This window comes from Saccopteryx bilineata, chromosome 2 (assembly GCF_036850765.1).
Source record: "Saccopteryx bilineata isolate mSacBil1 chromosome 2, mSacBil1_pri_phased_curated, whole genome shotgun sequence".
Taxonomy (NCBI): domain Eukaryota; kingdom Metazoa; phylum Chordata; class Mammalia; order Chiroptera; family Emballonuridae; genus Saccopteryx; species Saccopteryx bilineata.
In genome coordinates this window covers 334,615,092-334,686,956 of record NC_089491.1, presented here as the reverse complement: position 1 = coordinate 334,686,956, position 71,865 = coordinate 334,615,092, and the positions used below count along the sequence as shown (strand labels likewise).

Below are 71,865 nucleotides of genomic sequence, written 5' to 3'. Positions count from 1 at the left end.
GAACCAAACAATTTTGAAAAAAAAGAACAAAGTTGGAGGATTCACACTTCCTAATTTCAAAACTTATGACAGAGCTACAATATTCAAGACCGTGTGATTCTGCCTAAAGGACAGACATATAGATGAACAGAATAGAATTTGAGAGTGCAGAAAAATCAATTGTGATCAACTGATTTTTTACAAGGGTGCCAAGGCAATTTAGCAGAGAAAAAAATAATCCTTTCAACAAATGTTTCCAGGGCAACTGGTTAACCACCTGTAAAAGAATAAAGTTGGACCCTTATCTCATCCTATATACATAATACATATTCACATGCATATCGCATACTATGTACAAAATGGAACAAGGACCTAACTGTATGAATTAAAACTAGAAAACATTTAGAAAAAAATATAGGAGTAAATTTTCATGAATTTAGATTAGGTGTGATTTTTTTAGATATGACACCCAAAGCACAAGCAATAAAAGAAAAAATAGATAAGTTGAACTTCATCATCTGTGCTTCAAAGCACATTTTTTTTAAAAAAAAGTAAGTAAAACAACCCACAGAGTGGGAGAAAATATCTGCAAATCACATGTATGACAAGGGTCTCATCCAAAATACATAAAATAAATCTTACAGCTCGGCCATAAAAAGACAATCTAAGTTTTAAATTGGCAAGGGACTTGAATAGACATTTCTATAAAAGGTTTATAAATAACCAATAAACACATGAAAAGAGGTTCAACATCATTAGCTATCAGGGAAATAGAAATCAAAACCACAATGAGATACCACTTCACACCGGGTAGGATAGCTCTAATAAACAATAAAATAATAAAATAAAATAACGTGTAAAACAGCTAGCATTGGCAAGGATGTAGAGAATTTAGAACCCTCCTACCTTGCTGGTTGTAATGTAAAATGATACAGCCCCTTTGGAAAACAGTTCAGCAATTTCCCAAAAAGTTAAACATAAAGTTACCATATGACCAACAATTCTACTCTTACATCTATATCAAAAAGAATTGAAAACATATTCACAGAAAAACTTGCGCACATCGACATTCATAGCAGCATTATTCATAATAACCAAAAGGTGAAAACAACCCAAGTATTTCATCAACTGATGCATGAAGAAAATGTGGTATACCCATACAATGGAATACTATTCAGCCATAAAAAGGGAAGTGCTGATGCATGCTGTGATATGGATGAACATTCTGTGAAGTGAAGGAAGCTAATCACAAAAGGCCACATATGATTGAGTCCATGTATATTCAATATTCATAATAGGTAAATTCATTTGGACAGAGAGTAGATTTGTGCTTGCCAGAGATGGGGAAAGGGGGACATGGCAAGTAATTAATTATGTACTAATGGATACGGGGCTTCTTTTTGGGGTGATAAAAATGTTTTGGGACAATATAGTTATGATGATGGCACAACCTTGTGACTATACTAAAATCCTCTGAATTGTACACTCTAAAAGAGTGAATTTTATGGTATGTGAATTATATCTCAAAATAAGAGATAGGCAACTAATAATACCTTAATGCCTTTTTGGATCGTTCTATGTTTATATGTAATATGTAATGTTTTAACCAAAATGACATATTACTAAATATACTTTGAAACCTTCTTTTTCATTCACCTTGCCATATCTACAAGTTTCATTTCATCTATGAACTCAATCCATATTCAAATTTCTTTATTTGTTAAAAAAATGTTCTTTACAACTCTTTTGCCCAAATCAGTATCCAATGCAGGATCATACATTACATCTTTTCCATTATTGTGTTTTTTCTTGTTTGTTTTTCTTTCTATTTCAAAAAAGCATAACTGACATACAATATTATTTTAGTTTCAGATGTAGAACATAGTGATTTGACATTTATATACTTCACAATGTGATCTAGTAGACAACAATAAGTCTAGTAGACATCCTGTTTTGATGTACCTTAAGTTTCTCTAAAATTTGAGTATAGTTGATATACAATCCTTTACAGTATTAGTTATATTAGTTTCAGTTGTACTATCTAGTGATTTGACATTTTTATACCTTACAATGTGACCACTCCACTGATTCTAGTAATCATCTATCACCATGCAAACCTCTCTATGTAATTATTGACTGTATACCACTCCCCCTTTTCATCTCCCTTCTCCCGCCCCCCTCTGGCAACCATCCTTTTGGTCTCTGTTTCTATGAGCCTGTTTTTGTTTTGTTTGTTTGTTTGTTTGTTTGTTTTACCCTTTTCCATAACACTGACTGTTGGAAAGGCCAGGTCAGTTGTCTTGCAGAATGTGCTCCCCTCCGAATTTAGTCACTTCCTGATGAGACTGTTCAGCTTGTTCCTACACCTCCTGTTTGTCCTATGAAATAAAAGTTATATCTAAACGATACATTCAAGTTAAATATATTTGGCTAGAGCATATCGTAGGTTATACTGTTTGCACCATATTGGGTTACATTGGAAGACACATAATATCTGGTTGATTCTCTCTTAGAAACACTACAATTGACCCCAGGATATGAGACATATCAGCCTGACCAGTCTGGTTTTCCACCTTGGCCCTGGAAAGCTGTCGCGACCTGTTGCTTTGGTACTATGCAAGTGTCAACCTCCCGACAACCATTCACCAAACAGCTTTTTAACACCAAGTGAAGCACCTTGTCTGGAGAAATGTTTTCTTAATTTCTAAATGATTGTTTTCTTCACTGTATAATTCCTTCCACTAATGTTTGCCTGCATTCTTCTGGCAGACTTTTCCTCATCAACTAGGACTATTTGCTTACCCTGAAAACAGTTCCTACAAGAAGGGGAGGATAGATAAATGCTTAATTCATTTTATTTAATTGCAAATTTTTAGGTTTGTTTGTTTTGTTTTGTTTTTTAATTAAAGTAGGTTCATCAACCCCATCTTCCTTCCCTCTACTTTCTACGGACCTTCCTTTCAGCCTGAAAATGTATTCAGGGCTTTTCTGCAGCCCAGCATTGACCCATTCCCATTCATGTAACCCCTAACTTTTCTTGGAACTCAACAGCCCATTAAGGCAAAGTACCCATAGACCACTCATAGAACCACCAAAATCATTAGTTGAGGTTTTAGGGAATCATCTGAGCAACCATTTCAACAAGACGAACTAACTCAAACAGGTCGAAGCTGGTCTCCTTTTTCTTCCATTCCAGTTGAACCCGAGCCCTTGCCAGACCCATCTCAACTCCAGCCTTGTTCTCTCCTGATCCCTGACCTTTGTACGGGATTGCTAAGGTAAATAAACACATTGCCAAGGAATCATGGTATGGAAAAATGAGCACTGTATCAATAGCTGAGGGTAAATTTCTGAAAAGGAAAGTAAGTCCAAAGGAAAGATTTGCACAACAGCACCTGTTGTGGGTCTCCAAAGCCCTTTTCCTTTACAAGGAAGACATAAGTCCAAAGCAAGATGAGCTCAACTCTGAAGGAGCTGTGGCTGACTTGTGATACTCTGTCCTCAGCCCGTGCTGGGGGAGGATGCAAACAAAGGGGAACAGAACCTCATGGCAGGCTCAGTGAAAGCTGGGAGAGTGAGCACCTCGGCAGCCTCTGGGGTGTATGAACTGACTGATATATAAACCAGAACACAAGTGCATTCATATACAAAGAGGACACTCCTTGCCAAATGGACCAGATGTTCATGTTGACTGGTCAGCGCATTCTCTCCTGTTGGAAAATCTATGTGGAAAGCCAAATTATAATCAAGAGATTGTTTGTGAGCATGAAATCAGAACAAAGGGAGGGAATTGGATGAGCTCTGTGGCATCCATAGGGATATAGGGTGGACTGCATATTTGTGTCAATGGTCAAAAAATAACTCTGTCCCTTGACAGGGCTGGAAACATAATGACAAATGTTTGTTCCTTGGCTCCACTTTTCAGCACTCCCTGCAGACCCCCCCCCCTTCTGCTCACATAATCTTTCTTCAGCTGTTAAGGCCATTGATTGGGTTACAGCTTTCCTCCACATTCCGTCATGCCTTGATTAAATTTCCAGGCACCGCTACATCCTGTTTCTTAGGATGACATTTGCAGACATTTAATCATATCTATTGTGTGTATAGATTTTACTAGTTTAACAATCACAGGATAATATTTATTTATCAGTTTGGGGAATATCTCACTATTGTTCCCTATGTTCTGACACACTAGACAGCAGGAGGGAAAGAAAGCTGAAATAACCAGAGTGATAAAGAGGGAGATTCCTGTTGTTTTGGCCTCTCTTGTGCCTTCATGAACGCTGTCACAGAATGTGACTCATTTGACAAATATTTATTGTGTGCATACCATATGCCAGGCACCATACTAGGCACTAGGATGGTAAAGAGTAAGATATGGTAGTGAAGGAAGCAGGCAAAGAAATCGCCCAGCACAGCACAGCACGGTAGACACCAGGTGCCACGGAGACATTTAGAAAGAACACCTCCACAAGCCTGGGATGGGAGTGGGGTTAGTTAGAGCAGGCTCCCAGAAAGAAGTGATTTTTGCCTTTGTCTCAAACAGCAGCAAGGTGAAGAGTGGGCAAGTGACTTTTGTCCCAGAAAGAATAGCAGGCAGAGACTCAGAGACAAGAGATAACACAGCATGCAATTCTGTACTCAGAACAGCTACGCACTTGCTATGGTAAGAGACTGAGTTGAAATGGTAGGCAGAAACCAGAATTCCAAAAGATTTTGTCTGTTGTGCTAACGGAGACTGACCATAAGACTATGGAGAATCACTGAAGAGTTCTAATGTCTGCTTTGTCTAAAATAAAAACAGCCAGTCCAGCTTTTGTTTTGTTTTTATTGTGGTAAAATATACATAACATGAAGTTTACCATTTTGAACATTTCTAAGTATGTATAATATATACCCTATTTTGTTTATCCATTCATCAGTTGATAAACTCTTGGGTTATTTCCACCTTTTAGCTAGTGTGAATAACACTGCTATGAATACTGGTATACAAGTATTTGTTTGAGTACCTGTTTTCAATTCTCATGGATATGTATTGAGAAGTGGTAATTCTATGTTTATGTTTTTGAGGACCCACTAAACTGTTTTCCACAACATCAACACCATTTACATTCAGTGCACAAGGGTTCCAATTCCTCTACATCTTCACCAGTACTTTGTATCTGGTGGACGTTATTATTTGTACATAATAGCCATCCTATTGTGTATGAAGTGGTAGCTCATTGAAGTTTTGATTTGCATTTCTCTAATGAGCATCTATTCATGGGCTTATTGGCCATTTGTATACTTTCTTTGGAAAAATTACTATTCAAGTCCCTTGCAAATTTTTTGAAGTGAGCTTTTTGTTGTTGAGTTTTAGAAATATATATATATATATTTTTTCTGGATATCAATTCCATATCAGACATATAATTTGGAAATATTTTCTCTTATTCTGCATGTTATCTTTTCACTCCCATGAGAGTGTCCTTCAAAGCACAGACGTTTTTAATTTTGAAGAAGTCCAATTTATTATTGTTTGTTGTTGCCTGAGCTTTGGGGAATATAGAGATATTTGAATGTTGCAATTGTTTTTACAATTTGCATTGGGCTATGAGCTTTTCTTGAGAGACCATATTAATAAGTTGCATTGATAATTGCAAAAGAAAAAGAGAGAGAAATAATTGCCAATTCCAATGTCATGAAGATCTCCCCCCATGTTTCTTTTAAGAGTTTTATAGTTTATCTCTTATGTTTAGGTTTTTGATCCACTTGGAGTTAATTTTTGTATACAGTGTAAGGTCCAAGCTCATTATTTCATGTGTGTATCCAGTTTTCAAACATTTGCTGAACAGACTGTGCTCTACCTCACCCAGCTTCTTTCATTTCCTGTTCGTAGGTTTTTATATTCTTTTACTTTTAACCAATCAGTAGTTTTATATTTAAAGTATATTTCTTACTGATAACCAAGAGTTGGTTTTCTTTATCCAATCTGACAATCTCTGCCTTTTAATTGAGGTGTTTATACCAGAAGTTGGCACAGTTTTTCTGTAAAGGGGCAGATAGTAAATATTTTAGGCTTTGTAAGTCATTTCGTTTCTGCTGCGACTGCTCAGCTCTGCATGGTAATGAGAAGGAAGCCACAGACAATATATAAACCAATGGGGGTGACTGTGTTTCAATAACTCTTTTTCCTTTTAGCTTATAACAACTATTCTTCTATTATTTTCACAATTCTTTCAATTGAGACTCCACTGGATGCTTCTTTGCTTTTTTTTTTTCTTCTTCTTCTCATGTTTCTTTTCCTAGAATTGAGATAAAATTGACATATAGAATTGTATTAGTCTTATGCATATACATAATGATTTAATTCCAATAAAATTTATTTTATAAAAACAGACTGCAGGCTAGAGTTGAACTGGGAGCCATAATTTATGCCCCTGGTTTAGACCATTTATATTTAACTACTGATATGGTTTGATTTCATCTGAATATCTTGCTATTTGGTTTCTGTTTGTCCTGTTTAGTCTTTATTCTATTTTTTATTTCTGTCTTTGGAATAGCTGAGTCTTTTTATTAATCCTTTTTAACTCCACTGTTGCTTATTAGTTATGACTCTTTTTTTTAAAGTTGTTGCTCTCTAGGGTGTATAATGTACATACTATATTTATTATAGGCTACCTTGAAATAATTTCCCACTTCATGTATAGTTTAAGAACCTTATAATAGTACACCTCCATTTCCTCTCCTAACCTTTATGCTATTGTCACCACGCATTTTAATTCTACGTGGTAGAAATTCCATAATACATTATTATTATTTGTACTGAAACAGTAAATTTTCTTTCAAGGGGAATAAAAATAAAAAGGCGTATCTTTTATATTTGTCCTTGTTTTATCATTTCCATTGTTCTTCATCAATGTATGTCAAAACTTGACCTTCTATCACACTCATCTGCTGAGAACTTCCTTTAAGCTTTGTGTAATTTGGATTTATTGGCAATGAATTCCTTCAGTTTTTGTTTTGTCTGGGAAAGTCTATATAATCATCATTTTTAAACAATATTTACACTGACTGTAGAATGCTAGGGTGACTTTTTTCCTTTTCCACACCTAAAAAATTTCCCTCCATTGTCTTCTGTTTTGTATAGTTATTGACAAAAAGTTTGATGCAATTTTATCTTTCGTCTTTTATAAGTAAAATTCCCCCCCCCCCCCTTCGGCTGATTTTGAGATTTTCCTCAAAGGAGAGAAATCTTTGGTTTTCAGCAGAATGACCATGATGAGTATATAGGTGTGTTTTACTTTGATTTTGTTTGGGTTCAGTTTTATTTATGCTGTTTGAGGTTCTCTCAACTTCTCTGATCTGTGGTTTGTTGTTGTTTGTTAATTTTGGAAAACTCTTGGCCATTGTATCTTCTGCCCCATTCTCTGTCTTCTTGATATTCTCCCACAGTTTACAAATTCTATCTTCTGCACCCTTCTCCCCCCACCCTTTTCTCTTTGGGTTTCCATCTTAGATAATTTCTAATGTACTGTCTCCCATTTCACAGATACTTTTATTAGTGGAAGCCAGTCTGCTGCTGCTGATCCCATTAGAAGGATTCTTCTTTGATATTTTCTTTTTTTTTTTTTCATTTTTCTGAAGCTGGAAACAGGGAGAGACAGTCAGACAGACTCCTGCATGCGCCCGACCGGGATCCACCCGGCACGCCCACCAGGGGCGACGCTCTGCCCACCAGGGGGCGATGCTCTGCCCATCCTGGGCGTCGCCATGTTGTGACCAGAGCCACTCTAGCGCCTGAGGCAGAGGCCACAGAGCCATCCCCAGCGCCCGGGCCATCTTTGCTCCAATGGAGCCTTGGCTGCGGGAGGGAAAGAGAGAGACAGAGAGGAAAGCCCGGCGGAGGGGTGGAGAAGCAAATGGGCGCTTCTCCTGTGTGCCCTGGCCCGGAATCAAACCCAGGTCCTCCGCACGCCAGGCCGACGCTCTACCGCTGAGCCAACCGGCCAGGGCGATATTTTATTTTTAAAATCACCTTTCCTTTTTATAGTTTCCCATCTACCTGACAAAATACCCCATATGTTCACACACACCTTTCTACTACATCTTTTAATATATTAGTCATAGTTATTTAGCAGTTTCTATCTGATAGGTCCTTATTGCAGAGATCTGGATACCCATGGAGAACTTGCACATGACTATAAACTCCCCTTGTGTCAGGGACTCTGTTAGGGTTCTCCAGAGAAACAGAACCATAGAAAGAGATATAGATATAGATATAAATATAGAGATATATAAATATAGATGACATAGCTATCAGTAGACACTTTCTGTCTAGCTATCCACTTTGTGATTTGTTTTTTAAAGAACTGGCTTGTGCAATTATGGAGGCTGGCAAATTCAAAATCTGCAAGGTAGGCTAGCAGACTGGAAACCCAAGAAGAACTGTTGCTGCAGTTCAAGTCCAAGGGCAGTCTGCTGGCAGAATTCCGTCCTCTTCAGGGTACCTCAGTCTTTTTCTTGAAAGCCTTCAACTGATTGGATAAATCTCACCTACATGCTGGAAGATAATCTGCTTTATTCCAAGTCTACCGATCTAAATACTACTCTCATCTAAATCGCGCCCTCACAGCCTTGGCCGGATAGCTCCATTGGTTAGAGCAGGGGTCGTCAACTTTTTATACTACTGTCCACTTTTGTATCTCTGTTAGCAGTAAAATTTTCTAACTGCCCACCGGTTCCACAGTAATGGTGATTTATAAAGTAGGGAAGTAACTTTACTTTATAAAGTTTATAAAGCAGAGTTACAGCAAGTTAAAGCATATAATAACAATTACTTACCAAGTGCTTTATGTCAGATTTTTGCTAAGTTTGGCAGAATAAATCTTTATAAAACAACTTACTATAGTTAAATCTATCTTTTTATTTATACTTTGGTTACTCTGCTACCGCCTACCATGAAAGCTGGAACACCCACTAGTGGGCGGTAGGGACCAGGTTGACTACCACTGGGTTAGAGCATGGGTCCAAAGTGCAGAAGTTGCTGGTTTGATCCTCAGTCTGGGCACATCCAGGAACAGATTGATGTTTCTGTCTCTTTCCCTTCCTCACTAGGTAAAAATCAATAAATAAAAATTTAAAAATAATAAAAAAATAAAGAACACCCTCACAGAAACACCTAGACTAGTGTTTGACCAAATGGTACCATGCCTAGCCAAGTTGACTCATGAAATTAACCTTCACAGGCTCCCAATTACAGGTATTCTAAACTGATCCACTAACCCAAACTCAGCCTTTAAGAAGTAGTGACAATTTTAGCTGATTTTTTTCTTACCCACTTCCATGGTAGTCACCTTTTCTTCAGTGCTTTGCCACATGCAGGACAGTCTGTGTGCCTCCACTCTCCTCGGCAGGGCCTGACACTTTGGGGAATTTGGTCATGTGATTATCTTGCGATCTCAGATTCCTAAAGGATTTAAGAAAACTTACGATTCTGTGGCTTATTCATTTTTTTCTCATTGGTAGGAGGGAAGTGATAGCCCTCACCGCTGTCTCCCTGCTAAATGGAGGCAGAGCTCCCGTTGTTTTTTACCATGGGTGTGATCTTGATTATGTCAAAATCATGAAGGGCAGGAATTACATTTGCTGAGTCTAGCACAGGGGTTGCAAGTGAGTGGCCTACAGATTTCACATTAAAACCTATATTTCTAGATGACTGAGAAATGTGAACATTTGACACACATAAGCTGCATTTACTGGCCTTTTCATGGGGCAAGGGCTCCTCAGCTGTCCAGAGCAACCTGGAGTGACAGTTCCTCCCAACACTGACTCCCCCTCCATCCCCTCGGCACAGACCATTCTGGGATCCCGGTTGGCTACTCAGAGTCCCCTTGAAACTGGGTCTGTGACAGGGTATTGTTCTATGCCAGAAACAGAATGTGGCACCTGACAGCTGAAACCTGGCCTGAACTGGGTAGAACTGTTTCCTTAGGCATCTGAAAGTGTACTGTATCTCCCCATGTATAAGACGCTCCCATGTATAAGACTCACCTTAATTTTGGAGCCCGAAATTTGGAAAAAAATTTATTACATAAAGTTATTGAACTCAAGTTTTATTCATCATAAAATTCATACAACTCCTCATCACTGTCAAAACTTCCATCCATTAGCTTGTCCTCATCTGTGTCTGATGACAAATCACTGTCTTCAACAATGAGCGCAAAAACAAACGCAAAAAAAAGCAGGAAATGCAAGTAAAAAAGTCTACAACCACTGTATAAGACGCACCCAGTTTTTAGACCCAAATTTTTCAAAAAACGACGTGTCTTATAAACGGGAAAATACAGTATGTCATTTTAGAGGATGAATGTAAACGAAGCCAAGAAAGATAGCCAAGGCTCATCCTGGAGAAGCAACATCTTGAGACAGGTCTCAGAGGAGGGTGCTGGGCTCTGGTCAGGAAAGCAGGTTGGGAGCTGAAGGTGAGGGGATGGAGAGCTAATGGATGGCATGTGCCGGACAAGAAGATGGATTCGGTGTGAAGAAGAGTCCAGAGGGTTTTAGACTCAGAAGAGGGCCAGACTGCTAGACACCTGCATGTCCACCGTCCATGCACAGGAGCATTTGAAACACTAACTGTCCTTAAACCAACCACACTGACCTATCTGGAACCCCCGCCAACTCTGCAGAAATTGAAAGCTTCTGGAACACATACAGGGTTAAAAAGAAGACATCAAGCAAATGGAAGTTCACAAGAGCACTTCTAAGTTCACGAAAAAATAAGATTAATCAGTGGAAGTAGGAACTTTGAAAGAAAAGAATCAGAACTTCTTCTCTTACAAACAAAGCTTGAACCTCTTAGCAATTACAGCTCTGATTGCAAGGATCTTACTCAAGTGTTTGAAGGGTCTTTTACTGCCAAGAATGAGCGAACTGCATTTCACATAGTGGAATTACACAGAATTTGGTTCAGGTCTAAATCGGCTCAGACAAATGCCACCGACAATTTTCGGGCTGACGTCAGAATCAGGTTTTTTGTTTCTTAGGGGGTGAATGTTTTTACTAAGGTATAAAATTAATTTATAGTCACTGAAGAAATCTGCAAAACACACAAAAGTATAAAGACTAAAACAAATATCCACACTCCATAATCCAAAGATGGTTTACATCTTAAGTATTAAAATAAGGAAAAAAAACTTTGTGGATACCTGTTTTTTTCCCTCACACATCAAAATTCTATTAGATTAAAACTGTTTCCAGGTCTTTCCATTTACTATTTCAGAAACAGTTCTTCATTGCCTTAATTATTCCTCAAAACATCCTTTTTAATATTGTTCGATAATATTACATTTTATAGATATGCAATCATTTATTTTAATCATTTTTTAACTGACAATCAATTGGGTTATTTCCATTTCTTATCATTTTAAATACAATTCCAGTAAATATCTGCAGCTGTCATCTTTGTACATTTCTCTGATTATTTCCTTTGGAGGAATTCTCAGAATATTAAGATTTAAGAGCTTCTCAATATTCATTTTCAAATTACTTTTCCAAATGGTCACAGTTCTTTTTATTCACATTAACAATGTATGAATAAGCATGGATGGCAATGAGCATTATCATTAAAAACGGGAGAAAACAAAAAGAAACCTTTGTCCACCCACTTGCTAGTTGAAAAATGGGATCTAGCTGTTTCGTTTTGCATTTCCTTCATTAATCATTAGTTGGACATTTCTTCATATGTTTATCAAATGTTTTTCTTCTATGAATCATCTTTTTGTGCCATTTACTGTTTTTCATATTCGGAGTAAGCAACTTGCTTTAAGTTTGATGCAATTTGCTATAGCAGGATCCAAAGGGAATCCTAAAAAGAAACTCATGATGCTAAAAGCCTCTTGATTTATAACTCTAAGCCCCTGATGCCGAACCTTTTTATAAAAACCGCCCACTTTTGTAGTGCTGGTCAACCTGGTCCCTCCCACCCACTAGTGGGCGTTCCAGCTTTCATGGTGGGCGGTAGCGGAGCAACCAAACGGTGCTGCGATTGGGCCACCATGAAAGCTGGGCTGCCCACTAGTGGGCGGGAGGGAGCAGGTTAACCAGCACTGCAAAAGTGGGCGGTTTTTATAAAAAGGTTGGCCATCACAGCTCTAAGCTTTCCAAGGATTCCACTGAGGCAGAATGTAAAGGAAATGGGAGGTTTTTCTAGAGCGGTCTCTCAAGGTGTGGCCTTTGGACTCTGTGCATCAGAATCAAGGAGTAGAAGAGGGGCAATATGTATAATATTTAAATTACAGATTCTTTTTTTTTGTGTGTGTGTGTATTTTTCTGAAGCTGGAAACGGGGAGAGACAGTCAGACAGACTCCCACATGCGCCCTACCGGGATCCACCCGGCACGGCCACCAGGGGCGACGCCCTGCCCACCAGGGGGCGATGCTCTGTCCCTCCGAGGCATCGCTCTGCCGGGACCAGAGCCACTCCAGCGCCTGCGGCAGAGGCCGAGGAGCCATCCCCAGCGCCGGGGCCATCTTTGCTCCAATGGAGCCTTGGCTGCGGGAGGGGAAGAGAGAGACAGAGAGGAAGGGGGGGGGGGGCGTAGAGAAGCAAATGGGCGCTTCTCCTATGTGCCCTGGCTGGGAATCGAACCCGGGTCCCCGCACACCAGGCCGACGCTCTACCGCTGAGCCAACCGGCCAGGGCCTAAATTACAGATTCTTAAACCCCATCACAGAAACTCAAAATTGACATCTCTGACAGTTGGACCCACAGTTCCATAATCTCCATGTGGGTTCCATTGTTCCTGAACTTAATTATCACTCATCTTCTCAGTAACCCGATTTAGAAAAAGTATAGCTATTCTGTTCCTTGCATCCCTTACCTCTTCCCATGTATACAATAACTTAATTTTACCAACAAATCTTTTAATCTCTTTTCCTCTCCTCACTGCCTCTTATTAATAGTTTAGTTGCTTATTACCTTCCTCTCTTTTTTCTTTTCTTATGTTTATTCTACCCACAATCTCTATCATTACCCCATCCTCACAGCACAGGGAATAAGGGCAAACATACATTCTAAGTAGTAATGTGTCTAGATGCTCCTGCTCCCTATGCACAAGGTTCTGGATAAATATACTCCCCAGTACTCCCCTTCTAATATTTGGAAGCCCCTAAACTCTTCCTTTTTCTACTGGAGAGGTAAGAATTAGGATTTTAGAGAGGTCCGAGGACTAGAGAACACTAGGAAAGTACAAACAAAGCCCACTAAGCAGGTTTGAAAGGGCAAGAGACAGATGTGGTCAGTGTAAGATCCTGGAGGTCAAGCAGTTGTAAGTGGTAACACAATCCAAGGTGTGGTCCTAAACTTGGGATGCTGCAGTGTCTAAGACAGGGCACATGAGCATGTTGTTGAATGGGTCATTTGCACAGACACTAAATATATGCTCAGATATATGCTGTTATTCACAGAGAGCCAGGAACATGAACAACTCAGAGGAACTTTTCTCCCTCCCTGGAAAAACAACTTAGAGCAAAGAACAAAGGGTTACTGTGTTGTTCCTCCTGTGTAAAAGGAAACAATAATTTTGATGGATTTGGTGGGACATTTTGGAGCCAAGTCAAACTGTGTGTGTGTGATTGTTTTGTAAAGGTGCTAGGACTTAATTTTCAGATCTGGAATAAGAACAGGTGGTGGCTGATGGCAGGAGTTACAATGGTTTCTATGACAACGGGACTGGGTTTTAGTCCTCCTCCCATCCTCCACAAAACCTTCTGCAGCTTTTCTCATAAGGTACTTATTAAATATTTGTTAAACGAATGATAAATCACAGAATGGTGTGTGTACTTTGCAATTAAGGCTGCCGTTCTCTAGCTAGCTAAAAGCTTTTAAAGCATCACTAATTACTGTATTTACACATGATATTTTACATAATTTGCATATTAACTTAACCTGAAAATAATAAGCTACAAATTCCCATCTCTGCTGAACAATCCTGTCATATGTCTGTTCCCTATGGTGGAAGAAGTAGTTCAGATGTTGCAAATAGCCTTAACGGGAGGCGGAGGGGTGGTGGTGGTGTATATGTGTGCCCTATACCGTGTTTGTTCCTCCACATTTGCTACCACACTTGTTTCCCCTACCCACCACCACCACCACCAGCCCCCTCCCCTCTCTTGCGTCCCTCCCCCATGGGGACCCGCGCAGCCGCCCACTCGCAGGCGCCGGCCTGCCCCTCCCCCGTACCCCTCTTCCCGCGCTAATGCTACAGCCAGTGGGGCCCTGCCGAGAGCACAAAAGGCCTCAGCAGCCGGCGTCTCACGTTGCCCTTGGCAACCATTGAGCCGAGTGTCTCTCTATCTTGACCCTGCCGAGTGATAGTAAGCGGGGCCTTCATTGGCTGGCCGGGGAAGGCAGGCCAATCGAAGAGGAGGTTGTAGGGAGGCGGCTGAACGCGGTTACGGGGGTAGGAAGTTAGGGTTAGAGGCAACCGGTGAGGCTAGAACCCTGAGCGTGGTCGGTTGGAGAAAATATGTCTGTCCGGAGGCACATTGGGAATCCTGAGGTGAGGGCCAGGTCCGGATCGGAGAGGCGGAGGGGGCGGGCGCACCGGAAAAGGCTCTACGCAGCCAGGGAAACCAGCGGGCGACTTCCGCCGCCCGGAAGGCGGGAAGCGGCGGCCTGAGCAGGGTCTGAGGGACAGGGGGGCGGGGCGGGCAGCCGGGGGACTGAAGCCCTTCAGTTTGGGCCGGGGGCTGTTGGCCTGTACGCCCGTATTTGTCACTGAGACGAGCGAAGTGCATAAAGACACAGACCCTTCCCTCAACGGGCTTACAGCCTTGGAGCAGCAGATACAAAACATAAGGAACATACGGTTGAAGCCCCCCGAACACTAAAGGAACAAAATCAAAAGGAGCCATCCTTTCTTACTGTGGAGCAGAAAGATCAGGACTAAGCAGACCAAGCCTTTTGGACAGGACGCAGAATATGACATTAGTATCGTTCCCCTCACTCCTTCCCGTTGGACCTTTTACTTTCTTGTCTTTTCCACCCCTAGTGCCCTGCTGCATTTGTGTTCATTCAATTTCAACTAGTGTTTATCGGACTCCCCCACCTTGCAGTAGGTGCTAGAAACGCAAAGCCAGTAAGTCAAGGCCTTGGTTCTTTAGTAAGCTCAGTCTAAGGAAGGGCATTTGTAAACAGAATTTCAATGCGATGTGGTGGGAACAAGATGTTAAAAGGGCACAGAGAAAAGATAGGACTCAAGAGAAGGGCCCTAGAGATGGCCAAGGTCATGAACCCGGTGACGAAGCACAATAGGTAGGACAACAGGAGTCAAGTTAAGGAGGTGTGAACCCTGAGAGCGGGCAGCTCCCTTTAGAGTGGCAGGAGTAAAGTCAGGAAGGGCCTTTCTACTGGACAGGAGTTGCAAATTGTTTCATGTCATGGTGACTGCTGATAGCTATGTTAAGAAAGCTGCGAGGCTGAGTTTAGGCTCTGCGGGAGAGTGCCATGATGGATTATAATCTCCACCATGGAGGTGGGGAAGGTAGGTGCGGAGAGTGGCAGTCAGACTGCCCCATATTTATCTTGTATTCTGGTCAGAATTTGAGGAGCTTTTGAGAAGTTTTAAGGAAAGAGTGACACAATTACATCTGCATTTTAGGCACATGGTTGTGATACATTGTGGAGAATGGTTATGAGGAGCCCAAACAGGATAGGGAAATTGGTTGGGTGGTTATTATGTTAGAGATCTAAAATAAGGCCACGGAAGGACGGACAGAATTGAGAAATAATTAAGAGGTAAAATCATCAAGACTTCATGATTAGCTTTGAGAAATAGGAGAGTGATAGATGACTTAGGTTCCCAACTTGGGCTACTCATTGATGAGGATGCCATGCTAATGACATCAGGAAATATGGTTGAAAAGAAGATTACAGGGAGGAGCAGGGATGTGTGATTATACAGTTGTGTCGTAAATGGAGATGTCCAGCTCACTCTCTTGTTTTAGTGGCACTCAGGTTCCTGTAGTTTCTTAAGAAAATGCGTAAGAAAAACTTTTATTTATGTATAAAATGTTAGTCATGTCTAAAAATGTTATTCAGCCTTCACATATATGTATTTGCCTGAGAGTTTGGTTGAGTATATAATTCTTGGTTGGAAATCATCAGCATTTTGAAAATACTGCATTGTGGTCTTCTTAGCATCCAGCGTTGCTGTGGAGAAGTCCAAAGCCATTCTGTTCTTTTGTGTGCAACTTGATTTTTCCTTTCTGGAAGCTTGTAAGATCTTCTCTTAGTCCCCAGTGTTAAAATCTTTCACAGAGATATTCCTTGCTCTGAGTCTGTTTTCATCCATATTGGTGGACACCAGAAACTCATGTCTCTGTTGTGTAAAATTGTTCTTGAATTAGGTTGTTGTTGACTTTTCTCCCTCCTCTCTTTCTTGAATTCATTATTCTGATGTTGCTTCTGTATGACTGATTCTCTAATTTTAAAAAATTGTATCTCTTGTTTTCTACATCTTTATCTTTTTGTTCTGTTTGGGAGATTTAACTTCATCTTTCAATCCTTCTATTGAGTTTTTAATTTATGCCATCATGTTTTTAATTCTTAATAAAAATTAAAAATCTTTTATTTTGAAATAAATCTAGATTCACTGGAATTTGCAAAAATAGTCCAAAGTAGTCCCATATGTCTTTCACCCAGTTTTTCCCAATACCAAACCAGAAAACTGGCATTTGTACAGTGTGTATATAGTTCTAGGCCTTTTTATCACATGTGTATATTTAATATAATCAAGATTAGCACATGTATGGGCTTTACAATCAAGATACAGAACTATTCTATCACTACAGTATCTCTCTGATACTACCCCTTCCTAATCACATCCACTTTCTTCCCCTCATTATCTTAACCCCTGGTAACCACTAATGCGTTCTTCATTTTTGTAATTATATCACTTTTGAGAATACTACATAAATGGTATCAAGCAGTATATGACCTGAGATTGGCTTTTTCTCACTAGAGTAATGTCCTTTGAGATGCTCCAAGGTATTGTGTGTAATAATAGTTCATTCCTTTTTATTGATAATTAGTATTCTGTGGATGGATGTATAACAGTTTATTTAACCATTGCAGGATGTTTGGTTGCTTTCAATGTTGGACTGTTACAAATAAAGATATGAACTTTTGGGTACAGTTCTTTGTGTGATGTTAATTTTTACTTCTCTGGGATAGATGCCTGTAAATATAGTTGCTGGGTTGTATGGTAAGCTTACATTTTAGGTTTTTTAGAAACTCAGTATATATAAGGTCTACCGGAAAGTTCTGTCCGTTTCTATCACAAGTTTCAACATGTAAGCACGTTTATTTGGTGCATGTGTGCCTCTCTATTTTTATCACTTAATGTATACATACTGACATAGCAAATTAACTAAAACAAAGTTGATTCATGTTAGTCTTATGTGTGAAGTGATAGTGTATCCATGGCTACTGATAAATTTCATTTACGCCACTGTAATTTTTACGAATTTTAACAAGGAAGAAATGCTACAGAAGCATGTCTGTCGCATCCACCATATTCCCCGGATTTAGCACCCTCCGACTATCACTTGTTTTTGTCCTTACAAAATTTTTTGAAGGGCAAAAAATTCAAAAATGAAGAAGATATCAAACAAGTACTGATTCAATTTTTCGCATCAAAAGATAAAACATTTTTCAAAAATGGGATATACAAATTGCCCTCACACTGGCAAGAAATCATTAATAATAATGGCAATTATATTATTTAATAAAGTTTATTGATGGTAAGAAAAATTTGTATTTTATTCCAAAAACGGACAGAACTTTCCGGTAGACCTTATGCAATGATGGTATATACTATATACCCTATAGTCTGGGTAAGTAATAGGTTAGCGCCTCCTTCCATTGTATCAGCTAGGTTTGTGTAAGTGCACTATATGATGCTTGTACAATGATGAAATCGCCTGACTGCATTTCTCAATATATCCTTGTTAAGTGGCATATGGCTGTACAAGTTTTTGTGTGGATGTGTATTTTCATTTCTCTAATAGTGTTTTTAAATATCTTTTCCCCTGCATAGTCTCAATTTCCTCCATATTGCTTTTTTTCTTTATGTTTTGTTGGTGATATTTGTATTAGTAAGCTTGAGCCGCCATAACAAAATACCACAGATCGGGTGGCTTGCACAAGAGAAATTTTTTTCTCTTGGGTTTGGGAGGCTGGGAAGGTCAAGATCAAAGTGCTGGCCAATCTGGTTTCTGGTGAGAGCTCTCCTGGCTTGCAGATGTGCTCACATGACTTCTTCTTTCTGTGTTCACGTGTGGAAGAAGAACAGGCTCTTCGGGTCTGTTTTTGTAAGAAAATTAATCCTATTGGACTTGTGTCCCACCCTCCTGACCTATTTAACTTTAATTACTTCCTAACAGCCCTGTCTCCAAATACAGTTACATTGGGGATTGGGGCTTCAATGCATGCATTTTGGGGGACACAATTCTGTCTATAACTGTTCTCAGACTTTTTTTATTACTAAATTGGACCAGATTAAAACTCTCATTAAAAAATAAGTTCTTTAAAAGACCTATTTTTAATATGAGATTGCCTTAAATGAAGCTGTTTTTAAATTGATACCCACTCCCTTCATTTTATGGACTTCTTCACTATAAGGAGATACGTAGAAAAATTCTAAACAAAATATGTAATGGTATTTTAAAAAATCTTTTACATGTAAATCTTATTACATATGTTGTAGTTGAAATGCCACAACGTGAGTCCCATTTTAAAAGGGGGAAAAGCTCATTCATTTTTTTTTGAATGATTTGTGATTCAGACCATCTCACTCATTTTTTTGTGATTTTCTTTCAGAAAAATTCCATTGCTGACTTCTCATTTTCTCCCTCCTCCAATATCCTTGTGTTCCCAAACCCCAGTCTTATTTGCATATATTACCAACCTGCCAAAATCCTCTTCTGACTGTGTGGCTCACAGCTCAGCGTTGTTAGTACCTGCCATTGTCTTCAGGATGCAGTCCATTCAGGATTCTCCACTTGGAGTTTACTTATCCATGCCCAACCTTATACCACAGGGTTCCATACACCTGTGGTTCTTAACCCTTTTCAGGTTATAAACTCCTTTGAAAATTTGGTGAAAGCCAAGGGCCCTTTCTCCAGAGAAATGCACATGCACAAAATTTGCATACAGTTTCAGAGGACTCATGGACCTCCTCAAACCCATCAGTGGACTCCATAGTCAGAACTCTTGCCAGAATGAGACTGCAGTAGAGTGTGTAAGGGCTCAAGCTCCAGAGCCAGACTGCCCAGTTTAAATCCAGGTCCCATCACTTTTTTTTTTTTAACTATAAGCTTTATTATTATTATTATTATTATTTTATTTATTCATTTTAGAGAGGAGAGACAGAGAGAGAGAGAGAGAGAGAGAGAGAGAGGAGAGACAGAGAGAGAGAAGGGGGGAGGAGCAGGAAGCATCAACTCCCATATGTGCCTTGACCAGGCAAGCCCAGGGTTTCAAACCAGCGACCTCAGCATTTCCAGGTCAATGCTTTATCCACTGTGCCACAACAGGTCAGGCTGGTCCCATCACTTTTAACCTCCATAAGTCACTCAGTGGCCTCAGGAAGTTACTCTGCCTTTCTATGCCTCTGTTTCCGGATATGTAACATGAGGATAATAATGTTTACCTCCCAGGCAGTGATGGAGATGAAATGAGATAATGGAAGCATAATGCTTATGGAGTGCCTGACAACATAGTTAAGTGCTCAGTAAATGTTGGCAGCAATTACCTTTGTTATTGTTGCTGTTCTTGGACCTTCTCCAGCTGATAGAACAGCAAATTTGTGTTCTTAACACATGCTTTTAAAAATGCTTTGCTATGAAAATTTTCTCCACGTGGAATACTTTTTCCTCCTTTCCCCCATCTTTTTGTCCATAAAAGCTCAGCCCTTAAACACAGTTCCAGTGCCATTTCTTCGGTGAATTCGCCCTTGTCACCCCCAGTGTGAGAGCTGTTTCTTTGTTTCACATTCCAAGGGCCCCGATGTTTGCACTGCTCATGTGGCCCCAGCATGTGCACTGCAAGTTGCTTGGGTCTCCGAACCTTCTTCCCATTTGGCAGTCCTTACTGCTGTCACACTAGGGCAGTGGTTCTCAAACATTTTGAATTCGGGGCGCATTTAAAATCCTACAAATAATTGTAGATGTACTATATACAAATTTCTGAGAAATATGTTATAATAATTAAGTCAAATATTAAAGAAAAAATATTAAGTCCAAGCATGCTTTTATGGTAATTAAATTAAATTAAATAAATACGACAAAATTAAATTTCTTCTGACATTAAAAAACATTTTTATATTACATTTTTTTGAATTATGCTTTTTAAAATTTGTTAAAAAAGAGGGGTTAAAAATAAAAAAAAACGACAAAAATGTTATCTTTTTATATATATAGATACATTCTTAGTATGATTTAGTAAATTCAGCAGGTCCTGGTGTGAATGTGTTAGTTTTTTCATTCTTGTGTTTATGAGAAGCATGAGCCTGATGTGTCCTAGCGATTTCTTCAATGTTTGGGCATATATTTGAAAGGTAAACTCTCATTTCCTCGTTAATACATTGAAGAATTCTTCTCTTTTTACTCTTAATTATGTTGAGGGTAGAAAATCCTAATTCACATAAATAGGATGTTGAAAATTGTAGTAAAGTGTTCAAAGCTTTTTTAGATATTGCCACATTTTCTTCTTTTATAGAAATTCTGAAGGCTTCAGGAGACAATTCCTTATGTTTAATCATCAATCCACGATCAGTGGATATAGCTGCCAGTTCGTCTGTTAATGGTAAACCAAAATCACTTGAAGCTTCCATGAATGGGTTTCTAATCCAATCGTATTGTTCAGTGTTAAGTGATGGAAAATGCTATAAATTAAATTCTGACCGTCAGCTTTCAAGTCCTATTTTATTTACACTTAACTTTTGCTCACTTCCAGAATCAGATTCTTCAATATCACGCTTCTTTTTGAGAAATCTATCCATTTTATTTGGATGTATTTATCTAAAAATAATATAATGATGTGTTAATAATAAATATAATAATGATGTGTTAACAAAAAGAGTGGTATTTCCATAACGAAATGGTATAATAGAGTAACTATATTTATTTTTATATCTGGGCACATGCTGCGAACCAGCACAGCTTGTAATTCCAGGTCCTAAGTGGGAACGGTATGGAATTAAGAAAATACCGGTCAGGAAGGCCCTGTAATTGCTCTGGCAAGAACAAAGCACACTCCAAAAACGCATCTTGCTTTATTTATAGGGCAAAGTGAGGCCATTAGCAAATCTGAACTTTACACCAAAGGATACAAGAAACTTGCCTCCACTCTTTCCGGGGAGCATGGGGGGTAGTGTAAACAATCCAGCACCACAGCTTAACAGCTGTTTACAACCTAATCAGGCAAGTGAGGTGGGGGGTTGGGCAGACTGTCAGCTTACAGACAATTCCCCACACCTCTGCCCCCCAAAATCTAAACTCCAACAGACACATATTTCTCTAGAATACCACAGGGCACACCCTTTGAGAACCACTGCACTAGGGCAAGGCCTTGGGCAGCTCACAGCGATCTGCAAAAGCTGGAGCCCCAGTCCCAAGTACGGGAAGTGAGGGGCGTGAATGGTATAAAGTGCTGTTTCTATCTGACTGGGGCCTCCCTAGCTGTCTCCCTGGAAGATATGTTGGTGCCAGGTCTTGAAAACTGAATAGAAATTAAATAGCCAGGATGCAGTGGGTACTCAGGGCATAATTTTTTGACCCTCCTAGTGTGTGCGCTCTCAGAAGATCTTTGGCATTTTTGGTTGCCCTCAAAGAGCCTGTAATATACTACCCCAAACATGATCTTTCTCAGTTTCTCTCTCCCGATGAGAACTCCATTATGACCACCTATCTTATATCTTTATCTTCAATATAGTGTATCGAAGTTATCCCTTCCAGCAGGCTCTCATCTTTTCCCACTCCCTGTTACCATACTTTCCTGCCTCACTGTCAAGCTCTTTATCTAGCCCATTAGCCTGTAAACATTCTCAAATCTCCTTTCTTCCAAAAGAGAAGAAAATAACGAAAACTATTCCGTAGCAACTCTCAAGGCAAAAAACCCAAAAAACCATCTGGCTACTGTCCTCTTCGTTCCTACTCCCCCCCCCCCCACACACACACACACACTCACTCACTCAACCTGCTGTTTTTGCTTCTGTGCCTGTCAATTACTGTGACACATCTACCAGGGGCGTCCACATGTCCCAGTTGACTCAGTAATCCAAATTCACTTTTCTGTTTTTCTCTTACTTGATCTGCATTCTTGTTCACTAGCTTGACAGCACCCATCACGTTGGCTACTCCCTTCTTCCTGAAACTCTTCAGTTTCATGACCTGCTTCCTTCTAGTGAGTCTCATCCACGACATTTTCTTCACCTGACCTTACATGGTGGGGTTTTCATTCTCAGGCTGCACACTGTCTGACAGCAATGCGTCCTTTCCAGTGGCTTCCCCTGCTGCCTATATGGTGACAACCCCCAAATGTTTTTTTTCTAGCCCAGGTCTCTCCTGATCCACCCAAACAGCCAGCTCACCACTTCCACTGTGGATAACCCATGGAGATTCATCCTCAACGCGCCCCAAATGGAACACATCATGTTTTTCAATATGTTTTCTCCTTACGTCCCTTTGGGGGCATAGGATCACTGTCCCCCCCCTATTACACTTGCTCATTTCAAGTCATATTGACTGTACATCCTAAAGATTTCTTGAAACTGTCTCTTCCTCCCCATCTCGCCTGCTACTTCCTTAGGACCACAGATCCTCTTAGCACAACTGCCTCTTGACTGCTATTTGTGCGTGCATTCTTGACTATAACCCTGTTCTCCAGAGAGATCTCTCTAAAACGTAAATACAAGCCTATCATTCCTCCTCAAACTGTCTTCAATGACTTCCCATCATCTACACAAGGGTTTTTCAACTTCAGCACCATTGACATTTTGAGCCAGCTACTTCTTTTGCTGTGAGGACTTTGCTGTCATTGTAGGATGTCTAGCGACGTCCCTGGCCTCTCATTGCATGACAGTAGCCCCCCTACCACCCAGTTCTGACAGCCTAAAATGTCTCTAAACATTGACAGTTGTCTCAGGGATAAGTGGAAAAAATTGCCCTTGTTTGAGGACCAGTTATCTATAAGGTAGAATCTAGATTTTTTTTAGCATGGATATGACACCTTTTATGATCTGCCTCCGTCTGTCTCTTCAGCCTCATATTGCCACCTATGGTTGCCCTGAAAGAGCTTGTAATGATGTCACAGACCTGAACCATCTCAGCTTCTCTAACAGTGGGAACCCTGTAGCTCCCACCCACTATTCAGCTCTCAGATTTCAGCTTAGGAGTCACCCTCAGGAAACAGTTCTTGACTCTTTGGGTCTGGATTAGGGGCCGGTCTTACATGCCCCTGATGCACCCTCTGCCTTCCTCTCCTTGTTTGTCATGCAGTGTGGCATCTGTCCGTTCACTTGCCTTTCTTTCCAGCATCAGCAAGAGCTGGCTGGCTAACATTGTGTCTTTTCCCTCTGCGTCCTCAGCACAGTGGCTCACTCCTAGAAGGCACCCAGTGAATGCCGACCGCGTGGATGGTTGACGCCCAATGAGCTTTTGTTGAATGGTTTTCCTTGAAACAGCTTCTTTCTCAGTTCTTTCACTTTCCACAATCCCGTCCTGTTTATGTAATTGAAAAAGGAAAAAAAAAAAAAGCCAGTTGGTCAGTAGGTCAAGAAACAGTCACCCCACAGCAAGAATTTTAATGAAAAAAGTATGTCAGTTCCTTAAAACCTACGGCGTTCTGCTTAGAGCAGAGGACAAATAATTTTACGTTGCGGTTGGTACTAGAAAGTCGAGAACGAGAAGTTGGACCAAAATGGGAAAGAAACACTACATTTTCCTCCTGCGGCATATGGACTTCTCATTAGCAGATGTCAGGGGAAACCGGGGGTGGGAAGGGCTCAGCGACTGCAGCTGTCCGCGCTCCTCCCGCCCCCTGCTGCCACCACACCTGGTCCCCAGAGACACCCTCACTTCTTAGCTATGTTGGCTTAGGTATGGACAAATATCCCCTTGGTTCAGCAGAGACTAGCCTGGAATTTTTCAAAAGGAGCTTTGCTAGGCAACTATTAAAAAAAAAGTAAAAACAGGAAATAGCATATAGAAATTATAAAAAAAAAATACAGAGAGCAAAACAGAAAAAAAGGAAAAGAAGTTTCTAACCTAAGATAACAGAATTCTGGTATTAGCTTTTCTTGACTCAATTTACCATGTTTCCCCTGGTTTTTCATTTTGTTTTGCTGTGATAATTTCTGCCTCTGGGGAAACCCTCCTAAAGTTCCCCTTTTTATTCTTTGAATATTTTCTTTCACTTAAGAGTCTGCTCTAGGCTCTGCCTAGGTGGCTCAGTGGATAAAGTGTCGTCCCAGCATGCCAAGGTCACAGGCTTGATCCCCAGTCAGGGCTCATTGGAGAAGCATTCAATGAGTGCACAACTAAAATGGAACTAAGTGGAACAAATTGATGCTTCTCTCTCGCTCGCTGTCTCTTTCTCTCTTCCTTCCCCTTTCTCTCTCACCCTTCTTCTCTCTCTCCCTCTCTCAAATCAGTAGGGAAAAAGGAATCTTCTCCCTCTTTCTAGGAAGGAGTTGAAATTGGCATTACAGTCACTTTCTCTTCTCGAAAGCAGGTTACTGGTCAGATGGAGAAAGCTTTCTCTCGGGATAAAATAACTCAGGGGTCCCACAGACACAGCTGAGGATCAATGCTAAGCATCCATGGCAAAGGCTATACTTACCTGGGGTGAAATGAAAAACATAGGTAATGTCAGTGAGTTTTTTAACAATACTAAAGTACAGACCTATTTTTTGTTTGTTGTTTTGTTTTGTTTTTAATGGTTGATTTTAGACAGAGAGAGGAAGGGAGAGAGAAAGAGGGAGAGGGAAGCATTCATTTGTTGTTGCACTTTAGTTGTGCATTCATTGGTCACTTCCCATACGTGCTCTGTCTGAGGATCGAATCCACAACCTTGGTGTTTTGGGATGACACTCTAACCAACCGAGCTTAACTAGCCAGGGTGCTGATCGTTTTATTTTGAGATTTTTTTTTTTAAGCTATTAAAATGGCAGATGGTAGTTGTGAGTAGTTAACTAAACGCTGTCGTTAGCTGTGTTTTCAAGGGCAAGTAATACAGGTTTTAAAGTTTGATGTTCTTGTCTAAGGAACTCCTGGGTAGTTGCTCTAATACAGTCCTCATTCTAGATATCCACTTATTGATTAACGTCCATAAAAGGTACTTACCAAGCACTAAATCCTGGCTGAATACAAACTTGAGTAAGCTATTGCCCCTGCCTTTAGGGAGGTCCTAGACTAGGGAAGAAGGTTGAGGTGTACACAGTGGTCCAGGCGTCCATATTCTGGGAGCCGGGGAGAAAGTACCTAATTCCACCTGGGGCAGCTTGTAGAGGAAGTGAAGTTCTACCCAAGCATATGTTGAGAAAAGGAATTCTAGGCAAATGTGCGAAGACTGGAGAGCTGAATGAATACGGCATGTTCAGGGAACATTTGGGCAACTTCACCTTGGGAACATGTGGGTGAGTGGCAGAGACAAAGCTGGAAAGGTGTTCCCCATTTTAATGTCCTATTTCACTGCTACCTGCGACTGAACATCCGGTTGTCATATGTGCAGGCAAGAAAGAAGCCTAAGCAAGAGAGCTGCTGTAGTATTTTGTGATGTCTATTCATGAGCCTGCCCTCACTTTATTGGCTTTTGAAAATAACACTAGAACTTAATACGGGTAAATATCTTGAGCTCAGATTCAGAGTTCACTGCCATGGTATAGGACGAGGGAGCCCCAAGATAAGCGTTTTTGCTGACCATAAACTGACCCTGAGCCTGTGATGTGTCCCAGCTGCCCCGAGAGCAGGTGCCATTGTAGTAACATCTGGGAGCCTCAGCCTCCAGGCAGCAGTGGCAGAGGGCCGCCAAACCCGTCCTGGCCTGCCAACATTGGGCCACAGTTCTCAGGTTCAGATCCACGTGCCACTGTTTTAGGGGAGATGTGGATAAACTCTCGAGGCTCTCCAGAGGTGATGGCACACCAACCATCAGCTGAAGAGTGAAATATGAAAGAACAGGCGAGCAGCCATGAGTTATTTTCACTGATTTCTGGAGGCAGCGTGGGCTGGCTTATTCCGGCTTGCAGCTATGGACCAGACGGACATCAGCAACAAATTCTGAATAATTTTTCAGAGCTTTTTTCCTAATCCTTTTCTTCCATATGCTGTGAGATTGTTTTGACAAAATACGGACATGTTTTGACAGAAACAAGATAACCATCTTCACCTGCAGAGATGCAGGTAGCAAACAGTCCTGTCCTGAGGGGATTGTTGGACCTCTTGCCCTCTTTCCGTCTTTAAATCTGCTGACATTTTAGCGTTGTTCTATTTTTTAAGTACCAGACTCGTTTCCCACTTTGCCACTTATCCATACATTAACCCAATTTATTGTGCATTTTCTTTCCTTTTTTTTTTTTTTTTTTTTTTTTTTTTTTTAGTATCTGACCAAACGGATACCACAGAACCCAAAGTATCAGCATGTCAAGTCAAGACTGGACACTGGTGAGTAAACATTAGCACATTAAAACTTTTTACAGAAATCCAGTAGCTAATTACTAACAAGCAACAGCATGGCGTGTGTGGTATAAATCACAGCTAAAAGTTTCTCACTGTCTTGTTTGATGTCTTTCTGGGCTCAGGGACCTATCTTTGAAACTCATATTTCAAATTATCAGTTAAAATTTCTGTTCACATAATTAGCGTATTATAAACTGGTGAAAACATTGTTCAGTAAGTTGCAGGGCTGAAGCTAATAAATATCAGGTGGTCAGCCTCTATCTGGGGACACCTTAAGTGTATTTCTTTAAACCGGGAGCAATAGATTATGCTGTGGACATTTGTTCTATTTGGTATTTGCAGAAACTCAGCAACATGCAAAGCCTGTGGGACTACAAAGATGAGTGTGAATCTTGATTTCTGCAATCGAAGAGCTTAAAATCAAGTGGAGGCAGACAGACTTGAATGAGTAACTGAAATACCAGACAAAATTAAATTAGTGCCACATTTCAGGTGAAATGAAATTTGTGTGCATTACTGCTTGTTTTCATACTGTTAACATTTTTCACCTGGCCCCTAGTGGATTTGCAACCTTGTGAAATTTTGGTTGGTTATTTATTTAGGTTTTTTCCCCAAAAAACTTCTAAAGCCTGCTGCGGAAAACCCATCCTATTAAGGTGATTTCGCTCAGAGACTGGGGTATGGCGTGCCTTTAGCAATACTGGATATTCCACCAGGAACCTGAGGATAACTGAGAAAATAAATTGGGATGCTGACTTTGTCTAAATCTCGTTCATTTTGTCTTTCTCCAGTCTCCTTTGAAATCATTATTTTCCACTATATGTGTTTCCTCTTATAAAATAGTATGAAATAGACTGAAGTGTTCTAAATGAACCATACTTGGCAGATACAATTTCTGGGGACTTTTCTTTCAAATATATCTGTGCTGTACAGATATTTATTTCCTTGCAAATATCCTGTTTAATAGGAGGTAAAAAAAATATTATCTGTTTTTGAGAAGGAGGAAATTGTGGCAGAGAGATTATATGATTTACTTGACGTTCAATAAAGGAGACAGGGCTGGGGTTTGTATGCAGGATAAGGAAGGCGGGGACCCAGCACAGTTCTGTGTGCTGTCCTAACATTTCCCTAGCCTCATCTTCCACAGATGCCTCCCACCCATCTGACTCTCCCTATGTCCCCCTTCATTGCCACTGTGACCCACTTTTCTAGAATAAGCTGTTCCATGAGGGAAGCACTTTGATGAAAAATGCCATATTTTCTCTGAGAAGTCCAGATAACGTTTTAAAAACTACTATGAAGGAATACATTTCTTTTGGAAACTTCTTAAAAAAAAAAAAACACTTTTAGAGCTGGAGGTTTTTTCTCAAATGTATAGATTTGTTTATCACTTCATATATTCATCTCCTGGAAATTGAATTGGGATTTGTGAATGAAAATTTCTTTCTTTTCAGTTTCTTAGTTCATAACCAAAGTTTGACTCAATATAATGGTACCTGAAATTAATTTTCATGTTTTTTTTTTTACTTGAGATACTCCTTTTTAAAATTCATACTAATTATCTCTATCCTTTTATATCCTGAGATTTTTTTTAAGCTAGTGTTTTGCTAATTAATTTTTTTTATTTTGAGGTAATTATATTCACATGGCATTGTAAGGAATGATATAGACAGATTCCATGTACCCTTTACCCAGTTTCCCATGGTAACATCTTGTGAAACGATACTGCAGCATCACAACCATGATACTGACATTGATGCATGCAGTCTGGATACGGAACATTTCCATGACCACAAGCATCCCTCATGCTCACTCATAAGGCCACATCCGCTTTCCACCCCCACCCCCTTCTTAACCCTGGCAACCACTAATCTGTTCTCCGTTTCTATAACTTGGTCATTTCACAAGTGGTTTTTAAATACAATCACACAGTATGCAACTTTGTGGATTGGATTTTTCACTCAGCATAATTCTCTAAAGATCTATCCAAGCTGTTGGTGTGTATTAGTAGTGTATTCCTTTTTATTACTGAGTAACTACCATGGGAGACTACAGTGTAACCAGCTGCCTGTTGAAGGACATCTGGAATGTCTCCACTTCTTAACTATTACAAATAAAGTTGCTGTATACATTTGTGTACAGACTTTTGTGTAGATATAAGTCTTCATTTCGCTGGGATAAATGCCCAGAAGTACAACTGCTGTGTGTTTTTAAGAAACTGCCAAACTCTTTTCCAGAGTGGCTGGACCGTGTTATATTCCCACCAGCAACGTGTGAGTGATCCACTTCCTCCACATCCTCACGGGATTTCTTTAGTGGTGTGGCCATTTTTATTTTAGCCATTCTGATAGACACATAGCGGCATATCAGTGCAGCAGCAATTTGCATTGTCCTAATGACCAATGATGTTGACCCTCTCTTTGTGTGCTTATTTGCCATTTATATATATATCTCTTCCGTGCAATGTCTGTTCCTGTCTTTTGCCTATATTCTAATTGAATTGTTTGCTTTTTAATTGAATTCTGAGTGTTCCTTATATCCTAGCTACTAGTTCATTGTTCGATACATGATTTACAAATATTTTCTTCCACTCTGTACCCTGTCCTTTTGTCCTCCCAACAGGGTCTTTCAAAATGCAAGTTTTAATGTTTGGTAAAGTCCAGTTTTACAGTTCCCTTTTATGGATCATGCTTTGTTGTCAAGTCTAAGAACTTTTTGCCTAGCCTAGATCTCAAAGAGCTTCTTTCATGCTATTTTCTAAAAGTTTTAAGTTTTGCATTTAAGCCAATGATACATGTTAAGGTAATTTCTGTGTAAAATGTCAGACAGAGATTGAGATTAACTTTTTGTTTATGTGTGTTCAGTTGCTCTAGCACCATGTGCTCAAAAGATGGCCTTGCCTCATTGAACTGCATGTTCATCTTTGTCAAAAACCAGTTGGGCATATTTATGTGGCTCTATTTCTGGGTTCTCCATTCTGTCCCATTGATTTGTGTGTCTGTTCCTCTGCCAGCACCACACAGACTTGATTACTGTAACTATATTGTAAATGACTTACTTAAACTTGGTTAGACTGATTACTCACACTTTACTTTTCTTTACAAAATTACACTGCTCACAAAAATTAGGGGATCAGGGAACATGCAGATACTCCAGTACCTCCAGCCTTTTGTATAGGGCATTTTCACCAATGAATTAAAAGTTGGTTTTGCATCTTATTTGCATAACCAAACAACTTTCTGACTTGTTGTTTGTTTTTCTGATGTTCTTATTTAATAATAAAAAAACCCAAATGCTTTTTTTTTATCACTTCATATTAATTTTGGAATATCCCCTAATTTTTGTGAGCTGTATATTTGACTGATCCTAATTCTTTTTCTTTTCCATATAAATTTTAGAATAATCTTATTTACATCTACAAAAAAATATTACTATGATTTTGATAGTAGTTGCATTAAACCTGTCTATCTGTTTAGGGAGAATATTGAGTCTTCCAATTCATTAACATACTATATCTCTCCATTTATATCTTCTTCGATTTATTTTATTAGCATTGTATAGTTTTTAGGCTGTAAGTCTTGTACAGGTTCTGTTAGTTTACACCTAAGTATTTACTTTCTTGAGCAATTGTAAATGTTACAGTATTTTAAATTTTGGTGCCTATGTGTTTATTGCTAGTATATAGAAATACAGCTTAATTTTGTACATTTATTTTGTATCCAGGACCTTGCTAAACTCACTTTTTAGTTGCAGGAGGTGTTTTGGGTTTTTCTGTAGATTCCTTGAGCTTTCCAATATAGACAGTCATGTCATCTACAAAAAAAGAACAGTTTTATTTCTTCCTTTCCAGTCTGTATGCTTTTTATTTTCTTTTATTGACTTATCACACCGGCTGGAACTTCCATAACTATGGCAAATAAAAGTGAAGAGAGTGAACATCCTTGTCTTTTTCCCAGCTTTGGGGGGGAACATATTGTCTTTCATAATTAAGTATAATGTTAGTTATCTCAGGCTGAGGAAGTTTCCTCCTACTGCTATTTTTCTGAGAGTTTCTGTCATGAATGAATGTTGAATTTTATTAAATGCTTTTACTGCATCAGGTAATATAATCATGTGATTTTTTTTCTTTAACTTGTTAATATAGTGGGTTTTCAATTATTGTAGTAGTGTTATATCCATGGAATAAACCTCACTTGTTCATGGTGTATAGTTCTTTTCAAGTATTGCTAGATTCTATTTATTATTTTGTTAAAGATCTCTATGTCTATACTCTTCATGAGGCACATTGGTTTATAGTTTCTTTGTTTTGTTTGATTGTCTTCATCTGGTTTTTGTACCCGGGTAATTAATACTGACTCATAAAATGAGTTGAGAAGTGTTTTCGCCTGTTCTGTTTTCTGGAAGAGTTGTGTATTATTGATGTTAATTCTTGCTTAAACATTTGGAAGAATTCTTCAGTAAAACCATCAGAGTCTGGAAATTTCTTTTATAAGAGTATTTAAATTTGGATTCAATTTTTTAATAGTTATATGGATATTTAAATTATTTTATGTCATAATTGAGTGAGTTGTGGTAGTCTATTATATTTTTTGAGGAATTAGTACATTTATCAAAGCTCTCAAATTTATATGTGTGGAGTTGTTTTTAGTGTTCTCTCACTACCCTTCTGATGCCTGTAGTGTATAAAGTGGTAGCCCCTTTCATTCCTGATACTGGTCATTTGTGTCTTCTCTTTCTCTCTCTCTCTCTTTTTTTCTTCACTATAGGTTTGTCCATTTTATTGACCCTTTCAAAGAACCAGCTATTGGTTTCATCCATTTTCTCTATTGCTTTTCTGTTTTAAATATCATTGATTTTTGTTTTTATCTTTATTATTTCCTTCCTTCTGCTTACTTTGGGTTTATTTTGTTCTACTGTTTCTAGATTCTTGAGATGGGAGGTTAGATTATTGATTTAAGGCTTTTCCTCTTTATTTTAATCTATGTAGGTAGTGCTATAGATTTCTCCCTGTACTGCGTGAGTACCACAAATTTTCATTCAGTTTAATGTATCTTTTTATTTTCCTAAGACTTCCTCTTTGGCCCATGAATTATTTAGTAGTATGTTGTTTACTTTGCAAGTGTTTGGTGATGTTTCTGTTAAGATTCTGTTATTGTTAAATTTCTGTTATTGATTTCCAGTTTGATTTCATTGTGGTTGAGAACGTACTCTGTATATTTTAATTTTTAAATATGTATTGATGTTCATTTTATTATGCAAGATATGGTTTATCTTGGCATATTTCAGTGGGCATTTGAAAAGAATATATATGCCTCTTTTATTTGTATTTTTCTGAAGTTAGAAGCGGGGAAGCAGAGAGACAGACTCCTGAAAGCACCCGACCGGGATCCACCCGGCATGCCCACCAGGGGGTGATGCTTGGCCCATCTGGGACGTCACTCCATTGCGGCTGGAGCCATTCCAGTGCCTGAAGCAGATGCCATGGAGCCGTTCTCAGCGCCCAGGCCAACTTTGCTCCAATAGAGCCTTGGCTGCTGGAGGGAAAGGGTGGGGGAAATGGAGAGGGGGAGGGATGGAGAAACAGATGGGCGCTTCTCCTGTGTGCCCTGACTGGGAATCAAACCTGGGCTTTCCACACACCAGGCCGACGCTCTACCACTGAGCCAGTTGGCCAGGGCCCCATACTTTTGATTACTGTATTCTTTCTTCTCTCCTAGTGTTATGAGGCTCCTTTTTTTTTTAAATTTTCTCTCCATTTCTAATTAGAGAACTTCCTTTAGACTTCCTTTAGCTGGTAACAGATTCTCTTATTTTTCTTTCATGTAAGAATGTCTTGATTTCCCTTCATTCCTAAAGAATAATTTCTCTAGGTATAGGATTCTATGTTGGCAATTCTTTTCTTTCAGCACTTAAAAGTATTGTGCCACGTCCTTCTGGCTGCCATGATTTCTGATGGGAAATTGGCTGTTATTCAAACTGTTTTTGCTATATAGGTGAGCTGTCATTTTTTCCTCTTGCTGCTGTCAAGATTTCACTTTTTTAGTTTTCAGAAGTTTAATTATGATGTGCCTTGGTTTGGGTTTTAGGGATGAGGGGGTTGTCCTGTTTGACACTTACTCAGCTTCTATATAAATCGGTAGGGTTCTGTCACTTACCAGATTTGGGAAGTTTTCAACTATTATCTTCTTTTCAACTATTATATCTTTGAGTAATTTTTCAACCCTGCCCTCTGTCTTCTCTTTCTGCCACTTTGATGGCATCTCATCATGACTCAACAAGGATGGTCTGATGGTATTCTGTCTTGCTAGGTTGCTCCTTTCCTGGTTCTTTGGCTGGAGACAGTAGGCTTTCATTGGGGATATTTTTTTCTGTCTGTTTATTGTTATTTCTGTGTTGCTAGCTTCTTTAGCTCCAAGTCTAGGGCATATGAAGCAAAAAAAAACAACAACAAACAAACAAATAAACAAAAACCCTAGGTAACTCAACTATCATATCTTTCCTTGATTCCTGAGGCTCCTAGCCAGTCTGTCTTCCTCTCTTCACCAAAGTCTTCTTATTTTATATACATAACATCCAGGGTTTTCGTTTAGTTTTTTAAATTCAATCTTTTTTTTTCTAATTGGTGTGTTATTTTCTTAAATCGAGATATAATTTATATGCCATAAAATGTACCCATTAAAGTGTACAATTCAGAGTTTTTTAATACATTCACGAGGTTGTGAAAACATCACCACTGTCTAATTGCAGAACATTTTTATCACCCCATAAAAAAAACTGTTACCAGTCCCTGGTAACCACTAATCTACTTTCAGGATCTGTGAGTTTACCTGTACTGAACATTTCCTGTAAGTGGAATCATACAGTATGTAACCTTTCGTGCAGGACTTTGTTCACTTAACATGAGGTTTTCAAGGTCCATTGTTGTAGCGTGTATCAATGCTTTGTTCCTTTCTATTGCCAAACAGTATTTTTCTGTGTAGATATCCCACATTTTGCCTATCCACTCATCAATAATGGACATTTGGTTCATTTACACTTTTTGGCCTTAATGCTGCTATAGACATTAGTGTGCAAGTTGTTGTGTGAACATATGTTTTCAATTCTCTTGGTTATATCCCCAGGAGTTGATTAGTTGGTCATATGTTAACTCTCTGTTTACTTTTTTGAGGAAATGCCAAACTGTTTTCTGAAGTGGCCATACCACTTTCCATTCCCACCAGCAATATAGGAGAGCTCAGTTTCCTCCACATCTTCAACAATGCTTTTGATCGTCTATCATTTTGATCATAGTCATCATTGTAGGTGTGAAGTGGTATCTCATCGTGGTTTCAATTTGCATTTCCCTAATGACTAATGATGTTGAGCACCTTTCTATGGGCTTATTGGCATTTGTATATCTCTTGTGGAGAAATGGCTGTTGAAACCATTGGCCTGTTTTTTTTCTGAGTTATTTTTCTCTTTATTGTTGAGTTATAAGTGTTCTTTTCTGTACTCTGGATCAGGGGTCCCCAAACTATGGCTCACGGGCTGCATGCAGTCCCCTGAGGCCATTTATCCGGCCCCCCGTCGCACTTCTGGAAGGGGCACCTCTTTCATTGGTGGTCAGTGAGAGGAGCATAGTTCCCATGGAAATACTGGTCAGTTTGTTGATTTAAATTTACTTGTTCTTTATTTTAAATATTGTATTTGTTCCCGTTTTGGTTTTTTACTTTAAAATAAGATATGTGCAGTGTGCATAGGGATTTGTTCATAGTTTTTTTTTTATAGTCCGGCCCTCCAACGGTCTGAGGGACAGTGAACTGGTCCCCTGTGTAAAAAGTTTGGGGACCCCTACTCTGGATACTTGACCCTCATCAAAAATATGACTTGCAAATATTTTCTCCTATTTTGTGGGTTGTCCAGGGCTTTTGTTGTACGCAGCTGGAGGATTAGAGAAAAATACATTTACTTTACATTCCTGGAAGTAGATGTCTCCCAGACTAGTTTGTAATCGTCTTGGAAGAGCCAAAGTGTGCTTCATTGCTTAAAACTCAGAGTTTATGTTAAAATCAGTGTGGGAGAGAAATCTTATTCTAGTGTTCAATTTCTTTTTTTTTTTTTTTTTTTTTTTTGCATTTTTCTGAAGCTGGAAACAGGGAGAGATAGTCAGACAGACTCCCGCATGCGCCTGACCGGGATCCACCCTGCACGCCCACCAGGGGCGACGCTCTGCCCACCAGGTGGCGATGCTCTGCCCATCCTGGGCGTCGCCATGTTGCGACCAGAGCCACTCTAGCGCCTGAGGCAGAGGCCACAGAGCCATCCCCAGCGCCCGGGCCATCTTTGCTCCAATAGAGCCTTGGCTGCGGGAGGGGAAGAGAGAGACAGAGAGGAAGGCGAGGCGGAAGGGTGGAGAAGCAAATGGGCGCTTCTCCTGTGTGCCCTGGCCAGGAATCGAACCCGGGTCCTCTGCACGCTAGGCCGACGCTCTACCGCTGAGCCAACCGGCCAGGGCCCAATTTCTTTTGTTGTTTTAAATTTAAATTATTTTAAAGCCAATTTAGGGGAAATTTTTAATTTTTTTAATGCATTTTTATGACTTACTTCCCTCCCTCATGTTTTTTACCTCCCATTAAACAGTGGCCTATGTGTTATATGCCAAGATCCCTTCGGTCCTCTGGGCAGCTGGCAGGGCCTGAGACAATGCAAAACTATGTTCTGTTCAGAGATGATCACTGGTATGTATTCCCTAAGGTGAAAACAGTGAGGGGTCCTGGTTAAGAAAACACAAGAATGACCTTGTAGCCCAAATGAGAGTAGAGTTCACATCTGTGGTATGATTTGAAGCTATGCCTTCAGTGCAGTAGAAACAGGTACAGGAATGAGTGAGCGTTTTCCATTTCTAGGCAAACTAGATGGGCCTTTAATCTTTTCTCACCAAACAGTGTGTAATTCAGAATTAATCACAAGAAATCAAGATTCCATGGAATCTCCTATCTTCACCCCAATCACCTTCTACTGAGTTGTCCAAAGACTGCTCCCTTATTCTTGGGTAAAGATGATTTTTTTACTTCTATACTGCTGATTCTGTTTCTCTTATAAACTCACATACCAATGTATAGCCGTGGCGAGAAAAAGCAGGATAATTTTGAACTTCAAATATTTCTTTTGTCCCCTAGGTGCCAGGGTATATCTCACTAGCCTCCCAGCTTTGCCAAATTGTGCCATGAACAGACTGTGCCTCTGACGAAACCCCTGGCCACATTTTGTGCCATTTCCACTGTGGGGTCTCATGTTTTCTCAAGCACCCTCTCTGGGTTTCTGTCCTCAGTGGTGCAGGCTGATTAAGGAGCACTTTCCAAACCACAGGCCTCTCCCTTTGTTAGTACCCTGGCCTGTATTATCCACTCATTTCACTCTCTTCTCAGTCTAATTTAAAATTTCTGTAGCTTTCTAAAATTCTATAGACTCACTCTTTCTCTAGCCTTATTTTCTTTTAATTCACCTCACTTTTATTATCTCTACACAAACTAGTCATTCTTTTTTTTCTTTAGTCTTTACTTTTCCTGAATTTTTGCTAATAGCCTTGATCTTTAGCAGTCAAACTCATTACAGACTAGGTACTCTTCATTTTCTTTCAGTGTTTAATTCTGTTTCTTATGTCAAAAGAAGAAATGTATGTGAAAGCCTTTTACAAACCAGAAAGCACTATACACTCGTATAATGTATTGAGATTAACAAAGGACCACTGTGCCTCTTTTCACGCTTTCTGCTCCTTCTGAGCCAAAAGAACTTCTCCACAGAGGAGGGGAGTACTGAAGAAAAATAAAGCAATGGAGTTGTCTCTTAGCAACCGAGTCCGTGCCTTATAAATCTTACTTTAGATTACTGCTGCTCAAAATCACTTGCTTTTCTTACGGGCTTAGTACAAATAATGTTATTAAATTATAAGAAAACAAAGGGAAAAACCCACTGAACAAGTCACTCAGGTCATCGTCTGTGGTATATCTTTGCATAACACTATCGATAGAGTTGGGTTTTCTCTTTCTCTTGATTGAAATTGTAAAACTTTTTTCAGATATCTTTTATACACCCTTTCATATATCTTTATAATGTAAATTATAAACTAAGTAGACACTAAATAGCTCCTTATACATTCCTAGATTACCTGACTCCTAAAACAATATGGGTCATATAGGTAATATATAACATGTACTGCATATAAATCAGGTTGGACATAACTTAAAGAAAATTAGGTGTGCAACAACTCAAACCAAATTAGTATATGGTTATTTTCATTAGAAAAATAACTCATTGTGAGGATTTTTCATATAAGAGTTCTTCATTGCACAAACATTGTTGAGTGCCTCCTATGCTAGACAGTAGAAGAGATATTGTGTGTGTGTGTGGGGGGGGGATAGCCTTGGGCTTGCCCAATAATAAGGTATATAAGACTTGCACACAAATAAGGCTATACAATGATAAATGTGCTGTGAGTGGTTAAGCCAAACATTGTGGACATTCAAAGAATGGAAGGATCAGTCCCAGCAAGGTGAGCTATTATGATTACATGGATAAGGTGACATGTTAGAGAACCCAAGACTAAGAGATTTTTGTCAAGTTTGGTCATTAAGACATAGGTGAGATGTTGGTACCTCTAGCACTAGGGCAAGGAGTTTAAATTTTAACCAGTAGACAACGGGGAGCAACTGACTTTTTTAAATCAAAGCCTTATCTAAGAAGTTTTATCTCACAATAATATGTCATTTTAATTTTTAAAAAAATCGGTTTGCTGCTCATCCTTTAGTCTCCTTTCTTTTATATAAAACAATGATGTGTTTATAAATTAGTCAATTGTAGAATTGATTCATTCCTAGTCTCTTTAAAAGGTAGTCAAAAGACTATTTTCAGGTGAAGTTAGCTCTGGTTAAGATAAGCTGCTTAGTTAAGATATAAGCATTCTACGAAGTAAGGTAAAACACGACTTTTCATACTTTGTAAAATCACTTGTAGAAAATTTCGCTTCGTTGAGTCAGCTGCCCTCCTGTCTCATTTCCCCAATTGAAACAATGCAGAAATCCTCGTTTCTTTTGTCCTCCTTACTTGAAGAGAAACGACTATCTTTAATGGAGAGAGCTTTTTATCAATAGACCTCTTAGGTTCTTCCTAATTTTGCCAAGTATTTGTATACCTGTCCAAAAGGCTTTATTTCCCCGCCTCCCCTTCAGTGGGAAAAACAAGTTGTGGGCGCGCAACCCGCCCCGCGGGCAGTTGTAAGGCTCCGCTGAGGCAGGGATGAATGGCAGTGTAAATACTCTGAGAATGTTGGTAATTGATGGAGAAGTGGGTTTTAGACACTTCGTTAGTGGCAGGGCTATGTTTGAATAATAAAGGCTATCTAATAAGGTTGGCTATTGTTTTCCTTGGGTGTAGTGTGCCTCGGGGACTTGAAAAGCCTAAAACGCTTCCCACCTGCTACCAGGAAGGAAGGAACACCTCCTCCATATTTACCTCCCAGCAAATCGTGTTTTTAAAACAGCACCACGGAGAAGCGGGGTGTTTCTGTGAGCCATGTTAGGAACCGGAGGTTGGGAGTACGAATCCCGGCTCGGTTACTCACTGGCTGGGTCGCTGGACAAGATGGGGAGCATTTCTCTATTTTTGTATCTCCATTTTCTGAACTGTCTGAAACTGTCCCTGCCAGAAGGAACCGCCATATGAACAATGTGCAGCCGCCGGGGGACTCAGGGATATGTCACCCAAAGCTGTCACGTCAAACAGTTTAAGGAAAAGACCTGGGTGCAGAAGGCACACTGTCTGCCCCGCCTTCTGGCCCCACCGCGCTGGCCACGAGTCCTCACCTGAGTTCAGAGGCGCAGGGGGGAGGGGTACGTGTCTAGGAAGAATTCAGTTTCCATGCTAGAGATCTGGTCACATCTCGAGGCAATTCCAGCCTGAAGAATCTAGAAAAGATCACATTTGGTTCTAATCTTGATCTTTGAGGCTCTGTGGACCTCTTCTGAGACACTCTCGGTGGTTCTTGTGAGAAGGCTCAGGCAGTCAGGCCCCAGCGTTTGCAAGGAGAGATTCTGGTTCTGGGACTGCAGCCTGCGTCCTGATCCCAGAGAGGATCTGTGTCTTGAGACAAAAATTTAAAAATCTTTTTTTTTAACTCAGCGTAATTTCATTCCATGGTAAAGATGTAGTAATAGCAGATGACGTGTTGTTTTTGAGAATGTATTTTGGGTTTCAGAGCAAGACTTCTTTCTCTGCTTCTGACTTAAACATGAAGAAACATTCAGAGTAATCCTCAAAAACAGCAGTCCCTGCCATTAATTGAAAGCATGTCTTTAATCTATAGTTGGGACTGAATCAGACTAGCTTCTCCCAAGGCTTAAAAGTTGGGGAGCACAATTTTAGAAATGAGAAATTATTTTGAATGGTTCCCCTCTTTGCTGTACCTTTTAGGTGCCAGATTGAGCTTGCTGTGTTGACTTGGATCAAATTGTAGCATGTTCAATAAAAAATAATCACCCCTGGCTTGAGAACTAGACTGTAGTTCATTCAGAAACCAGAACGATCCTGGCTCCGTTTTAATGTATGAAAACTCTCCAGCCCACCTTGGCTGGAATCTCGTATTGCAGAACCAGGCTATTAAACGTGAGAGCTGGGGACTCTGTGCATTGTGGGAATCTGCCGTTATTTCTCAGCAAATTAAATCTACGGTGAATCCTCATGTACAAACTGTGTGGTCTAGTTCAGGCTGCACCATCAGCACGAATGCTGGAAGGCCAAGTTCAGGAAAGAGGGAAACCACAGACTAAGCGGAGAGGAAAGGGTTGCCTGGGTAGCCACAAAGGCACATTTTAGACATTGGAAGGAAGATCATTGCTTCTTTCTTTCTCCTCTGTATATCTTTCCCACACACACACACAAAAAAAGATTATGGGGAGATAAAAAGAGGAAGAAAGTCTTAAAAAGGAAAAAAAATTACATGAAATTATCATCTGTACTGCCTGGGACTTCTTAATATTTGTTGGGTGTACACACCAACTTAAACACATTTGACTAAAACATTTCCCATGATTTCTCATCTTTTAATGATTCTGTATAATCCAAAAGATTATTACTGTGTGTGGCCCATTTGCCTCCTGTAATTCTGCAAGAACAGGGTAGGAAGGTTCAGGGAATACTTGTACTGCATTCTGTTGTCACAGTGTCACTAATTTTCTTCCTTTCAAAGCAGATCTAAAATCCTTATTCTCTTTTGTAGGTAACAGTATGACTAAATACATTGAGAAGCTAGAAGAGATAAAAAAAAGTGAGTAACTCTATTGATGGGTTGGCATAATGGAACCCTGGAGTAGTTCTGTGAGTTGGTTATTAGCCCTAACCAGCAGCTACAGCTGACACACATGTGGAGATCTCCTGGAGTCCGCAGAACCTGGCAGGTACCTAGAGAGATGTGGGAAACACTGAACCATCCTGATTAGCTGCTAGGATGGTGGCTTGTGGCTCGAGCTGTGCCTGACTCCAGCTCCATGGGAGATGTTAATGTTGGAAAGGAGAATGAGCAGTAGAACCTGAGCTGGTTTCATAATACCGCAGTCTTTGTGGCCTTTGTCAAGAGACTTAATCTTTCCCATTTTCTTATTTTCTCTATTCCTGAGGTAGGAGGAATAATCTTGCTCTTATTTCATAACATTCTTTTGAGTATAAATTAGACAGCATTCCTGGAAGACTTAGAGATGTGAGAAAAAGCTAATTCTTAAAAGCAATGTTATGCATTATAAATTCATTGCAGTCTGGTTTCTTTTAATTAAAAATCATATTTCATGCACATTCTTTTAAAAAACTAATCTGCAAAGATATGCTACTAGTCATTGGGCATATTGCTCTTGCACAAAATCATAATTTTTCAATCTGTGTCCAAAACAGATGTAAAATGTACACATCCAGGCCAGAATTAGAGAAGCAACAGAAACATCTATTTTCTAAGATGGATCTGTTTCTATCTTCAGAAGGAGAACACAGTGCTAGGGGACTGTTTAGCTAACGGTCGTAAAGAGTTACTCAGACAGCACCTCAGAATTTGGCACTGGTAATATACATCTTCTGGGAAAAGATTACTGCAAATCCAGAATTCACAAGAACTTATGTTTTTACACAGCAGGACTTTTAATTTAAATGATAATGTTTCTGTTCCCTTTGACTTGCTGAGAAGCCCCAGGTAATGGATGTGGCCTTGGGAGCAGCTTTCTGCTGACTCTGTTCTTTGCCCCCTTGCACTATAAGGGCTATTGCTATATATATTTGTTTTTTAATGTGTCATGTCACAGTAGCCTTTTCTTTTCTTCTTATATGGTCTAGAATATATTTTATATATTATATTGCATTTTTAAATGTAAGTATATATTTTAAGTATGTACTGAAGTCTTAAACTATGAAAAAGTCTTGTTTACTCACCTGGGCTTCCCAGTTGTCGTCCTTCATTCACCCACGGCAGGAAAACCCAGCTGGCCTGCTTCAAATTCGGGTTGTAGCCTCTTTCACCTCCTACCCACTTGTTGCTGAGTATAAAAGCTCACGTTTCCTCTCTAAAATTTGTCCCATAAAAATGTCTCGTTCCACCCCGATTGCTGAAACCCTGTTTAAAACATTTCTTAAAAGCACAATGTGCTCCCTTTAATATCTAAACTTTAAATGGAGCTGATCCCCCCTCCCTCCCAGCAGAGGAACGCCTGCGGAACAGAGTCCTTGAAAATGCTCGCTTTCCTCTTTGGAAGCTGTGAGCTTCCTTTCAATGAGACAGGAGGTTCTTCTCACCTGCTTTCACACACTTTGCACCGACTCCCTGACTAGAATTACTTCAGATTCTGGTTTGGGATATACATTTTGGAAGATATTTCCTTCTCTTTTCCCATTTTGTGTTGTAGGTGTTCTTTTGGGTCAAAGGGAGGAGAACATTGCCTTGTTTCATGACACCCTAGACCCGTCACTTTTCTCAGATTACCTGAGACGCCACGTCTTTCTGTGAAATCACAAACCTTGTTCTGTGACTTCCTTTGATTTGTCTTCCACTGGGAGCCCAACTTCCCTTTGCTAATAACGTGTTTTAAGAGAACCCTGAAAACGCAGGATTCCTTTGTAATCTGAATATTCTTTCAACTCCGCCTGGGGAAAATAGATGCTCTGTGTCCATTGACCATTTACAAAGCCTATTCTTGGCTTGCGGTGGTTAGATGACACTGGTTGGACCCAGTGTGAAACATCCTAGATAGTTAGGTCTCTGTCCTTCCAGTAACTCGAGAGAGACAGACTTAGACTCCAGACTCACTGGAGAAGCAAAACTTGATTGTGTATCTGAAACTAGGGTTAATTGTCTCCATCACAGAGCTTGGGAGATGCTGCAGGAGCAGAAGGTCCATTCTTAAAGCTCTGAGCACCCTTGCGAGGACAGACTGACAGAGCTTTCCAAGTCATCCTCTTTTATAAACTTTCAAACTTACTGTACAACGTCTAGTTTGAGCTTTTTTTTTTTTTTTTATCTCTGAGTAATAATGTCAGAAAGTCCTAATGATGGCTGTCCTTCTAAACCAGAACCAGGTACGTAGAGTTGAGGCTCAAATGTGCAGTGGGCTTTCTAGTGCTTGTGAGATGACACTAGAGATGTCAATCATTAGAACATAGCAGAGCTGGGTTTTTTGTCTGAAGTAATTTCTACTTAGTTAAAGGGGGTTTTGGTGTGTACATTTTGTACTTAGGATGTGAATAATTGGCGAAGTATTTCAGACTATGCAACTATACCAAAGGAATATCAATGGATAAATGGCACCGTGCAAACTAGTTGAAAGCTATTGACTGGTTTCATTGGCTGATTTATTGCCATTTTGATTTAAATAAATGACTTGGTGGAGAGGTTGGTGGAACTTGAGGGGAATACTTAAGTTATTTGATTGCACTTTATTTTACTAGCTTATACTCAGCCTACTCGGGTCTGCATCCTGGGGGATTTAGAAGCTTCTTTGCATCTAGGTTTGTTACCTTGTTGTAGCCAGAAGGAGCTGTTCTAAGAATTTTCTAGACGTAATGGTCAGTTATTAGCCGAATTTTAGAACAGAGAAGCTTTAAATCCCTGTAAGAGTCTTGTTATATTTTACAAATGCTAGTTTCTAAGGTAATATAATTTCCTGACTCTGAGTCATAAGGTGTTTGGTAAATCAAGCAAGAATTATCTTCCAAAATAACTATCTGATTTGTGCTGGTTTTTGGAAAATTCATGGAAATGATTAGTACACCAGATAAACAGTCTTAAATACCTTAATCCTTTCCTTTGTTGCTAGGAATATTAGCTTACGAGACACTTATGTTGTGAAGGCCATAGTAATTATTCGGCTTACCTTTAGTGATTCTGAAATCATGAAACAGTGTGTAAGGAGTCATGGGCTCCAATATAAAAACCTAGAGGAAGAGTAAAGGGTAAGCGTGGGAGGGAGTTCAGTGCTGAAAACTTCAAAATTGGCTATCATTTTCAGAAAAATATAAGGAAGCTCACTTTTAACATGCCTCTATGGGACAAGGGTTAGATAAAGTGAGATTGACCAAAATATTTAAAAAGCTGTTTCATGTGATATGAAGAATTATTAACACCAAGAATTGCAGAAGTATCCTCATTGGAATTAGGTCTCAGAACTGTAAAGATAGCACTGAATAGATATTGACATTTTAGGTTGATTTAAACACATATCATAAAATTTACTATCTTAACCATTTTAAGTGTATGATTCAGTAATGTTAAGTATATTCGCATTGTTGTACAATAGCCCTCCAGAACTTTCTCATCTTGCAAAACTGAATAGGTTGCTTCTTATTAAAGTAGAATTGAGGAGAAACTGACACAAAAGATTGTCATGACCAGTCATAACTTTGTGCCCAGGGGGAAGAAAATTACTGTCCCTTGTCATTAGCACAGTTTGTGACCGCAGGAATGTAATTGTTCTCTTCTCAGGGCAAGCTGGAATAGTGGGGTGTAAATATATCTCTCCAGTTGTTTGACCTGGGGCAGCTCAACCTGAGCTTCTTGTCCCTGTTTATAAAATGCAGTCATTTTTGTCCTGCTTTGTTCAGAAAAGCATGTAAAGTAGCTTACAAAAATGTGGTACAATACAGTCAAAGTAGAGGTGGCATAGTCAAAGGAAAATGGTAGACTAATAAAATAAAGGCAAGGAATAAAGTCCATAGGAACAGAGGCGGCTTATAGTATATTCAACTATAGGATTTCTACTGGCCAAAGCAAAGGGGAAAACTGAAGAGATGATGTAAGACCAGCCACTTTTAATTTTGAAGATATCATGAGGTTCAAATGAGGTAATGCATTTAAATAATTTGGAAAATATACCATATCACTTAATGATTAGAAAGAATGAATACCTCTAAGAAAGCAAAATAAACCTAGGAAAATATTTGTCCTATCCTTCTTTTCAGATTATAGATACAAAAAAGATGAGCTTTTCAAGAGACTGAAAGTTACCACCTTTGCCCAGCTGGTAAGTTGAATGATCTTCCATTGGAGTTAATACTGTCCAATTTGTGCTGCTTTATGTGAGTATCTCTGAATTAGACTCTAGGTAATACTTCTGGAGGGGTTTTTTCTGCTTCTCTCTAGTTCACCTATGAGATAATTAATCGGTACATGGAGTGTATATTCACTCAAGGATAGTGTGAAATTTTTGTCTTTTCTTTGATAAGAATTTTAGTAAGTAAAAGAGATATGCATTCTACTTTTAAATCATCAAATCTGTGGTTCAGGACTTGTTTTGTATTTTTTCCTTGTCCGTTTAATTTAATATTTAGAATCTAGAGTTCTGGACTCTGGGTTGTTGGGACATTTTTCTCTGTGTAAACTAGATGATCTCCTTTTTATAAAATTTTTTTTATTGATTTTAGAGAGAAAGGAAGGTGGGGGAGAGATAGACAAAGAAACATCAATTTATTATACCACTTTTTTTTTAATTATACCACTTATTTATGCATTCATTGGTTGATTCTTGTATGTACCCTGACTGGGGATTGAATCCACAACCTTGGCATCTCAGGACAGTGTTCTAACCAACTGATCTCCCTTCAATGACTGAGTTCTTTTTTTCTTTTTTTTTCTTTCTTGTGCTATTTTGTTACTCTGGGAAAGTCCCTTCCTTCTTTCATTTGAAAATTATGGACCAAGTGTCTTTGTGGCCCCCAAACAAGAGTTCCATTGATGTAACTCAAGATGAATCTTGGAAAAAAAAATGATGAATCTTGGGTTTTATAAGCTAGGTTGTAAAAAAAAGTGCTTTAAAAACCTATATGTAGGTATACAGTGTTATAATCAATATACTCATAATTACATTTATTTCTTCCTTGCATGAAGAATTGCTGATACAATTCTGTTATTGTAAGTATTGCATTTTCAAGAAATAACCTGTTATGTTAGGGCTAGAATATATATGGATCCAGTTTTAGACTCTTATTCATGTTTCTTGTCCTAAATTATCCTTTTGGCCTTTTAAGTTTATTGTGTGTGATGTTTTAAATGACCCTTTTTCTCCTGGGCTGATCATCTGTACTGCAGTTACCACTCCCAAAGTGAGGAGACCTGAGATTTAGTCTCTAGCCGAGGACCCTGACAGTTTCTTAAGACAAGAGATCTTTGATGTTCTCTGTCTTTTGTAAAAGACAGGGTTGCCTCTGTTTAAAGACAAACAAACATACATACATCTACACATTGCATTCTTTTTTGCTCTCAGGTCATCCAAGTTGCTTCCTTGTCTGATCAAACACTGGAGGTGACAGCTGAGGAGATTCAAAGGCTAGAAGGTAATGAGCGTTGAGGACGCCTGCACATCAGGGGTTGACCATTTGACTGAAGTCCTCGCCCTCTGCTGCTGTGTTCCCAGGGATGCGGGGCTTTGATCTGTCTATTTGTGATTAGACTTACTCTCTGAGAAATGCTCTCTGGTGCTTTAATTGTTAATTCTTCTCATTTCTTTAAAAAAGCCATCTGGGTTCCTGGCTCTAGCATTTGTAGTTTTAAGTGTTTTACATGTGTTTAATATACTAATGACTTTTTTTCAACAAATATTTTTAGTGTTGTCTATGTTTGCACAGGCCACAGAATTGGTGCTATGAGACTGCAAAGAGGAATAAAAAATACATAGCTCCACATACGTGGAGTTTGTCGTCACGTGTGTGCATCTACCTGCTCATGTGTATGTTGGGTGAGGAGAACGATAACAGAAACACAAAATCACTAACATGGCAGAAATTCTGAATGGAAGCAATCATCTGTTGAATCTATGTATATCGCTAGGTACTCCACATGAGAGCTCTGATTTAATTTTCTCAGAAACTCTGGAAGGCAGGTACACTTTACGGACGAGAAGTCCAAGCCCAGAGGTTTAGTAACTTGCTGAACAGTAAGGAGTGGACCAAAGGTACAACTCTGTGTGTCTCCATAGCAACCAGAGTCTTTGCTGTGGGAGTTCCAAGGAAGGGATGGTAATTTCCAGTTAGAAAACAAGTAAAACAGGTAGGCTTTCTGTAGGCTTTTGAACTAGACCTGATGGGTGAGGCCGTTGCTGGCTGAGAAGCAGCCCAAGCTGAGGCACGGAGGGGAGAGAGCTCCCAGCGTGTCTGGGGAATTGTGTAATTCACTCTGGCTGTGGTCCGAGGGAAGGCTAGGTGCCTGGTAGGAGATAAGGCCACAGAGATAGGTAGACTCCAGGCGTCCTTTCTTAAATATCGAGTCGACATAAAACCTCTTAGTTGTATGCTCATGAAAGGAATACAGAGTTAAGGTCTTTATTTCATCCTGAAGTACTCACCAATCAATGTGTAGCTGTTTATTGAAAGGAATGTGTTTTGTTAAGGTTGATGTAGGCCAGGAATTTGACTTCTGATTTCAAGACAAGTTTCTCAGGAAGTCTGAACAGTGGGTTTGTGCAACAGAACTGTCATTTCCCTGGGCTTGTTTTTGTTAGCGAGGATAAAGAGAATCTGAAAAAGCCAGGAATTTATCTTTGACAGATGCCTCTCACACAGTATCTTTGACAGATGCCTCTCACACAGCAGAGAAAGAAGGGCTCTTTGTAACAGAGATAATTGAGTCTCTTCATACAAATACTCCCTATTTTAACCTGGTTATATAAGTACCTGGATTGGATCTTTACATTTATTAGAAAGATTGCAGCACCAGGACATATGGGCACATGCAATTTTCTTTTCTGAGATGGATTTGCACAGCAAAATAGGCTCTTGTAAAATAGGACACCATAATGTGTGAGTAATATTAGTGTTTTTCTAGTGCTCTACACAGAATAACAACTCACTCAGGAATGCCTGTAGAACAGATTGTATCTGTTTGCATATTGGCTACCTTTAAAGTATTACAAAATCCCCTTTTATAGTGTTTATTTTTTTTTTTCCTGACTTAAAAGTATGTTTTTAGAAAATTAGGAAACTGCAAAAATATATATAAAGAAGAAAATTAAAATAACTAATAATCCCTGTTAACATTTTGGTCTGTTTTCCCCGTCTCAAACTCCCACCCAAGTCTGTACTCTTTGTACATAATTTTGTATTCTGCTGTTTTCAATTAGCATTTTATCATGCACACTTTCCTTTGTCATTAAACAGATTTCCAAAGCTTCGGTGTAAAGGTTGTGTAGTCATATAATGTCTGTCCTTTGGACGTACCATAATTTATCTAATTATCCCCCTATTGCTGGGGCATTACAGTTTCTCTAATTTTTCGCTTTTATAAAATAGTGCTGCAGTGTGAATACATAAGTGTTAGCGTGGCGTTGGTAATTTCCTGAAGCTGGATCGCTGCAGGTGGACAAAGGGGAGAACCATTCTGAGATGCTCAGTGCTGATTCCATGTTCACTCCTGAGTGGTCCTACCCCTCTGCCTTCCCGCTGAGTGAATGAGAGGACATGCCGAATAATGATCATTTTTGTAAATATTTGCCAGTCTGAGAGCTGGAAGAATGGTATGTAATAGCTTTATTTTTAATGTTTTTGAGAATGAGCTGTGTGTGTGTGTGTTTATTGCTCAGATGTATTTCTTCTTTTGAGGACATTACAGATCCTTTCTCATTTTTTTCCAGTGGAATGTTCATCTTTTCCTTACTGATTTATGAAAGCGCTACATCCTCGTGGTACCTTTTTACTTCGGAAACCAATACAGCCTTGGAAATAAATGAGAAAAATCTTTACATGATGATTTGGAACAAATTCTAAGCTGTATTGTAAAGTAAAAATAAAACAGCAAAACAAAAACCAAAGTGCAGAGCAGTATGAATGGCATTCTCCTGGACGGGAAAAGGGGGAGGAAATAAAATATATGCAAAAGTATGTAGTTGTTTGGTTTCTGGAAGGAGACAGAAATATGTGAAGCTGGTTCCCTGGGGGAAGAGGCCCGGGGGCAGTGGGTCTGGAATCAGAAGGCGGCTTCCTTTCCACATTAATTTATCTTGTTTGCATTTCTCCCTTGTACACGTGGTCTTTTCTCTGGTAGAGAGTTAGTTAATGTTTTTGTAAAGCTCTAACTAACCTTTTCTCATCTTTATATGTTACAGGTATATTTTTCCTAATTTGTTATTCACCTTTTGATCTTCTTTGTGTTGGTTTTTGCCATATATGAGGTTTGCATTTTTATATGATTAGATCTATCAGACTTTCATGTTTTGTTTTATTGCTTTAGCCTCATAAATTCTAAAATAAGATAAATTCTATTTTCTTCTGTTAGCTTGCTTGTTTGTTTCTTAAATATCATCCCATCTGTTATATATTTTGGTGTAGGATATGAAGGGGTTATCTAAATTTGATTTTTCTAGATTCCAACACCATTTATTTAGCACTTCTCCCTTCATCAGAATGATTTGTGATACTACCTTTAACGTATATTCACTTTTTGTTTATATATTCTAGGGTTTGTTTCTGTGTTCTCTATTGTATTCTGTTCTGCTTGTAATTCTGCATTGTTTTGATCATTTACTTTTCAATATGCTACTATTTGATGAGTTGGGTTCTCCAGATTTTTATATATGTATGTATAATTATTATTGTATTTTTTGCTCTTATAGTTAAAATCCTTTTAAGCTATTTTAATCCCACTGGGATTTGTATGAAAGCTAAAAATTAAATTAAATCTGGAAATAATTAGCATCATTTAACTTTTAGTCACCCAGTCAGGAATTTGCAAGGTATGTCACTCTCTTCACCCAGATCTGTAATATCCCTCCGGGAAATGTTTATAAGACCTAGAAAGGACTTTTTAATAGGACCCATACATATCTTATTAAGTTTATTTCCTAGGAGAGTGTATTGTATATCCGTAAATGAGATCTTCATATTATTTTCTAATTGGTATATAGGAAAAATAATTTCTTTGTTAGTATTTTTTTATTATGTAACCACATATTTATTTGCCTTTATTCTTATAGGATTTTCATGAAGTTTCTCTGTATATTATATCATATGCAAATTAAGATCTCATTTCTATTTATTCTCTAATTAGACTGGGTAGAACAGCAAATTCTCAAACTTTTTGACATCAGTCTCCCTCTACACTATAAAAATTATTGAGGACCTCAAAGTTTGCATTTATGTAAATTATACCTATTAATATTTAAGCTATTAAAATTTTTAACTGAGAACTTAAAATATTTGCTTATTATTTCACATAAAAATAACAAATATAAATAAAACATTTTAATGCAAACTAGCTATAGTTCTAAAACAAAAAAAAAATGTGCTGAGAACGGATTTGTCTTACTTTTTCTGTAAATCTCATTAATCTCTGATTTAATAGAAGACAGCTGATACTCCTGTCAACCGTGTTCATTGTGTTGTGGTATGCTCTTTGAGTTGAAGTATAAGAAGAAAAGGGTGGAGGGGTTAATAGCCCTTTCAGTTATTGTGGGTATTTTTCTTTGATACGGCACCGAAACCTGACAACTGGTAGTTTCCTGAAGGTTACTTTTAATGTGGAATCTGAAACCATATTAATGAACTTTTTATCCTCTATCACTTGAAAAACCCATTGGTCTGGCTTGCGTTTTGAATGGACCTTTTATCCATGTATGATTTTATAACGTGAATTAGTCATGTGAAAATTATTGGTTCACTGAGTTATTATGATCTTACAAATGTTGACAAATGTCATTACATAGTATCAAAAAAATCACAAGTATCAATCTCACTGCCTACCTTATCAGAAAAGGCATTAAGTGTGTGGAAACAGTCAAGCTGATGACACACAGTTGCCAAAATGATGATTTTTGTTCAAAATGTAATCATTGCAACAAATGCATCAGTTTTGCTTGAAATGGCAAGTTCACTTTTCACTTAGGTCATTTTTGAGGAAAATGTCTGCCAAATGCACACATCTAAGTAACCACTGTTTTTCTCAGTTTTCCTTCCAAGTAAAAATGGTGTTCATGGAAAAGCAGCAATAATCACACTAAATGCTTTTCCTTGAGACAGCCATGGTACATAGCAAACTGACCGTACACAATTCCCCATGCCACCACACAGAATATTAAAAAGGTGAATACTTAAGGGTGAGATTTAATAAAATTATTATGTCTGCGTCATCAGGGTTTTTTTTGTGTGTGAGACAGCCATATTCGCTGTGATTGCCCGACTGATGAGAATAGAATGATTACTCATGAAACTTGAGGCCACAGCCCTAGTTCTTGAAAAGGCGCTAGCAGTTTTATCCACCGTTTCATTTGCACCATCAGGGCAAATGGCAACACAGTAAAAAAGACAGATAACATCTTAGTGTTATTATGGAAACAGCTTTTTTACCTTGCAGATCCCCTGAAAGGGCCTTGGGGACTCCTGGGGTCCACAGACGACATTTTGAGAACCTATTTGCTAGAATTTATAGAACAATTTAAGTAAGGTGACAAGTGAGTTCCTTTCCTTGACCTAATTTCAATAGCACTGCCCAACAGGAAATTGCAAATTCTACAGTTAAATGTGCCTTCTTTACTCATTTGCAAATCTTAGATAATGATTCTGCAACTTCAGACCCCGATGCTGAAGTCACTGGCAGGACCAACGGGAAGGGGAGCCCTGGTGAGCAGTCGCCCAGCCCTGTCCAGTTCCTAAACAGCGTGGGAGCCGGGGACTCCAGCCGCTCCACCCTTCAGAGGTGAGCCTATCGAACTCACGCAGTCACTGTGTCTTACCTTCAGATTAGTCTCAACAGCGGTTTCGGGGACTTAATTACCTTATGAACAGATTGGCAACGGTGAAGCCCCACGTTTTCACCCAGCCTTCTGCTCTCTCTTTATGTAAATGCCTCCTCCTGACTCTTTTCACAGCATTCTCCATTGGTTCTTGTGAAAATCCACTGATAGAAAGGGCATTCATTTTCACTCCTCATTTCCATTCTTCTCAGCCTTCCTGTACACACGTTTGTTCTTAAGGCCTTGCGTTACAATGCCTGTTTTTTGACTCAGAGAGCCTGCTTTTCTCTGCCTTTTCTGTCTGCTGCAGCTCGTGATTACCCTAACTAGAGTCGAAGGCGAAACAGAGCGCCACACACGGTGCTCCCACCGTAAACAGGTGCCGGGAAGCCGCGGGCAGCCCTCGGTGTGGATCTCAGGCTGCACGCGCTCGCACGCCTTCTGTACACTGTGGCTCAGCGCTTTCTCACACGTACTAACTGTCGATTATAATGCAGTGCTAATTTTCGGCACACACCCATTCCTTAGTTCAGCTAGAGAAAGAATTGCTATCATCCATACCACTGTTAGGATTTTTATAACGACCTTTCTGCACGGACTCTTAAGTTGCAATTCAGAACAAGACAGTAGGCCAATGAGACTTGCATTTAGGATCGAGTTTCTTCTCCTTTGATTCAACAAAATATGCCCTATGTGACATCATTATAGTGTCCATGAGATTTAAATGCAGAATTTGATTTGCATGATGGGAGAGAAGCTATATACTACATGCCAATCTGTGGGTTGGCGTATGTATCTTCATACTTGCCTAGGAAAGTAATCCTCTAATAGAGACATTTCACTACCTGCCATTTTGTTCCTAACACCTACTCTTCTCATTCCTTTCATTTGTGTTTTACCCACATTTTGCCTATGATGTTAATATGGCGATGAAGTTTAGTGATTTTATAACCTTAGGAATAGAACTGTCAGGTGAACATCTTCATTTTAATCCAGCTTTTCCTGTGTCTGATTATATGAATGTCACCAAATCTAAAAACCTCTTCCACCTCAACACTGTAACCTGTAATAATGGAAGCAAGTACAGAGAACTACTGAAAATGTTAAGGTTCAGAGCCCATTCTGGATAGGTCACTATAGGAATCTATTAAAGCGCTGTTGCTATTTTGTTACACACAGCACACACAGAAGCGCCTTCATTTTTCCTGCGCTGTCAACCTTATTCTCTCCTTGGCCCCTGTGCTCTCTTGTACCTCTCGAAAGTCCATTGGATTAATCATTCGCCTCTTTCTTTCTCTGAACTCTGCCCTGGTTGCTGGAGGCGGCATGCGCCCACAGTTTCTACTCCCCCAGCCATGCTAATGAGCTAACGTACATTGTCTGAAGGTATGTATGGACCTGTGGATCCCTTCTTGGGGCCCAGTGAGATAGACGAGGAATCCATAGGGCCTTGTATTCAGAGGCAGAACCAAGACACTAGACCCATTCTCCTTTTTTGTGGAAGCGTCTTTTGAAACAACACTGTGCACTCTCTCACTATTCTGAAGAAACACGTTTGACCTTTCAGCCGCCAACCCCTGACTAGTATCTGCTGACCTACTTTTCCCCCCTTGCAGCGTCATCAGCGGTGTTGGGGAGCTGGATCTAGACAAAGGGCTTGTGAAGAAAGCAGAGCCCAACGCCAAAGACAAGCCTTATCCCGACTGCCCCTTCCTGCTGCTAGATGTGCGCGATAGAGACTCTTACCAGCAGTGCCACATTGTCGGAGGTAAGAGAGAGGCCACTGACAGTGGTGCTCCGCCTGGGATGGAGCCTGTTCTGGCGTTTCACAGCCTGAACCACATCCCCTGGCCAGCAGTTAAGGAACCATATACGTATTAGCCCGAGCCATTGTGGGAGCCTGGGAGTTGGCTTCGCCCTAACGCTCGGAGATAGGCTGGTGACATTCTCCGATAGCTCAGGGGCCCAGTGCTAAATGTCAAAAACAGTCCAGGGAAGCTTCCCATTTTGTTTCGAGTGTCCTGTTTCTTTTCTTTCACAAAAGTATTTAGGTTTATGGCTTGCGGATTCCGAAAATAATATTTCTCTTAACTTTTGGTTAGACTTTAAACCAACTGGAGATAGGGATCGGGGCCAAGTTGTACTAGAAGAGCTACAAACGTCCTAATTTTCCTCTCTTTGCAGCTTACAGTTACCCAATTGCAACTCTGTCTAGAACAATGAACCCTTATTCAAATGATATTCTTGAATACGTATCCTTTGCTGCATTTTAAGGAGTGGGGTGATAATGAGGATTGTAAGAATCAAACTTAATCATGAATCGTGATCCTAGTAAGAAAACTCTGAAGGACATTTGATAATAATTAGCTCACTCTGCATATTTTAGAATTGGGGTTTCTCGCTGTGACTAAGGCCAATTACAATGGCAGATGCCCCTGAGCCAGGCTATCCAGGCCAGAGGACATCAGGTTAAGGGTTCTGGTCCATTAGGAGTCAGTCCTGTGTGATGATGCATTCTGCTCGTCAACACGCCATGCTGAAGTTAGTGCTGAGACTTCTTTCCCCCAGAAAGCTTTCCCAAGTAAAATGTACAAAGTAAATGTTCTTCCATTTTAATTTTTTCTTCTTTAAGTTTTTTTTTTTTGCTCATAAATATTATACAAATAGAAAATGATTTAAATACCATAATACGTAAGAAAGGATAGAAATCTTCCATAATCACCCATTTGAACAGCTCTTTTTAACAAAGTAGAAATTATACTGTATGTATAATTTAGTATCTTGCTTCTCCCCAGTTAATATTACAATGTAATTTCCCACGTTAACACACGCTCTCTTTATAAACTCCATTTTGATGCAGTGTAAGTATCTTCAGATTTACTATAATTTACTCAGTCTTTCCTTTCTATCGTACTTTTAGATCAGTGGTCCCCAACCTTTTTTGGGCCACGGACTGGTTTAATGTCAGAAAATATTTTCACGGACCGGCCTTTAGGGTGGGACAGATAAATGTATCACATGACCGAGACAGGTGTCAAGAGTGAGTTTTATACAGATGTAACAGAGGGAATCTGGTCATTTTTTAAAAACAAACATCGTTCAGACTTAAATATAAATAAAATGGAAATGATGTAAGTTATTTATTCTTTCTCTGAAGACTGGTACCAAATGGCTCACGGACCGGTACCAGTCTGCGGCCCGGGGGTTGGGGACCACTGTTTTAGATGATTCCTTTTTTACTATTATAAACAAGGCTACACTAGAACACATTGGACTTAAAAGTTTTTCTATTTCCCTGCTTGTAAAATGGAGCTTGTAGTACGTACTTCCCAGGGTGGTGATGATAACAGAACTAAAGCGTGGACAGGGTGTATGTACCTGGTGCTGTCTCGGACCACAGTAATGTTCATTTATAAAGGAAAAGAACACCAGTCTGTGTGGTTCCCACAACAAGAAGAAACTTAGCTCCTGTTGTTGTGATGGGTAACGAGAGGGTTTGTCTGATGTTCCCCTGGGCTCAGAAAGGGGAAACTTGAACAGCTCCTTGTTCCTTGGGGGTTTCTTATAGTCTAGGAGCCCTAAGTCAGTGTGGTTGAACCTTAACTCATCTAACTCTTAGAAAAATGCCCACGGCAAGATCATCATTCTGTATGACGACGACGAGAGGCTGGCCAGCCAGGCGGCCACCACCATGTGCGAGCGGGGATTTGAAAACCTCTTCATGCTTTCCGGAGGTGAGCGGGGCTCTATTGTGCCTAGGATCTGAACGACCAGTATCTGGAGTCACAATCCTTCAGCTCTACTCCATCACCTTTTTCCTTGGGAGCAGTCAGAATTTAGTGTAGGTGCACCGCGGAGATGCTGCAGACCTCCCCCGCAAAGCAAGGATTACAGTAAAGCGAAGCATGATCTTTTTTTTGCTGGTGGAGGGTCTTGCCTTCAATTTGTAAAAAAAAACAAAACAAAAAACTGACATGCGCAGTGAGGCGTGGCGCAATAAAACGAGGTCGGCCTGTGTTTGGAAAGAGTGAACCACAGCCTGCTGAAAGGAGGCGGAGGCCTGTGATACTCTGGTTAGCTTTTATCAGCACATGTTCTAAATTTTTGAAATGCTGACATCGTATCAGGGCTCTGTAAAGACGCCTTGATGCTGAAGACTTAAGCAAAAGGGTTTTCTGGTGGAATTCTCAGAATCCCACATAAAAAAAAGTGACATTTTTCTGGTGTGATTTACTTAATAGGGAAGCACTTCAGAAAGCTGTCACGTCCTCATATTGGCCTCCCAACGTGCATGTTGCCTTATTCTGACAATCTTCCACACCTAGGTCTGAAAGTCTTAGCTCAGAAGTTCCCGGAAGGACTGATCACGGGTTCCCTGCCGGCCTCTTGCCAGCAAGCCCTCCCTCCTGGTTCTGCCCGGAAACGATCCAGCCCCAAAGCACCACCCCTACCAGCGGAAAATAAGTGGAGATTTACCCTGGAAGACCTCAAAAAGATAGAATATTACCTGGAAGAGGAGCAGGGGCCTACAGATAATCCCAGTAAGATGTTCTGACCGTTAGAGATAATGTCTTCTGCAGGACCTGAGATTTGTAGTTTTGAACATCACTTCATCCTATGAAAATTTGTTTGATCTCTTAGAATATATTCAGTCTTAAAATATTGGTGGGGGAGGGAGTGCAAGGGAGGTGATCCTAGCTTGTGGCAAGAATTAGGCCTCGTGCACAGTCTTAGAAGAAAAGAGAATTTATCAAAGTGTTTATGTCAGGCAGAGTTGAGAGGCTAAGCTAAGGCCTCAGATTCTTTCTTGGGAAGTCTTCATTTCCTTCTGTTGCTTCTAGGCACATTTCAACCACGTCTGGCCTTTTCTTTGCACACGATGTCTTCTGTGCTGTCCTCTGATCTCTCCCTCCCCCTTCTCTACCAGGAAGGAAGGGGGGACAGGCTAGGCTGGTTGGGAACAATGGAGAGGAGAAAGAAAAGCTGTCTGGAGTTCCTTTCCTCCCTGCCCTTTTCCCCACTGTTAAGTTGATCTCAAGGATAAAGAGGAGGTGTTAGCCTTAAGAAAATGTTGAATAGGACTTTTGAGCTTAAAAGTGGTTGTAGCCTAAGACTTCATTAGCCTAAAAGTGCACTTGGCAAGTTGTCCCTGGGATCATTCCTGCAGCTCTGCTCTCTGCCCCCTCCAGGCCGCCTGAGCCCAGCTAATGCCTCCGGAAGAGACTTGAAGGTTCCAGGCGCCCGCAGCAGTCAGAACCTGCCCACTGGGGGCCCAACCAGCCACCTGAACCCCCGCTCGCAAGGCAGCAGCCACCTGCAAAGCAAACCCTGGAAGTAAAGACTCTTTGTCCGTCTCAGTCCAATAAATGTTTTCTCTCCTTTTGGAACCCCTGAGCAGCTCCCCAGTTGGTCATTTTCAGAAGCTGCTGCAGAGGAAAGACCACGACACGTGTGCTAGGCCCCCTGCCCTCTTCCTGTCTCCGCTCCCCGCCCTCGTCCAGCTCGGGAAGGGCGTGTACCCAAACCAGAGGCAGAGCCAGCTCCAGTGTCCTCCCTGTTCCTACGGAATGTTTAAGCCTCCGACACTGAGTGGAGAAGAGTCTCATTTTGGGCTTGGGGGGTTTTCCATGTTTCACCTAAGGTCCAGCTTGGTCTCGGTCCGTGTTGTTTTGTAAATCCTTCAGTCACATCTGGCGTGTTCTTCCCGAACAGTTCTCTTTCACTCACATTCTTGTGCTCATGAAGGTTCTCCAGGTCAGCTTTGCAGCCTGAGGAGCTGGTCCTGGGGGAGCCGGTGCTTCTCGGCTTCCAGCCTCCCCAGAGCCCCAGGTGTGGGCCCGCTGGCTGAGGTGCCCCTCCCAGCCCACAACACGGGTGCTGTTGTGAGTTTGGAGGCTGGTACCTGCGAGTGTCGCTCAATTTTAAGATTCAGTAGAGCAGCTGTCACACTTCCGGAACATTCCTCCTCACTAGAGGTTTCCTGGAGCTGGCACCGGTGATGGCAGGGTGCTCAGCTGCCCTCGCCCAGGGCAGAGCCTCACGGAAAGTCCCCGTCCATCATACAGGGCTGCTGAGAGCCGTCCCCTGGAGCTGTCCCTCACTGGAGGCTCAGCTATGAATTTCCATTCCCCAGTGCGGGCCCAGCCACCGCAGGTAGACATGAGGGCCACTTGAACACATCAGCTCAGGTGGGCCACTGGGGGCACACAGGTGAGGACACCGCCACGATTCCACGGTCCTCTCTCAGAGCTGACAGCCTCTTAAGCCCTTACTTAAAACACAGTATTAGTCTAATTGAGTAATTAGTGCAATTTCCTGCTTACTTTTCAATTCTCATGACTAAGCTGTGATTAGGAGGTTGTGATTATAGATTCTGGTTTGGGTCAGGATTTTGAATCAGCGTTAATTGAGTTGCTAGATGACTGACATTCATTCCGTTTAATTGGGGAGCCAGAAGACCTCAGGTGAGGACGAGGAGCTCAGAAACCATCAGGAAAAGGAAAGGAACCTTGTTAATTTTTATGGTCTGTGATCTGAAGCTGTGATAAGGAACTGAGGAATAAATTGCGCTCTTTGTCATGGCAACCAGCTTCTGAAAAGCCAACTGAAAATTGCCTATCCTTAGGTGGTTACTACTGCTGGGTAAGATTTGCCTTAACGGCACTATTTTCTCGCCATCAAAAAAAAAAAAAGAAGAAGAAGAAGAAAAGTACGACAGTATTTCTAGCGCAGGGGGTTGTGCTTGTAAGAGAAGTGAAGGTAATAAATATCTCATAGAGACATATGGAAAAATAACTTGCAGATTCGGCCCAGTTCCCCTTTACTGTGTTTATTCCTCTCTACTTGATTTCCAAAGTACAACATTTTCCGATGCTTTAGAAATCAAACCAACCAGCGACATTGTTCAGATGTCAAGCCGTGCCCAATTTTCCACAAGATTCAAGAATCTTGTATAAAATGCAGCCAACGTACACAGAACTTTAATGAGGAGCCTGTCATGTTTCCCCATAAATTTATTGCCTGAGAATTCAGCTCAGCCTTTTGCTAAATGCCAAAATGTTCTGGCTTTTTTATTTTCTTTACAACATAAATTTTTTAAAATGCAAATTTTTCCACACTCAACTTTCCTCTCGCCTGGACAAGATTTTTCAGCCGTTTTTTTTTTTTTACTCCTATACATTTTTAAGGGGGGAAAAATGTTTTCCCTGTAACAGAGTTCTGGTTATGCTGTTTTAATGTTGACTAGTCAGGGGTTTAGATTTTCCCACTCGATTCTGTTTTGAGAGTAAACGGTAGTTCCCTTTCTTCCCATTCTGTGTCCCCATCATCAGACAACACTTGAGTGTTAGAAAGTACTGTATATATGTGAAAAGTCAGGTTAGCCAAACCTGTTAGAATTGTTATACATGTAGCTGAGCAATCTGGTCAGTGAGTGTATTTATGTATCTTTCTCTGTAGTGCATAGTAAGTATTTTAAACAACTCAAAGACCTGTTCTGATTCTTTGCTATGAGTGTTAAATATCACTCACAGAGGTGTTACATGCTCAACGTATTGCTCTGAATGTTCGACTTTGCTCGTTTCTTCCTTAGATTAACTGACAAGTATTATTTAAGTGATCAGTGATACTTTGTGCGATTATAATTGTTGAAGATTAAATTACATAGTTATTACTTTGTTATTTGCTATTAATATGCTGAGATCTGCCAACTTCTCTCTTCTGGGGTGAGATGATTTGGGGGAGCCACGTGAGACTGGGGGTGATTTGAAAGAGTACCTCTTCCTGCTGTATCTCCCAGGAAGGTATATATTCTTTGTAGAAATAAATCAGGAAATCGTTCCAGTTCAGGCACGGGACCTTTGCTCTCTAGTCAGAAGACCTGGGTCTCCTTTGATGCTCACGTTGAGACTAATCACCTCCTTACACACTTTACAGCAGGGCTTTCTTGACAGTGTTTCAGGGGTTGACGAGATGCCCTTGCCTTGGGACCCCCTAAATGGAAGGTGCTTTATCGATGTACAGCTTCAACCCGTCTGCGTAGTGGTGATGACCGCCATCCATATAATACGTTCAGTGGCCTAATGGAGTATATGTTTAAGAAACAAAGGAGGGAAGGAAGAGGAGAGGCACGAAGACAAGAAGTGGGGAGGGAGGGAAAAGTTACTTCACTCATTCGAAAACCAAAAGAACGTCTTGGGCTATAATCATGTCATGTTTAATCCATTGAAAGGTAAAGAATGATTCAAATGACCTTAAAGTTGTTTTATTTTTTACTTTGTGTGGAAAAATCAGAACCAGCACCATCACCCTGGACTTGGTGTAAATCAGAATTAAAAGAGAACTAATAACATTCATTAGTTGGTGTGAGATTTCTCCTACAGCGTTATTAAGACCAGACAAAAATTCTCAAGACTCTGTTACTCACCAAGACCACAGAACAAAACAAAAACCTTTTCTCTAACTCCCTCATGGAATAGAAGTGAAATTGGAGTCCTAGGCTAGGAAGAAGTATGTAGGTAATTTTTCTTGTTTGGTTTTGGTTTCTGTCATGTTATATATATGGGTTATAGATTCTGTCTTTTATGCTATCTGACTTTTTTAAGGGGGATAATTAATTTCTGTCCACCTGGAGTTAAACCCACGTCTCCCCTTCTTGCTTAGCCCTGAAGATAATCATTAAGAACCTTTCCTTGCCCCGGTTCCAGAATGTTCTCAGCACCTTTAATGTGCTTTTATTTTCTTCACAATTCTTTTCAAGATGTAACTCTCATCATACTTTTTTTTCCCCAAGTAACATCAGAAACACAGATTCTAATTTATCTGTTTTAATTATGTGAGCTTGATGATACGCTTACATGCAGTTCAATTACTTTTGTGATTAACAAACACTGTGCTTCTAAAGTGTTCAGAGTACGTCCCTCCAGAACACACTTACCCACAATTGTAGCAATTACTGAAATTGTCTGCCGTGGTGTCCTCAAATTGGTACACAGGTCAATTACAGTACAAAATACGTAATGAAAATTTCTCGGCATTGAATTCTGACTGAACAGGATGCAGCACCTGGTTTTATGTGTGTTGACAAACTTGTGTTGCTCTCACCCCCATCCTGACGGTCCCCCTCTGAGGCTGATCCTCTTTGTTCTAAACGCAGGGGCAGATTCTTACTGCGGGTGTAACATCGCCAGGCACCAAGCGGGGCTCGCTTGTCAAATGCTATTCCCAGGTAGACTATGTTTTTTTCTTTTTTTCAATTATTTGAAATTTTATTTTGACTCTAAGCTCTTAGAGCCCAAGGGTCCCCAAACTTTTTATACAGGGGGTCAGTTCACTGTCCCTCAGACTGTTGGACGGCCAGACTATAAAAAAAAACTATGAACAAATCCCTATGCACACTGCACATATCTTATTTTGAAGTAAAAAAACAAAACAGGAACAAATACAATATTTAAAATAAAGAACAAGTAAATTTAAATCAACAAACTGACCGGTATTTCAATGGGAACTACGGGCCTGCTTTTGGCTAATGAGATGGTCAATGTCCGGTTCCATATTTGTGACTGCTAGCCGTAACAAGTGATATGACGCGCTTCCGGAGCCGTGACGGGTGCATCCCGTGTCACTGGAAGTAGTACTGTACGTGAGTGACCCCACAGTTTGTGGCACTGCCATATACAGTACTCCAGGAGCACAGGATGCAGATGCATCCTCTCACTGACCACCAATGAAAGAGGTGCCCCTTCCGGAAGTGCGGTGGGGGCCGGATAAATGGCCTCAGGGGGCCGCATGCGGCCCGCCAGCTGTAGTTTGGGGACCCCTGTCTTAGAGGGTGAAAATCACCGACTGTATGACAGTGGCCCAAAATAAGGATGTGTGACTAAATGAATTAAAAGTGTAAAGACTGAAGTCTAGGGTATGATTTAGCCACCATTGTGGTGGCTACTAAATGCTGGCCTGTCACACTGGACATTCGAAAGCTCTTTAGCTTTTGTCCTCTTGCACTGCGTCCTGCTTTTGTAGGAGAGGCATTCACAGCCCTGAGGTTTGTAGATTACCCTCTGCAGGTTTGTATATTACCCACCCAGAGAGCTGCTAGGGCTGTTTCCAGGATCTTGTCAGCCTGAAAGCAGCCTTCAGAATCCACCAAATACAGGTTGCAACACCATCCCCATCTGAGAGTGGGTCATTTTTTTCTCTTTTGTTTCAAATGTTGAAGATGTCCAGATAATTATACTAGCAAACATCGATGGAGAGCTTACTATGTGTTAGGCAGTGTTTCCAGCTTCCTGTGTTTGACACTTTGACTCATTTAATTCTCAGAGCAGTCCTCCGGAGTAGGCACCCTCATTTTCAGGTGAGGAGACTGAGGGTCTGGTGGCAATGCAGCAACTTGCCCTAAGTCACCGAGAAGCCAGAACACACCTCAAGAATTGTGGCTCCAGAGGAAGTTTGATCAGCCGCTGGGCTCTGTGTTGCCCCCTTTGGGTGGGCACGGCCACACTCTCCCTTGGTGATGCCTCCGATTCACCAGCAGAAATGTAACTTGGCCTCAGCCATTGGCTTTCCCCCTCGTCACCTGAGATTCCACGGGAAGCTTGCTCTGCCTGCACAAGAGGCAACAGAAATTCTGGGACCGTAACATCTGCTCCTGGGACCGTGGATGTCCGCATCCTCACTTACATGTCTGGGGACCTATCTTGAAGACAGGTGTTCCAAGGTTTCCGGGATTTGTTGTGTTTCTTGGAGAACTCCTACTAAGGTTTCACTTAAGGAATGAATTACAATCTTTTCATTAGATTGTAGGGAAGAATGTAGGCAGTTCTCCCGAGAGGTGGAATGATTCATTCAATAAATGATATGGACATGATTTGTGTCTTTTCTCCCCTTTGTGGTGATGTGTCTGATTTAGGCTAAGACACAAGTTGGGTGAATTGGCTCATGGCCTTGGGCCCAGGTGGGAGGAAGCGGCCTCATGGGCTGGGCGGGCATTACCAGCGGTCTCTTTCCCCTGCGTTCTTCTGAACTGCGGCTGGACACCACTGCTGTGGTTAAGCAGAGGACTTTTCATTTGCTCCCTTTAGTTTGGCAAGAAACACAGCAGCCTCAGTCTCCGGGGTTGTTAGGTGATGCTCACAGTTTAAGTTCCCAATTTAATGTGGATCCTGAAAGCTCTGGGGAGAATTCCTTACCCTTTGACAGTTTCTCCGAGTTGACTGGTGCTCTGGGCTTTTTTCTCGGAGCTCTTCCGTCATCTGGCCCATCTGAACGTTGTAGTTGTCTTATCAGTTTCCCGAAAGTAGCGTCTGGATGTCTCAGTGTGCTCATGGAATGATGTTTCTGTCCTCAGAGTCCTCAGGGCAAGGTTCATCTGCATCTTCAAATCCATCTCATCCCACTCACCCTCGCAAAACAATTGCTGAAGTGATGAATAGCCCTGCGCTGGATGGGGGACCAGTGAGGTCATATCTGGATTCTATTCAATGACATTTCAATTTTAACTTCAGGCCAAAGCCAGAAAGCTAGACGTGCATATCCAAGTGTTAATACAAGAGACCACCCGAAGGATTTTCATAGACCATGAGTGGCCCACAGGCCATATATAATGGTCTAAGAAAAAAAGTAATATGAGTTCTTTGAAAAATAGGGATTTATGAAAAGCCCTGGAGAACAGGTATAATCAATGAGCATAGTCAATTCCCCAGATTACTAGGGGAACAGAATCTGAGCAGAAAGGACTCGGGAATTCTCGTCTGAGCTGTGGCATAGTGCTTAGGGAATGATCCCCAGCCAGGGCGCACGAGTAAACCTCTTCCCTGGGTAGAAACATTGCTGCTTCCAGCTCTATCTGGAGTGTCAAGTTTTCCAAACATAAGACAATTGCATTGTTCTGGGCAACCGATGGTGAAATATGATGCCAGAGCAGAAGACATGACAAATTATAAAAATGACTGGGGCTCCAATTGAGATGGATATCTACAGTGTGTCCGTAAAGTCATGGTGCACTTTTGACTGGTCACAGGAAAGCAACACAAGACAATAGAAATGTGAAATCTGCACCAAATAAAAGGAAAACTCTCCCAGTTTCATACCTATTTAGAGCAGTTTGATGTGGGCTCACGCACAGATTTTTTAGGGCTCCTTAGGTAGCTATCCCGTATAGCCTCTACAGACTCGTCACTGACTGATGGCCTACCAGAACGGGGTTTCTCCACCAAACTGCCGGTTTCCTTCAACTGCTTATCCCACCAAGTAATGTTATTCCTATGTGGTGGCGCTTTGTTATAAACGCACCGATATTCACGTCACACTTTGGTCACGGATTCGAATTTAGCGAGCCACAGAACACACTGAACTTTCCTCTGTACCATCCACATCTCGACTGGCATGGCCGTGGGCTGCTCCGCTGTATACACGGTGTTATGTCATCATCTGCGCATGCGCACATGCTGCCACATCATCCTACAGAAACTGGGAGGGTTTTCCTTTTATTTGGTGCAGATTTCACATTTCTGTCGTCTTCTGTTGCTTTCCTGTGACCGGTCAAAAGTGCACCATGACTTTACAGACACATTGTAGATGTTTGATGTTGAAAATACTGTAAGTTGATACTGGATAACTTTACCCACAGGTTATATGGGGTGTTTGAAGCAGCTTCCCCCCACCAACCCCAATTATTAAAGTTCATTGCAAGAAATTCAGAAAAATTTAAAGAGGAAAATGATCACTACTACTCAGGGTGACCATGATTATTGTTGGGGAATATATCCTTCTAAGCATTTTGTGTGTGTGTGTATGTGTGTGTGTGTGTGTGTGTGTGTGTTTCAGACAAAAATGGATTCATGTTCAACATACTATTTTTGTAACTAGCTTTTTTGTTTTTTAACAGCTGTGTGGAAGCATAAATCATAATAAAATTCACCCACTTTAAATATACAACTCAATGTTGTAGTAAATTTACAGAGTTGTACAATCATCACTACAATCCTGTTGTAGAACATTTTCCATCATAGGGTCCAGCCTCCTTCACTTAGGATATTGTGACCACTTTGCCATGTCAACAAACAGTATTTCCTCATGTATCAGATGCACCCTTTTTCAAAAAATTGGGGGTCTAAAAACTGGGTGCATCTTATACAGTGGTTGTAGAATTTTTTACTTTCATTTCCCACTTTTTTTGAGTGGATGAAGAGTTGTATGAATTTTATGATGAATAAAACTTGAGATCAATAACTTTATGTAATAATTTTTTTTTCAAATTTCAGACCCCAAAAATAATGTGCGTCTTATACATGGGGGAATACGGTAGATCTCAGTGAGGTCACAATACTCCATTGTGCAAACATGTCATATCAGTATCAATACTGGTATCTACTTAGGTTTTTTTCCTCTGTATTTAAATTTTTATCATTATGACCATGTACATACATATATTTGAACTTATCTGAATATTTTAATAAAATAAATCCTTTCAAGTAGACTCTGGGTCAAAGGGGCAATACATTGGAAATTTTTCTGTACATTGCCAATTGCCCTCCAGAAAGGTGGTGCAAATTTATCCTCCCATCAGTAGGATATGATAGTCCTACTTCATTCCCTTGTTGGTCTTTTTATTCTTTGTCAATCTGGTGGGAGAAAAATGATATATATTTGTTTTTCGTTAGTGTACAAAAAGATCACTCAGAGGGTCGGTATCTTTCATACATTTCTTGGCTTTTTGTGTTTCTTCCTTTGCCTGTTTTTCTTTTAAAATGTTCGTCTACTTTTTTTATACCTTTTTTTACTTATGAGAGCTCTTTTCCCCTTCAGGTTATTAATATTTTTTTCATATACGCTACAATCCTTTTAAAATTATTGCTTCCTTTAGCTTTTGTGTTTTCATTTCTAAAACAAAAATAAAATATGTTTAGCAATAGATTTATTTTTAATTATGTATCTGGACAGAAAATGTAATGCTTTTCCTACATTGAAAAGACAAAAGGAAAGTGTTAATGACTTCCTTGTCTCCATGTAACAGGCATTTTATGAAGTGCCTACTGTGTGCTCTGTATTGGCCACCAGTAGCGATTAAGTGCTAAAGAGAATAGTGTCGTCCCTGCCCTCTTGACTGTTACTTGCTCAGAGCCTTATTTTCTAAACCACAACTTGGGGAATTCAATATAATTTGCGAGCCTACCACCTACAGATTATAAAATTCATAAGTTCATTAGTGAAAGTGGAGAACGTTCATTCAACAAATATTTATTGGGCATCTGCGTGTCAAGAGCTATTGATGTTTTTGGAGACTGAGCATCAAACAAAGTGGTTTCCCATTATCAGGGAGCGCCATTTATTTTAAATTAAGCAATTTAACCCCTTGACATCTACAAAATAAAACTGGATAAGTAATCCAGTTTTGTAAAATGATATCGTTTCTTGCTAATAGTATTTCTTCTCTTACCAGCCTTTAGTAAACAAAAAATAAGATCAGCTTTTTACATGCCCAGATGGAACCATTAAAATAGATTTCAGCTTATCTTCATAGATTGAAGGGAAATGTTTCCCAAATGATAACTCAAAGGAAGTGTTTTAAAATCTTTACATCATGTTTCTATAAAGACTGAAATGTTATTTTAGTTTGCCTCATGTAAGTGTATGTATTATATGTATAGTCAGCTTCATTCTTTTTGTTTTGTTTGTTTTTTAATGTTTGGCAGTGAAAATAAAACTTGAACATGAAAATTCACCAAGAGTCCCTTAAAAGAAAAAACCACAGCATTTGAACTTCAGGCCCTTTCATGTGGGAAAGATAAGACTTTGAAGTCAGTGGAGCTGCATGCATGGTGACATCCCAACCTGGCTGACATGGGAAAAGGCTGCCACTCCATCCCCTTTTCCTCTGCTTGGGGAGCCACCCATCCACCCCCGCCCACTCCCCAGTGACTTCGGTGAGAGTCCCTCCTTCTTAGGTGGGTAGAAATGGTGGCCACTTGAAAGCCTTGGCTTCAGTGGGGAGGTGGGAGGAGCCCCCCTGCTCTACAGTCACAGTTTAAGAGATTTGGAAAAAACAAGGTAGATTCTCGCTCTGAAAAACGTTGAGATACCCTGTGTGTCGTTGTACTAGCCACTAATGTGACGTCACAGCCGTTAGAATCACCACGCCAAAGGAGGGAATGCAAACTCTAGGCTCTGTGGAAGGTATGAAAAGGGGAGCCTTGTGTTTGAGACTTTGCAAATGATAGGGAGCGGTGGTGGGTGGGGCAGGAGAGGGAGCCCAGACCATGACCAAAAGACCAAAAAACGCAGGACGGGATGCAGGAACGTAAAGGAAACTCCACTTTCATCCCTAGGGCCAAGGTATTCACGATAAACGACAATTAATAAAATGTCCTGGGACTGGTGCTCTTCATCTTCAGAAAATGATTCCGTTTTACCTAGTTGCTCTCTTCTAATATCATACGTGGGGTGGTGGAGAGACCATATTTGCTTTTTAGAAATCTGCTTTGCCTGGCTGCAGCATCTATTTGGGACAGCAGCGGCCACCACGATTATTCTGTTTCATACTCGAAGTTACTGTTGTTGTAGATGAATGGGTCCAACCAGCTAGACTATTGTACAAGCGAAATTCCTCGCCACAGCAGGGTGCCAGGCATTTGGTTAGCAGCTGTGACTGCTGCTTGCTAGGAAGGTATGAACAAACCACCCCACTGACGAGCTGAGCTCAGGGTGGTCTAATTAAAACAGATGCCACTTGGATACAACTTCACAGGACCTTGGAATGCGGGGGGATTTAGGGGTCATCTAGTCCACCCACCCACACATTTGCAGTGAGGCCTGCAGGAATTAAATCACTCCTGCCTCAGCTTGAAAAGGCAGGTGCGCCACATGCATTCCCACACGCACGTCCCAAGATTCTGTTCTGCGCACGCGCGAACTTTATTTGGTTGCCAGATAGCCCAGAGGGAGAGAGGCAAAGGGCGGGCTCAGTAGGGGTGCTTCAGGGTGTGCTCCATAATGGTCTGGAGCGCCAGCCATGTCTCCTGGGCCGTGGGGATGATCTGGGAGGCGGGCAGCAGGAAGCCGTAGCGCCCAGTGTCCCGGAGCTCGAAGGTGTAGGAGTACTTGATGCCCTGGTCGTAGGTCCAGTCAATGGTACCTCCACTGGCTCGGTCTGGGGCGGGAACAGAAACGGGAGAGCGAACTTTGAAACAGGAAAGCATTTATTTCTATGGTCCAAGCTGACAGTCCAAAGCTCACAGCCTCTGCTGTGCTGGTTGGAGTCAGCAGCTACTCAGTGCGGCTGTTGACCAAGCAGCCTGGCTTCTACCCCAGAGATTCCCCTGAAGGTTCTCAGCCTCCAGGGCCCAGAGAGGTGGACCAGTAGTGGTTCTCTCCCTGGGGGATGCAAGAAAGTTCCTGCGATTGCAAAAGCCCAACTGAAAACCACCTCGGTCCCCATGGGGCCACTTGGTCAAGCCTCCAAATATACTAGAGTTACCCACTTGGGTGACCAGGATTTGTCCCCCAGGGCTGTGGTCTGCAGGGCAAAGTGCACAGGGCCCGAGTCAAAGCAAAAGCTCCTTGTCTGTGTTCAGAAGAAACTTTGTACGGATTTGCAATGACCAAGCAAGTTAGGAAGCTGCTTTTGAACTGGGCAGGGAAGGGGGGCGGGGGCTGCGGTCAGAATTTAACTTGACAACACTGAACAAAGCAAAAACCTTTGACTCCAGGTTGAAACAGTTTCCAAAGAAGGCCTGGAATCCAAAAGCACAGCAAGCATTGGGGAAGACTGTGACCCACAAAACCTGCCAGCCCCCCCCCCCCCCACGTAGGAAGCATGTGCGAAGTATGAGCCACCCTCCCTCCCACCTCTGTCCCTGTCCCCTGCTTTTCCAGTGGCCCTGCCTCCTGTCAGCTGGCAAACATGGTGCATCCCCTCAGGACCCCACAGATCTGCCTGCCTGCATCCCACCTGTCTCTACAGCTCTGTGCTCTCATTTGGCCACGGCCCTGAGGGTCTCCACGCTGTTCCTGTTGTTCCCGCAACACTGGGCCAGGCACGCAGAAAGGCCTTTGCTCTAGAAGGTTCTTCTGTCTGGAAGCTCTTCCCCAGATAGATAGCCTCTTGGCTCCCTCCCGTATTTCCTTCAGCACTTGTCCACATTTCACTCTCTCAATGGAGCCTTCCCTTCAACCCCCCCCCCCCACCCATTCCCGCCCCCAGCATTCCTGAGTCCCTCACCCTGTCCCAGTTTTCCTCTTTCTCCCTAGTACTTGTCACCTAACATACTGTATCACTGACTCCTCTTCATCCCTGGCTAGAATGTCCGTTTTTTAAATCTACGCTTATTTATTCCCAAGTATGTAAAACCAGGTCCAGGGCATAATAAGTGCTCAATAAACACGTGTTGACTTGATTCCCATTCTGTGTAGCAGTGTTCCGGCCATGGACATTGCATATACAAGTAAGCTGGGACAAGAGGATGTATTCTCCAGTTGAAGGTCATTGCGGGAGGAGTACTTTCTAAGTTGAATTTCTCTGTGATCTACGAATGCCAGCAGAACCCCAAGGCAAGGAACAAGAGTTCTCAGAGAAACTGACATTTCTGTCTGAAGGTATCAAAGAAGGCAGAGAAAGGGTAGCATTGCCCTCTGAGCCCACAGTTATCAGACAGGGTCACGGGGCATTTTCCTTGCCCATGTCCCCCAATCTGGTCACCCTTGGCTACCTCCTCCAGGAGGGACACTTGCTGGGGTAGGAAAAACCAACTGAGATTCCTTCTGGGGCTACCCTCAGAGACTCTCCCCCTACTTACAAATGGTCGTGATGATGCTGCCGTACTTGAACTTGGTCCCATACAGAGAGGCCAGGGCTGTCACTGCAGACTTGGCCAGCTGATCCTGGAGAAAATGCCAAGCAAGACCACCTGTCATGGCCAGCACAGCTGGACCAGGGTCATCCGGGGGCTGGCAGGGTGACCCAGGAGCATGCACCCTGCAGAAGCAGGTCCCCAGCAGAGAGCACGGGGCCTGCCGGGTCCTACAGGGTCAGCACTGAAGCTCAGCAGCCCCGTGAGCCTCTGACCCTGCAGGATGTCTGGCTGGCACTTTGCTGCCTTTTGGTCACACTGCAGCTCCAAGTATGACAGATGGGACTCAGCTACTCTGTGCCTCAGTTTCCCAAACAAAAAGTAAGACTAGTTAGTCTGTCTTGCCAGTCTTCCCAAGTCATCAGGGGTCCAGGGAGGAAGAGGGTACCAGGCACTGTGTAGGCCTCGTGCCCTAAGCAGGTCTGACGGGTGAAACGATAGGCCCGCCCAGAGCTGCCCCTGGGTTAGAAGGGCAGGCCGCGATCGGCACGCACCAGCTCGGCCTGGTCAGCCGTGGGCTCGGACTTGTAGCCATAGGGATAGAGGAGGAGCTGGGAGTAGCTGTGGATGGAGATGAAGGCCTTGATGTTCCCATGGCTCTTCACAAAGTCCACGATGGACTTGACCTCCGATTCTGAATTGGCAAACTTGCCATGGTAAGTCTCTGAGCAGGGGTTCTTGCTGGCTCCGGCCACTGTGGGAGGAGAGAGGGGTAGTTGGCGTTCCTTACAGCAAAGCAGTGTGCCCTTGCATGGAAATGTGGGTGAGGTAGGACACAGGAGGGTTCACCCCCACCCTCAGATTAAGGAAGAACCAGAGGCCTTCTATACCCTGGGGCTCCACCTCCCTCCCCAGACAGGCTTAGGCACAGATGATGGACCTGCCCAGGGAGGTGAGAAGTCTCTTCCAGCCAGACCTGTTCTTGCAGAGAAGTAACCACAGAGGGAAGAAGCTGAGAACCCCTAGGTAGGTTTCAGACCTTATTCCCAATGGGAGGAGCTTTCCTGTCACCGACAAGGGACAAGCAAGCCTCGAGTGCTACCTTCTGCCCTGAGAGCCTCAAAGGAGGAGGGGCGGCCCTTCCGACCCCCTCCCCCCTCCACCCTCACTCCAGCCCTCATTGTTGAGGCAGGACAGGGACAGGGGTAACAGGCCAAAGGAGGGGAAGAAGTTGTCCCATCCCCGCTTCTCAGATCACACTGGGCCTTACTCCCAAATCCAGCGTCCCAGTTCCGGTTGGGGTCCACGCCCACACAGGCAGAGCCGGCAGAGATCGATCTCGTCTTGCGCCACAAGCGGTTCTAGAGAAAGAATCAGACACTTGTCCATCACCATCATTGGTTAGCCTGGGTCTCAGAGCCCACAGGGAGCAGCGTGGGCTGGTGCGGCCTCAATCAACGCACAGCACCCCCACCTGGAGCTTGGGTGTGGACACAGAGCGAGATCAGAAACCACTTTCAACTAGTTGTCAGGGAGGAAGATCTAGAATTGGAGCTAGCTAGCTCTTGGATGAAGGAAAATGGAAGAGACAATGGATGACATTTGACCAGGGGTTTCTGCTGGTGGGAAGTGAAAAAAGCACGAGGTGCCCCCACCCACACACACATTTGATTGGCAGCATGCTGTACCAGCCATAAAAATAGAATACAACCAAGAAGTAAGGTCTGGGGCAGTGAGTCTTCACTGCTGACAGTTTTCTCCCCCCACACCCAGACATTTGAGGATGTCTGAAGCCCTTTCTGGTGGTCTCAGCTGGGGGGTTGCTACTGGCATCTAGTGAGTACTTGTCAAGAAGTGGTAAACACTGCATACAAAGGACGGCTCCCCACACAAAGAGTTATCTGCTCCAAAGGGCAAGAACACCGAGGCGGAGAACCCTGGTCGAGGGGTCAGGTCTATTTGCCCTTCCCTTGACTTCTGGGGGGTTGGGCATATGGGTGAATAATCTGTTGGTCTCAGAGGCCCACCCTGCTTTCCCCCAGAATAAGAGACATCATGTACCGTGCTGTGGGTGAAGGCAAAGCCATCAGGGTTGGTGACAATCTCCAGGAAGATATCCATGTTGTCAAGCACGGCAGTGAAAGCTGGATCTTGGCCATAGTCCTGCGTGATCTGGTGGGGTGTTGGGGGCAGAAAGGCCACGTGAGGCACCCACCAGGCTGAGCAATAGACACCTGCCCGGCCCCTCTGTGGTCACTGTTTGGGCATGGGAAGGGGCGGCCAGAGCCCCCTTGGCTCCACAGGCTTACCTTCTTTGCAAACCAGATCCCGCTGGCCTGAGTGACCCACTCCCGGGAGTGGATGCCCGTGTCAATCCAGATGGCCGGACGGTTGTTGCCGCCCGTGCTGAACTGGACAAGAAGAGCAGAAACAAGGTCCACTTGGGGCCCGGTCTCCCCTCCTCCAAGGGAGACCCCCGGGCCAGGGGGCCCCTGCTCTCTGGGTGTCACCGGCTGAGGCTCTGTGTATGGGGCCATCTCTCCGGCGGGGTACAGGGCTGGACAGGGACCTCTTGCTCTCAGCCCAGGCTTGGGGCAAATGTGATTCAGCCAGGTTTCCAGCCCCCGCCCTGTTCCTCTGTTGAGGGTCACAAACAAAATGTGTTTTCTGGATTACCCCAATTCCAGAATACTTTTCACAATGTGACACTTGGTTAGAAACACTTGGGTCATATAAAAGTTTTAATTGTGTGGACAGGTAGGCGCACACCTAGACTCGCATGGAAATTCAGACCTTCCCAGATGTTGGCTCAGGGAGTGGGTAAGCAGTGGGTTCCCTGTGACCAGAGGCTCACCCTACACACAATGTGGGTGTCCACTCTTCCTGTGTGCCCATGTACACCCATATACAGGGGGCCATTACCTTCAGGACGTAGATGGGACGGCCTTCATAGGTGTTGCCAATGTGGAGCTTGCTGACAAGCTGTGGGTTCTCAGCCACCAGCATGTCCATGAAGCTGTAGATCTGTGAAGGGAGAGGATAGGAGACCAGCTTTAATGGCTTCCAGGTGTCCAGATACCTCCCTTAACAGCTCCATTAACCAGCCAGCTCTTAGCCCTACAACGTGGAAGAGCCACGGACCAGACCACCCAGGCCAT

General features: G+C 41.3%; 2 protein-coding genes across 4 annotated transcripts in view; one reads left to right on the top strand and one right to left on the bottom strand.

Moving 5' to 3' along the window:
- The first annotated feature begins 14,342 nt into the window (after positions 1 to 14,342).
- CEP41 (centrosomal protein 41) lies at positions 14,343 to 57,634 on the top strand. Of its 3 annotated transcripts, none has more exons than XM_066262310.1 (11): positions 14,343 to 14,522; positions 26,625 to 26,688; positions 39,956 to 40,003; positions 44,167 to 44,228; positions 45,468 to 45,537; positions 50,761 to 50,884; positions 52,538 to 52,689; positions 53,106 to 53,173; positions 54,541 to 54,655; positions 55,247 to 55,462; positions 56,111 to 57,634. In XM_066262310.1, exons 1-11 carry the CDS (start codon positions 14,490 to 14,492, stop codon positions 56,257 to 56,259), a joined length of 1,101 nt encoding a protein of 366 aa, XP_066118407.1. In that variant the 5' UTR covers positions 14,343 to 14,489; the 3' UTR covers positions 56,260 to 57,634. The 3 variants fall into 3 exon arrangements, with proteins under 3 accessions (XP_066118407.1, XP_066118408.1, XP_066118406.1); XM_066262309.1 differs by having other exon boundaries at positions 14,345 to 14,522; positions 50,740 to 50,884; XM_066262311.1 differs by lacking the exon at positions 39,956 to 40,003 and having other exon boundaries at positions 50,740 to 50,884.
- A 9,175-nt stretch (positions 57,635 to 66,809) lies between these two features.
- The window catches only part of CPA1 (carboxypeptidase A1), a 6,525-nt gene continuing 1,469 nt past the window's right edge, over positions 66,810 to 71,865 (bottom strand). The window contains exons 4-10 of the mRNA XM_066262308.1: positions 71,630 to 71,731; positions 71,017 to 71,118; positions 70,769 to 70,879; positions 69,978 to 70,068; positions 69,262 to 69,461; positions 68,714 to 68,798; positions 66,810 to 67,068 (exon numbers count right to left, since the gene is read on the bottom strand). Coding sequence (XP_066118405.1) covers positions 66,881 to 67,068; positions 68,714 to 68,798; positions 69,262 to 69,461; positions 69,978 to 70,068; positions 70,769 to 70,879; positions 71,017 to 71,118; positions 71,630 to 71,731 — 879 coding nt within the window. The 3' untranslated portion in view covers positions 66,810 to 66,880. The remainder of the gene's footprint in view (positions 67,069 to 68,713; positions 68,799 to 69,261; positions 69,462 to 69,977; positions 70,069 to 70,768; positions 70,880 to 71,016; positions 71,119 to 71,629; positions 71,732 to 71,865) is intronic.

Excerpts from the sequence above, each read along its gene's own strand:
- CEP41 (XM_066262309.1), top strand. The coding sequence starts at position 14,490 with ATGTCTGTCCGGAGGCACATTGGGAATCCTGAG. Across the intron at positions 26,689-39,955 it reads CAAGTCAAGACTGGACACTG|GTAACAGTATGACTAAATAC; the intron begins GTGAGTAAACAT and ends TCTCTTTTGTAG. Across the intron at positions 44,229-45,467 it reads TTACCACCTTTGCCCAGCTG|GTCATCCAAGTTGCTTCCTT; the intron begins GTAAGTTGAATG and ends TTTTGCTCTCAG.